At 59.6% G+C, this 59,609-nt stretch overlaps 5 protein-coding genes across 6 annotated transcripts; 3 read left to right on the plus strand and 2 right to left on the minus strand.

The window, feature by feature from the left end:
* Window positions 1–1,229: 1,229 nt before the first annotated feature.
* Window positions 1,230–12,032, plus strand: SPATS2 (spermatogenesis associated serine rich 2; the record flags this gene model as incomplete). Its single annotated transcript, XM_058042056.1, has 12 exons — window positions 1,230–1,263; window positions 5,021–5,100; window positions 6,731–6,812; window positions 7,106–7,214; window positions 7,575–7,624; window positions 8,053–8,236; window positions 8,482–8,562; window positions 9,149–9,284; window positions 9,986–10,044; window positions 10,550–10,659; window positions 11,150–11,252; window positions 11,863–12,032. Coding segments are annotated over exons 2-12 (1,107 nt in total), but the record flags the coding sequence as incomplete, so codon positions are not given.
* A 63-nt stretch (window positions 12,033–12,095) lies between these two features.
* Window positions 12,096–13,687, plus strand: LOC131094457 (sporozoite surface protein 2-like). Its single transcript, XM_058042060.1, has 2 exons — window positions 12,096–12,152; window positions 13,182–13,687. Exons 1-2 carry the CDS (start codon window positions 12,129–12,131, stop codon window positions 13,575–13,577), a joined length of 420 nt encoding a protein of 139 aa, XP_057898043.1. The 5' UTR covers window positions 12,096–12,128; the 3' UTR covers window positions 13,578–13,687.
* A 580-nt stretch (window positions 13,688–14,267) lies between these two features.
* On the minus strand, window positions 14,268–23,875 carry MCRS1 (microspherule protein 1). Of its 2 annotated transcripts, XM_058042058.1 has the most exons (15): window positions 23,816–23,875; window positions 22,877–22,985; window positions 21,785–21,960; window positions 21,164–21,306; window positions 20,783–20,892; window positions 19,930–20,038; window positions 19,374–19,512; window positions 18,650–18,725; window positions 18,351–18,379; window positions 17,405–17,497; window positions 16,928–17,010; window positions 16,456–16,543; window positions 16,016–16,143; window positions 15,119–15,238; window positions 14,268–14,943 (listed from the first exon to the last, which is right to left on the minus strand). In XM_058042058.1, the coding sequence occupies exons 2-14, from the start codon at window positions 22,975–22,977 to the stop codon at window positions 15,152–15,154; spliced, it is 1,362 nt and encodes a 453-aa protein (XP_057898041.1). In that variant the 5' UTR covers window positions 22,978–22,985; window positions 23,816–23,875; the 3' UTR covers window positions 14,268–14,943; window positions 15,119–15,151. The 2 variants fall into 2 exon arrangements, with proteins under 2 accessions (XP_057898041.1, XP_057898040.1); XM_058042057.1 differs by lacking the exons at window positions 14,268–14,943; window positions 20,783–20,892; window positions 21,164–21,306; ... (1 more) ...; window positions 22,877–22,985; window positions 23,816–23,875 and adding an exon at window positions 20,596–20,633 and having other exon boundaries at window positions 15,008–15,238.
* A 1,598-nt stretch (window positions 23,876–25,473) lies between these two features.
* Window positions 25,474–47,376, minus strand: ITGA7 (integrin subunit alpha 7). The gene is made up of 25 exons (XM_058042029.1): window positions 46,867–47,376; window positions 44,588–44,715; window positions 44,421–44,500; window positions 43,451–43,706; window positions 42,000–42,131; window positions 39,587–39,794; window positions 38,764–38,957; window positions 37,600–37,688; window positions 37,400–37,527; window positions 36,469–36,564; window positions 36,135–36,187; window positions 34,927–35,096; window positions 33,969–34,151; window positions 33,115–33,227; window positions 32,335–32,524; window positions 31,449–31,523; window positions 31,286–31,365; window positions 30,328–30,405; window positions 30,123–30,225; window positions 28,510–28,677; window positions 27,576–27,665; window positions 27,045–27,155; window positions 26,860–26,958; window positions 26,417–26,539; window positions 25,474–25,818 (listed from the first exon to the last, which is right to left on the minus strand). Exons 1-25 carry the CDS (start codon window positions 47,322–47,324, stop codon window positions 25,474–25,476), a joined length of 3,750 nt encoding a protein of 1,249 aa, XP_057898012.1. The 5' UTR covers window positions 47,325–47,376.
* Window positions 47,377–51,182: 3,806 nt separating this feature from the next.
* BLOC1S1 (biogenesis of lysosomal organelles complex 1 subunit 1) lies at window positions 51,183–55,442 on the plus strand. Its single transcript, XM_058042072.1, has 4 exons — window positions 51,183–51,266; window positions 51,576–51,648; window positions 52,221–52,353; window positions 55,300–55,442. The coding sequence occupies exons 1-4, from the start codon at window positions 51,206–51,208 to the stop codon at window positions 55,408–55,410; spliced, it is 378 nt and encodes a 125-aa protein (XP_057898055.1). The 5' UTR covers window positions 51,183–51,205; the 3' UTR covers window positions 55,411–55,442.
* The last annotated feature ends 4,167 nt before the right edge of the window (window positions 55,443–59,609 follow it).

The following is a 59,609-nucleotide window of genomic DNA, read 5'->3' on the forward strand; positions in this document are numbered from 1 at the left end:
CGGGTTGGGAAAATGGGGAATTAAATCTAAAAATGGGGAATTAAAACTTAAAAAATGGAGGGGTTTGGTCCCAAAAATGGGGGGGCTTTGGGTCCCAAAAATGGGGAATGGGACCCCAAAAATGGAGGGATTTGGGTCCTAAAATGGTGGGGGTTGGGGACCTAAAAATGGGGAATTAAACCTCAAATAATGTGGGGGGCTGGTCCCCAAAAATGGGTGGTTGAGTCCTAAAAATGGGGGGATTGGGACTGCAAAAATAGGGGGGTTTAGGACCTAAAACTAGAGGGAGAACTGAACCCTAAAAATGGGGAATGGGACCCTAAAAATGGAGAGGGAGGTGGGTTCGAAAAATGGGAATGGGACCCCAAAAATTGAGGGGTTGGGGACCTAAAAATGGGGAATTTGACCTCAAAAAAATGGGGAATTAAATCCTAAAAAATGGGAAGAATGGACTCCAATAATGGGGGGGTTGGGGACTTAAAAGTGGGGAATGAGACCCTAAAAAATTGAGAGTTTAGGTCCTAAAAATGTGGGGCTTTGGATCCCAAAAATGGGGAATTGGACCCTAAAAATGAGTGGCGTTGATCCAAAGACTGGGGGAATTGGACCCTAAAAATGGGGGCGTTATGGGGGAACTGGGGGACTCAGGGGGGGCTTGGGGGTTCTTAATGAGGCTGGGGGCGCATTGAGGGGGGTGTCACCAGTTCAACCCTCCCTATTTCCCCACGATCCCCCTCAGTTTTTGGGGTGTCGCCCGTGTTGGAGAGTCCCGAAATGTCGCCGCTCCTGACCGGGGATTCGAACCCTCGACCTGCCGATCTCCGCGCCGCGCGCGGTTTCGGCCGTTCCCGGAGCGCGCTCGGGCGTTTCCGCCGCTCTCGGCAGTTTCCGTCCACGTTCGGCACCCGCCGCTCCACCCATAAAGGGCGTGGTTTCGGAATAAAGCAATATGATTGGTTCACTGCGATGAATGGGCGGGCTTTTGGACAAAACCACTCTACCATTGGCTAGCGGCTCCCTCGCGCCCCCGCCCCTCCTCTCTCTGAATGGCGGCGGGAGGAGGGCGGGACAAACGAAGCTTTTCCGCGCTCTGATTGGTGAAAACACTGAGAGCGCCACGCTTTGATTGGCTAGCGGTTGAAATCCGAGCTCTGATTGGCTGCCGCGCTCTGAGGGCTCTGCCGGGCCGCGGCCCCCTCCCGGAACGTCGCGGGTGAGGTCGGGGGGGGGCGAGAGACCCCTGGAAACCCCCGGGAGCTCTCGGTGAGTTTGAGACACCCCGGGAGCCCCGGAGGGCGCGGGGGCAGCAGGGGGAGTCCGGCCGAGGGGGCGGAGGGGCCTCCGGAGGGGATGGGATGGGGCAGAACTGCGGGGTCTCGTGAGGGGGAGGGGGGGGGCTGAGAGGCCTGAGGGGATTTGGGGGGGCTAGGGAGGATTTGGGGGGGTCTGAGGGGTTTTGTGAGGGGATTTAGGGGTGCTGAGGGGGTTTGGAGGGGTCTGAGGGGTTTTGTGAAGGGATCTGGGGGTTTTTGTGAGGGGGTGAGTGGGTTCTGGGGGTCTGAAGGAGTTTTGTGAGGGTTTTGGGGGCGCTGAAAGAATTTATGAGGGGATTTGGGGGGTTCTGAGGGGTTTGGGGGGATCTAAGGATTTTGTGAGGTGATTTGGTGGCGCTGAGGGGATTTGGAGGTGCTGAGGAGATTTGGAGGGGTGTGAATGCGTTTTGTGAGGGCATCTGGGGCGCTGAGGGCATTTGTGAGGAGATTTAGGGGTCTTAAGGATTTTGTGAAGGGATTTGAGGGTTTTGTGAGGGGTTGAGAGCCAGTTCAGGCGTTTTGTGAGGGAATTTGGGGGGGTCCTGGTGAGGATTTAGGGGGATCTGAGGAGTTTTGTGAGGGGATTTGGGTGCGCTGAGGGGTTTTGTGAGGAGATTTAGGGGATCTGAGTTGTTCTGTTAGGGGATTTTGGAGGTTTTTGAGGGATTGAGGCCAGTTCAGGAGTTTTTTGAGGGGATTTGGGGGTGCTGAGGAGTTTTATGAGCGGATTTGAGGGGTTTGTGAGGGGGTTTTGGGGGATCTGAGGGGATTTGTGAGGGGATTGGGGAGCTGAGGGGATTTGGGGGGTCCTGGTGAGGATTTAGGGGGATCTGAGGGGTTTTGTGAGGAGATTCAGAAGCACTGAGGAGATTTGGGGGTGCTGAGAGGATTTGAGGGGTCTGAGGAGTTTTGTGAGGGATTCGGGGGTGCTGAGAGGATTTGGGGGTTCTGAAGGAGTTTTGTGAGGGGATTTGGGTGCACTGAGGGCATTTGTGAGGCAATTTAGGGGGTCTGAGTTGTTCTGTGAGGGGATTTGAGGGTTTTTTGAGGATTGAGGGCCAGTTTGGGAGTTTTTTGAGGGGATTTCGGGGTGCTGAGGAGTCTTGTGAGGGAATTTGAGGGGTTTGTGAGGGGGTGAGGGGGAGTTTAGGGGGTTTTGGGGGATCTGAGGGGTTTTATGAGAGGATTTGGGAGAGCTGAGGGCATTTGGGGGTCCTGGTGAGGATTTAGGGGGATCTGAGTGGTTTTGTGAGGAGATTCAGAGGCGCTAAGGGGATTTGGAGCTGCTGAGAGGATTTGGGGAGTCTGAGGAGTTTTGTGAGGAGATTCGGAGGCGCTGTGGGGATTTGTGAGGGGATTTGGGGGCGCTGAAGGAGTTTTTTGAGGGGATTTGGGGGCGCTGAGAGGATTTGGGGGAGTCTGAGGAGTTTTGTGAGGGGATTTGGTCACACTGAGGGGATTTATGAGGGCATTTGTGGGTTCTGAAGGAGTTTTGTGAGGGGAGTTGAGGATCTGAGGGGTTTTGTGAGGGGATTTGTGGATCTGAGGGGTTTTGTGAGGGGATTTGCGGGTGCTGGAGATTTTGAGGAGTTTTGTGAGGGGATTTGGAGGTGCTGAGAGGATTTGGGGGCGCTGAGGAGTTTTGTGAGGGGATCTGAAGGGTTTTGTGAGGGAGTGAGGGCCAGTTCAGGAGTTTTGTGAGAGAATTTGGGGGGGTCTGAGGGGATTTCTGAGGGGATTTTGGAGGTTTTTGAGGGGTCTGAGGGGATTTAGGGGGCCATGATGAGGATTTAGGGGGTTCTGAGGGGATTTCTGAGGGGATTTTGGAGGTTTTTGAGGAGTCTGAGGGGATTTGGGGGGCCCTGATAAGGATTTAGGGGGTCTGAGTTGTTCTGTGAGGGGTTCTGAGGGGTTTTTTTGTGCATTTGAGGACTTTTAGGGATCTTTGGGGTCTCTGTGGGGTTTTTGGGGCTCTTTTTGTGGGGTCTGAGGCATTTTAGGGGTTTCTGAGGGTTTTTTTGGGTCTTTTTGTGGGGAATATTTAAAAATATTCCCAAACCCCCCCCTGGAACATCCCTTAAATAAAGAAATATCCTAAAAAACCTCAAAAATATCCCCAAAATAAATCAATATCCTAAAAATACCATGAAATATCCCAAAAAAAAACCCTGAAAAATCCCCCAAAACCCCTGAAATATCCCTAAAATAAAGAATATCCCTAAAAACCCCTGGAATATCCCCAAAATAATTCAATAATTAAATAATGGGAATAAGGGATCCCAAATCCAATGAAAAAATGGGAAAATAAAAGGAATTATTGGAAAAAAGGGGAAAATCCCCCAAATTCTGATGGGGGCAGGGAAAAAAAAGGGAATTTTTCCATTAGAAAAATGGGAATAAAAGGGAATTTTGAGCTGAGGATGGAATTAAATTGGGAATTCTTTAATTGGAGTTGATGAATAATTCATGGAATTCACCTGGAAAAGGTCAAAAATTCCCTGGGAATTTCAAGCTGGAAAAAAAAAATGGAAAAAGGGAGGGGAATATCAGGGTTTTATTAAAATATATTCTTTTTTTTTTTTATATTTCTCTATTTTAGGGACATTCCAGGACTTTTTGGGGTTATTTCAGGGTTTTTTTTGGATACTGATTTATTTTGGGATATTTCCAAGGTTTTTTTTAATTTTTTTTGTGGATATTCATAAGATTTTTCCTTCTTTGGCGTCCAAAAAATTCCATTTTTGGGTAAAAAAAGGGAAAAATCCCCAATTAACAAATCCTAATTAATCCCAGCTCTCTGTTAATTATTCCTGATTTTCCCAACCTCCCAAATCCTCAATTTTTAGGGAATATTTTGGGGTGTTTCCTATCATAAAATGGAATTTTTTTTCCCCTTCCAGCTTCATCCCAGGAGGACAATTCACTGCTTAAATCCCTTAATTAATTAATTCTAATTAATCCTAATTAACCCTGCATCTCTGCTAATTCATCCTGCCTCCCAAATCTCCCAATTTTTTTGGGAATTTTCCAACATTTTTCCATAAAAAAAAGGAAAATTCCCAAATTTTTTCCCTGTTCCATTCTTAATTAATTAATAAATTAATCCTAATTAATCTTGGCTTTTCCTGGTTAAAAACTTTTGGGAATGTCCCAGTTTTCTATTAAAAAAGGGAAGTTTTTAAAATTTTCTTTGTTTCCTTTCTTTGTTTGGTTTTCCAGGGGAATTTTCCTTTGGAATGGGGAAAAAATGGGAAAAAATTAGGAAAAAAAGGGAAAAATGTGGAAAATATGGAGAATAAAATGGGGAAAATTGGGAAAAATGGGAATAAAAATGGAAAAAATGGGGAAAAATTGGGATTAAATTGGGATAAATTTATGCATTAACTTTTAATTCCAGGTTATTTTTAATTCCTTTATTTTAAAATTCCAGGTTTTTATCTTTTAATTCCGGAGATTTTAAAAATCTTTTCTTTTTAATTCCAGGATTTTTTACCCTTTAATTCCATTTTTTTTACCTTTTAATTCAATTTTTTTATCTTTTAATTCCGTTTTTTATTTTTTAATTCCATTTTTTATCATTCCAATTTTTATCCTTTTAAATCCCATTAATTTTCATTTTCACTCCTTCATTCCCTCCCCATTTTTTTATTCTTTTCCCCCCTCCTAAAATTCATTTTTTATTCATTTATTTCCATTTTTTTTCTTAGGAAATCTCCCCCAAAATCCCAAATTTCTGCTCCAAACTTCTGGAATTGCAGCCAAAGATGTCCAAGAAGCAGCAGCTCAAGGTAGGAGATAAAAAAAACCCCCAAAATTTGGGAATTTCAGCCCAAAAATCCCAAAAGTTGGAGATGGAAGGGGGAAATGAAGGAAAAAAGGGAAGGAAAAATGGGGGAAAAAAGGAGAAAATATTGGGGAAAATATTGAGGAAAAAAGGGATAAAAAAGGGGGAAAATTGGGGAAAAAAGGGGGAAAAATTGGGATAAAAAGGGGATAAAATGGGGAAAAATTAAAGAAAAAATGGAAAATAAAGTGGGAAAGGGGAAATTTGGGGTTTTGGGGGATTTTCTTGGGATTTTGTGGGGAAATTTAGGGAAAAATGCTGGGAAATGGAGGAAGAAAAAGGAAAAGTTTGGGGGTTTTGGGATCTGAGGTTTAATGGAAATTTCCCTGGAATTCCAGAGGTTTTTGGGATCAAAAGCCCAAAATTCCCTTTCAAAGTCCCGAAAAAGGAAATTAAATGCAAAAAAAAAACCCCAAAAATTCCCATTTTGTACCCCACAATTCTCAGGGAATTTTTCCATTTGTTTCCCCCCATTTTTTCCCAGGCATTTTCCCATATTTTTCCTATTTTATTCTCATTTTTCCCCATTTTTTCCCTCCCCCCCCCCCCCCCCATTATTTCCTAATTTATTCCAAATTTTCCCCATTTTTTGCTATTTTATTCCCATTTCCCTCCCATTTTTCCTAATTTTATTCCTATTTTTCCCAGGTTTTTTCTGGGAATTTTTTCCCATTTTTTCCCATTTTATTCCCATTTTTCCCCTTCTCTTCCCCAATTTCCCCCCTATTTTCCCCAGTGTTTTTCCCATTTTATTCCCATTTTATTCTCATTTTTTCCCTTCTTTTCCCCAATTTTCTCCCCATTTTTTTCCTATTTTATTCCTATTTTATTCCCATTTTTTCCCATTCTATTCCCATTTTTTCCCATTTTTCCCCCCATTTTCCCCCAGTTTTTTTCCCATTTTATTCCCATTTTTTTTCCCATTTTTCCCCATTTTTCCCACTTTTCCTGGCCCTGAGGATTTCCCTGCAGTGCCAATTCCAGAGGGGGAAGGGCCTCGTTTGTCTTTATTTGCCTTTAATTAATTATTGAGAGGCAATTCCAGCCCTGGCCCCGGGGATTTGCATTTTCTCATCCAGATGGAACCTGAGGATGATCCCAAAAAAAAAAAAAAGGGATTTTTGGGGGGAAAATAGGGGGAAAATTGAGGATTTTGGGGAAAATATTGGGGATTTGGGGGAGGAAAAAAGGGATTTCTGGGAATTGGGTTCAGCATTCCCAGGGAGTTTGGGGATTGGATTTTGGGAATTTGGATTTCTGGGAATTGGCCCAGCATTGCCAGGATTTGGGAATTTGGGGATTTGGGATTTTTGGGAATTGGGCCCAGCATTCCCAGGGAATTTGGGGATTTGGGATTTCTGGGAATTGGGCCCAGCACTGCCAGGATTTGGGAATTTGGGGATTTGGGATTTCTGGGAATTAATTGTGCCCAGCAGTGCCAGGATTTGGGAATTTGGGATTTGGGATTTCTGGGAATTAATTGTGCCCAGCAGTGCCAGGATTTGGGAATTTGGGATTTGGGATTTCTGGGAATTAATTGTGCCCAGCAGTGCCAGCATTTGGATTTCCCCACAGATCCCTCGGGGTTCGTGTTCGACTCTTGCTCCGGGGCCGTGCGGGCGCAGGGCGGCGCCTCCGAGAACATGAGGGAGAAGGTGCCACATCCCAACATTCCCAATAATTCCAACATTCCCAATAATTCCCAACATTCCCAACAATTCCCAGGCATTTTCCATGTTTTTTCCCTGATTTTCTCCCTGATTTCCCCCGGTTTTCCCTGATTTTCTCCTGTTTTTCCCCCATTTATCCCCTGATTTTCCCCCTGTTTTTTCCCCGATTTTCCCCATATTTTCTCCCCTGATTTCCCCCCATTTTCCCCACGAATTCTCCCCCATTTTCCATGGATTTTTCCATGACTTTCCCACATTTTTCCCTGTTTTTCCCCCAGGTGCAGGCGGTGCGGGCGGTGGTTCCCAACCGCAGCAACACCGAGATCGTGCTGGTGCTGCAGCACTTCGACAACGCCGTGGACAGGGCAGTGCAGGCCTTCATGGAGGGTGAGAATTCCCAAAAATCCCTGGAATTTCTGAAAATCTGGGAATTCTGGGGCTGGGGGCTGAAATTCTGGGCTTTGGGGCTGAAATTCTGCAGTTTTGGGGCTGAAATTCTGCAGTTTTGGGGGTTGGAAAAGGGATTTTGAGGGGGATTTGAGAGGAGATTTTTGAGGGATTTGGGAGGGGATTTTTGGGATCAAACCATTCAGGTCCTCATGGAGGGTCAGAATTCCCAAAAAATCCTGGAATTCCCAAAAACCTGGGAATTCTGAGAGTGAAATCTGAGGTTTGGGCAGGGAATGTTTGGGAATTTTTCTTTTTTTTCCCTCCCTCATTCCCAATTTTTTCCCATTTTTTTCCCAGGCAATGCCAGTGAGGTGCTCAAGGAATGGACGGTGACCGGGAAGAAAAAGGTAAATCCCAAAAATTCCCAAAAAAATCCCAAAAATTCCCAAAAAAATCCCTCCCAAAAAACGCCAAAATCCCCCAAAAACCCCAAAAAATCCCCAATTTTTTTTAAATCCCTAATTTCTTCCCCCCATTTTTTCACTATTTTTTCCTGATTAAAATATGGATTTTTTCCCCATTTAAATTATGGCTTTTCTCCAAGTTTTCCCCAATTTTTCATCCATTTTTTTTCCAATGAAAACCCAAATTTTCCCCCATTTTCCCCCAAATTTTCCCCAAATTTCCCCCCAAATTTCCCTCATTTCCCCCCCCAATTTTCCCCCCAATTTTTTATGATTTTTCCACACTTTTTTCCTTATTCAAATATGGATTTTCCCCCCATTTTCCCCAATTAAAACCTGAATTTTCCCCAAATTTTCTCCATTTTTTCCAGAACAAGAAGAAAAAACCCAAAGCCAAAGCCCAGCCCGGCCCCTCCCCCACAGCCCCCGGGCAGGAGGAAAAGTTGGAAAATTGGGAAAAATTGGAAAAATTGGAAAAAAATTTGGGAATTTCCATCAATGGTTTCCATGGCAACCGCTCCCCATCCCTGGAGTCGCTCCCTGAGCCCGGGGCAGGTCAGGAAATTGGGGAAATTTGGGAATTTTGGGGGAAATTTGGGAATTTTGGGGGAATTTGAGTGAAAATTGAGGAATTTTGGGCACATTTAGGGGGAAATCTGAGGGAAAATTTGGGAATTTTGGGGAAAAGTTTGGGATTATTTGGGGGGGAAATCTGGGAATTTTGGAGGGGAAATCTGGAATTTTGGGAGGGAAATTTGGGGTTTTGGGGAGGGATTTTGATGGAATTTTGCCTTTCCCAGCCCTGGGCAATGGAATCCCAAATTCTCCTGCCCCGACCCCGACCCGGAGCAGCCCCGGATCCCCCGGGGGGAGAAAACTGGGTGAGAAAATGGGGAAAAAATGGGAAAAAATGGGAATTATGGAGGGGAAAATGGGGAAAAATCAGGAAAAAGAAGTGGGGAACTCTGGAATTTCAAGGAAAAATTGGGAAAAAGTCAGGAAAAAATGGGAGAAAATCAGAAAAAAGGGGGAAAGTCAGGAAAAAAAGCCCCAGTAAAAATTGTGAAAATCAGGAGAAAATTGGGGAAAAATCAGGAAAAAATTGGAAAATAGTGAGAACATTGGGAAAAATGGGGAAAATCAGAAAAAATCAGGGAAAAATTGGGAAAAATGGTGGTAAAAAATCAGGGGAAAAATCGGGGGGAAATAAGAAAAAAATCAGGAATAAATTGGGAAAAATCAGGGGAAAATTGGAAAAAATGGGGGGGAAATCAGGAAAAAATGGGGGGAAAATCAGGAAAAAATCAGAAAAAAATCAGGAAAAAATTGGGAAAAATCAATAAAAAATGGGGGAAAATCAGGAAAAACTAGGGGAAGGCCGAGGGGCCCTCAGGAATGTTTCCAATCCCATTTTTCCCATTTTTTCCCCATTTTTTCCCATTTTTCCCCATTTCCCATCCCCTGCAGGGCCCAGCCTGGAGCGCTCGCTGAAGGACCTGCAGCGCTGCTCCGTGGCCCTGGCGCGGTTCAGGGCCCTGCTGAGGGACGAGGTGGAGAATTCCCTGCGCAGGGTGAAGGGAGCCTTCGGGGAGATCCAGAGCTGGTCAGGAAAAATGGGGCAAAAATGGGGAAAATCCGTGAAAAAATGGGGATTCTAGGGAAAAAAATGGGGGAAAAATGGGAATTCTGAGGGTTCGGGATGGGCTGGGGTGGAGAATTCCCTGCACAGGGTGAAGGGAGCCTTCGGGGAGATCCAGAGCTGGTCAGGACATCTGGGAATTCTGGGGAGGTTGGGATGTGGGAGGTTGGGAATTCAGAACGCAGGAATTTGGGATGGGCTGGGAGTGGGAATTCCAAGGCTTTGGGATGGAGAGGTGCCTGTGCAGGGAATTCTGGAAAAAAATCCCAAAATTCGGGAATTCCGGGAGGTTTGGGATGGGCTGGAACCACCTGGCTTGGGGGGAGGACAGGAAAAGGGATTTTGGTGGGATTTTTGGGGGACTTTTGTGGGGATTTTTGGGGAATTTTTGAGGAATTTTGGGGGGATTTTTGTGGGATTTGAGCAGCGATTCCTCCTCCTGCTCCTCCCAGCCCCAATTCCCGATTTTCCCGCGGCTCCGGCGCCTCCTGGTGGCGAATCCCGGAATTCCTGCCGAGCTTTCCCTTCCCTTCCCACTTTTCCCCCATTTTCCCCTGATTTTCCCCACTTGCCCCCCATTTTTCCCTGTTTTTTCCCACTTTCCCCCCATTTTTCCCAATTTTTCCCCATTTTTTCCTACTTTTCCCCTGTTTTTCCCCCTCCAGCCTCATGGACCGGGAGGTGGCTCTGCTGGCCGAGATGGACAAAGTCAAGGCAGAAGCAAGTGAGGAGAATTCCCAAAATTCCCAAATTTATTCCCATTTCAGTGGCCCTGAGGCAGTGCAGGGCTGGAATTCCAAATTCCAGGTGTTTTATCCCAAATTCCCAGCTTTTATCCCAAATTCCCAGTTTTTATCCCAGTTTTTCCCCATTTCTCCCAGTGGATCTCCTGTCCCTGCAGCAGCACCGGGTTGGGATTCCCAATGTTTTATCCCAAATTCCTGATGTTTTATCCCCAATTCCAGGTGTTTAATCCCAAATTCCCAGTTTTTATCCCAAATTCCCAGTTTTTATCCCAATTTTTCCCTATTTCTCCCAGTGGATCTCCTGTCCCTGTGGCAGCGCCGGGCTAGGACTCCTGGTGTTCTATCCCAAATTCCAATGTTTTATCCCAAATTTCCGATGTTTTATCCCAAATTTCCGGGGTTTTTTCCCCAATTCCCAATGTTTTATCCCTGAATTCCCAGTTTTTATTCCCAATTCCCAATATTTTCCCCCATTTCCCCCAGTGGAGCTGCTGTCCCTGCGGCAGCGCCGGGCCGAGGCGCTGCGGGAGCTGACGGAGGCGGCCCCGGGGATGTCGGAGGAGCAGCTGCAGGAGCTGAGGGCTGACATCAAGGTGAGCCCGCAATTCCAGCCCTAATCCCATAAAAATTCCATCCCCAATCCCGTGGGAATTCCTGCTCCAATCCCATTGCAATTCCTGACCCAAATCCCATAAAAATCCCCACCCCAATCCTGTGGGAATTCAGTCTAAATCCCACGGGAATTCTCACTCTGTCCTGTGGGGATTCCTGCCCCAGTCCCATGGGAATTCCCATTGTTCCCCGTTCCCATGGAATTCCCGTTGTTCCCCGTTCCCATGGAATTCCCGTTTTCCCCGTTCCCATGGAATTCCTGTTGTTCCCCTGCCCCATTCCCATGGAATTCCCATTGTTCCCATTCCCATGGAATTCCCATTGTTCCCCATTCCCATGGAATTCCCGTTGTTCCCCGTTCCCATGGAATTCCCGTTTTCCCCGTTCCCATGGAATTCCTGTTGTTCCCCTGCCCCATTCCCATGGAATTCCCGTTGTTCCCGTTCCCATGGAATTCCCATTGTTCCCCAGCACTTTGTGAGCGAGCGCAAGTTCGATGAGGAGCTGGGCCGGGCCGGGCGCTTCGGCTGCGACCTGGAGGCCCTGAGGGGCAGCATCGGCGCCTTCGGGCAAGGTGGGTCTGCAGTCCCAGAACAGCTGGGGATTCCCAAAAACCCCATGGGAAAAACCCTGGCAATGTCCCCGGCCTTCGGGCAAGGTGGGGTTGCAATCCCAAAAAATCCCATGGAAAATCCTGCAAAAATCCCATGGAAAATCCTGCTAAAATCCCATGGAAAATCCTGCAAAAATCCCATGGAAAATCCTGCTAAAATCCCATGGAAAATCCTACAAAAATCCTGGGAAAACCCCTTGGGAATTTCTCCTGGTGCAGCCAGGGCAGGTCTGGGGTCTCCCACTTGGAGCCCGGCCCCATTCCCAGTGCTCCCAGTGCCATAAATCCCATTCCCAGTGCTCCCAGTGCCATAAATCCCATTCCCAGTGTTCCCAGTGCTCCCATTAACCCCATTCCCAGTGTTCCCAGTGCCATTAACCCCATTCCCATTCCCACTGATCCCAGTCCCCGTTAATCCCATTCCCAGTGTTCCCAGTCCCATTCCCAATGCCATTCCCAGTGCTCCCAGTCCCATTAATCCCAGTCCCATTCCCAGTGTTCCCAGTCCCATTCCCAGTGTTCCCTGTCCCACTCCCAGTGTTCCCAGTATTCCCAGTCCCTCTCTCTGCAGTTTCCCACCCCAGGCCCAGCTATTCCAGCCGCTCCCGCTGCAGCTCCAGCCCCGGATCCACAGCGGGATCAGCAGCAATGGGATCAGCAATGGGATCAACAATGGGATCAACAGTGGGATCAACAACAATGGGATCAGCAATGGGATCAGCAATGGGATCAGCAACAATGGGATCAACAACAATGGGATCAGCCCCGGGATCCCCCCCGGGATTCCCAACGGGATCAGGATCAGCCCCAGGATCCCCCCAGGGCGGTGCCGCCCCAATGGAGCCACCCTCGAGCCCACAGGTGGGGATGGGACTGTGGGATTTGGGACTGGGATTGGGATTTGGGATTTGGGATGGGGTTTGGGATTTGGGATTGGGATTGGGATCTGGGATTTTTGATGGGGATCAGGAATGGGGGCAATGGGATCAGGATTGGGGTTGGGATCAGAGTTCAGAGGCACCCCCGAGCCCACAGGTGGGGCTGGGACTGCGGGGTGGGAGCTGGGATTGGGATTTGGGATCTGGGATCAGGATGGGATTTGGGATCGGGATTTGGGATCGAGGATCAGGATGGGATTTGGGATTGGGATCGAGGATCAGGATGGGATTTGGCATTGGGATTTGGGATCGAGGATCAGGATGGGATTTGGGATCAGGATTTGGGATCGAGGATCAGGATGGGATTTGGGATCGGGATTTGGGATCGAGGATCAGGATGGGATTTTGGATCTGGGATTTGGGATCATGATGGAGCTTGGGATCAGGATCAGGATGGGATTTGGGATCGGGATTTGGGATTGGGATCAGCATCAGATTTGGGATGGGGATGGGATTTGGGATCTGGGATGGGATTTGGAACAGGATCAGGATTGGGATCAGGATCAGGATGGGATTTGGGATAGGGATGGAGTTTGGGATTGGGAGTTGTGGGATTTGGATCAGGATGGGGATTGGGAAGAATGGGATCAGGATTGGGGTCAGGATCAGGATTGAGAGGAGGATCAGGACAGGGATCAGGATTGGGTTTGGGGTCAGGATCAGGTTTGGGATCAGGACTGGAGGCACTGGCACTGGGATTTGGGATCCAGCTTCTCCCCCCTTTTCTCTCCCACCCTTCCCAGATTTGGGAAATCAGGGTTTTCTCTGGGACTGGGATTTGGGATTTCAGCCCTTGGGCATTTCCCAGCGTTTGGGATCATTCCCAGGATTTGGGATCATTCCCAGGGTTTGGGATTTGGGCATTTCCAGGGTTTGGGATTTGGGATCATTCCCAGGGTTTGGGATCATTTCCAGGGTTTGGGGTTTGGGATCATTTCCCCTTTTCCCGCAGCCGCCCCAGCGGAGCCGGAACCCCCCGGGAGCAGCCGGAGCCCGCCCGGAGCCCCAGCGCCCCCCGGGGACCCCCAAAAACCCCAAAACCCCCAAATCCCCCGAGAACCCCAAATCTCCTGAGTACCCCAAAAATCCCAAAACCCCCAAATCCCCCGAGAACCCCAAATCCCCCAAAAACCCCAAAAACCCAGAGAACCCCAAAACCCCTGACAAGCCCAAAAACCCCAAAAACCCAGAGAATCCCAAACCCCCAGAGGACCCCAAAAACCCCGAAAATCCCAAATGCCCCAAACCCCCAGGGGACCCCAAAAACCCCGAAAACCCCAAATGCCCCAAAGCCGCCCGGAGCCGCCCGGGGCCCCACAGGAGCCGCCCTGAGGGGGCCAATGCCTGAAAAACCCCAAAATTGGGGATGGGGATTTGGGGTCCCATCCTGGGAACGTTTACAGATCCCACTGTGCCATTCCCCTTTTTTTTCCCCTTTTTTTCCCTTTTTTTTTTCCCATTTTTTCCCCATTTTCCCCCTCTTTTCCCCCCCCTTTTTTCCCTTTTTCCCACTGGGATTTTTGGGGTTTCCTTTTGTCCCAATCCCAAAATTTTTCCCCCCAAAAAATTCCCAAAATCCCAACCCCGACCTCGCGCTGGCAGCGAATGGGGGAAAATTTGGGATTTTGGGGGGGGAAATTTGGGATTTTGGGGGGGAAATTTGGGATTTTGTGGGGAAAAATTTGGGATTTTGGGGGGAGAAATTTGAGATTTTGGGGGGAAAAACTTGGGATTTTGGGGTCTCCCAACACCTGGGATGTCCCTCTGGAATTTGGGATGTTCCCTGTAGGATTTGGGGGGGTCCCTGCATTCCTGACCCCCGAAATTTGGGAATTTTCCCATTGGAATTTGGGATTTTCCCCCCCAATATTTGGGATTTTTCCCTTTGGGAATTTCAGATTTCCCTCTGGAATTTCCCTTTGGAATTTGGGATTTCTCCCTTTGGAATTTGGGATTTTTTTGGGATTTCCCTTTGGGATTTTTTGGGACTTCCCTCTGGGATTTGTGCTGTCCCCCCTGACCCCATCACACTCCACCATTTTTGGGTTTTCTCTGGAATTTATTTCAGGAATTTCCTCCCCACACCCCAATCCCAGCCCCAAATTTTTGGGATTTTTTTGGGAATTTTGGGAGATTCCCCAATTTCCCCCCTCTTTTTTTTTCCATTTTTTTCCCAAGTTTTGGGATTTTTTTTGTTTTCTTTTTTCTTTTTTTTTTTTTTTTTTTTTTGGGAATTTTTCCCTTCAACGAACAAAACTTGAGAACAAATCCAATAAAAACTTTGGAGCTTTAAAATTCGGGAATTCTGGTTTTGGGGAAAGGACCAAAGTTTGGGATTTGGGGGGGAAATTTTGGGGCAATTCCCAGGAAATTCAGCCCAGCCCAAACTGGGATCACTGGGAGGGCTCCAGTTCCAAACTGGGAGCACTGGGACAATCCCAGTCCCAAACTGGGAGCACTGGGATGGTCCCAGTCTTAAACTGGTGTTACTGGGATGGTCCCAGTCTTAAACTGGTGGCACTGGGACAGTTCCAGTCCCAAACTGGGATGGTCCCAGTCCCAAACTGGAACAATCCCAGTCCCATACTGATTTATACTGGTGTTACTGGGAGGCTCCCAGTCCCATACTGGTGTTACTGGGACCATCCCAGTCCTAAACTGGGACACTCCCAGTGCCGTACTGGTCTGTACTGGTGTCACTGGGACCATCCCAGTCCCGCACTGGTTCATACTGGTGTTAATGGTGTCACTGGTTCCACACTGGTGTCCCTGGGACCATCCCAGTCCTGTCCCAGTCCCAGACTGGTCCGTACTGGTGCCATACTGGTGTCACTGGGAGGCTCCCAGTCCCACACTGCTGTCAGTGGGACCATCCCAGTCCCATCCCACTCCCATACTGGTCCGTACTGGTCCGTACTGGTGTCACTGGTGGCCGAGGCGCGCGGCCTCGCTGCGGATCAGCGCGATCAGCTCCTGATTGATCAGGAACACGAACCGGAGACTGGCGATCTGCGGGGGAGGGCGGTGAGACCCCCCCCAAAATCCCACAGACCCCTCCCCAAAATCCCTGAGACCCCAAAAACCCAGAGACCCCTCCCCAAAATCCCACAGACCCCTCCCCAAAATCCCACAGACCCCTCCCCAAAATCCCTGAGACCCCCCCAAAATCCCTGAGACTCCAAAAACCCCAGAGACCGCTCCCCCAAATCACCCCAAATCTGGGAATCCTCCAGAGACCCCTCCCCAAATCCTGGGACCTCCAAAACTCCTCAGAACCCCCCAAATGCCCCTTAGGACCCCCCAAGCCCCCCTGGACCCCCTAAAATCCCCCTAAATTCCTCCAGGACCCCCCAAATCCCCCCAGGACCCCCCCAAATTCCCTCCAGGACCCCCCAAAATTCCCCCAAATCCTCCCCAGGACCCCTCGAGGACACCACAAAACTCCTCGAGGACCCCCTAAAATCCCTCCAGGACCCCTCAAATCCTCACCAAACCCCCCCAGGACCCCCCAAATTCCCCTTAAAACACCCTAATCCCCCTTAGGACCCCCCAAACCCCTCCAGGACCCCCCAAAATCCCCTCAGGACCCCCCAATTTCACCTCAACCACGGAGTTGTTGCTGAGTTTCCATTTGCTGCCCCCCAGCACGGGGCGGCCGTCGATGAAGATCGACCCCAAACCCCCCCAAACCCTTCTGGGACCCCCAAATTCCCCCAAATCCCCCCCCAGGATCCCTCAAACCCCTCCAGGACCCCCCAAAATCCCCTCAGGACCCCCCAATTTCACCTCAACCACAGAGTTGTTGCTGAGTTTCCATTTGCTGCCCCCCAGCACGGGGCGGCCGTCGATGAAGATCGGCCGCCGGCCCTCGTTGGCGATGAAGAATTCCCCGTTGTTCTTCAGCTTGATCACCCCTGGAAAAAGGGGAAAATTCGGGAATTTCGGGAATTTTGGGGGATTTCTGGGAATTCCCAATCATTCCAAAGGGTTCCCGACCACCCCTGAGGGGTTTTGGGGGGGTTTTGAGGGGGTTAAATGGTGGGGAAAGGGTTGGTGGAGAAATGGAGATTTGATAGAAATGCCTCAAAAATGGCCCCAAAAATCCCTCAGGGTATCCCAGAAACCCCAAAACCCCCTGATGGACCCCCCAAAACCCCTGGGGGACCCCAAAAACCCCCAAATCCCCCCAAAAACCCCCAAATCCCCCCAAAAAACCCCAAACCCACCCTGCTTGCGGGAGATTTTCCAGGCTGGGCCCTCCAGAGCCAGGTCCACGTCGATCTGGTTGTCCTTGGTGGCTCTGCCCAGGGTGATCTGGGGGCATTTGGGGGTCCCAGGTGAGGTTTTGGGGTACTTGGGGGCGTTTTTTGGGGTTTAGAAATATTGCTGGGTATTTTGGGGGGTGTTTTTGGGGTGGCTTTGGGTATTTTGGGGATGTTTCAGGGGTATTGTGAGGTATTTAAAGGTGGTTTTTGGTGGTTTTGGGGGATGTTTCTGGGGTGTTTTGGGGGTATTTTGGGGGTGTTTTTGGGGTGTCTTTGAGCTGTTTTTGGGGTTTTTATGGGGTGTTTTTGGGGTATTTTTGGGGGATGTTTTCGGGGTGGTTTTGGCTGTTTTTGGGGATGGTTTTGGGGATGTTTTTGGGGTGGTTTTGGGGATGTTTTTGGGGATGTTTTGGGGTTTTTGGGGTTCTCTCACCTCGCGGGAGCGCATCAGGTACCGAACCATCCGGCCCCGCAGCACGGCCAGAGTCTGACTGTCGAAATCCGGGGAGCTCATCCCTGGGACAGACGGACAGAGGGACCGTGAGGGGACAGACAGACAGCCAGGGGACAATGGGGACAAATCCGGGGAGCTCATCCCTGGGGACAGAGGGACACGGGGACAGATGGATGGACAGGGAGCTGGACACAGGGATGGACAGACGGACACGGGGATGGACACACAGCCAGACCCAAGGATCAACAGACGGACCCAGGGATGGACAGACGGACGCTTGGCCAGACCCGAGGATGAGCAAGGACGGACCCAGGGATGAACAGACACAAGGACAGACAGACGGACCCGGGGATTGACACGGGAATGGACACGCGGACCCAGGGATGGACAGACAGACGGACGGACCAGGGATGGACGCAGGGATGGACAGACGGACGGACGGACGGCCGTGCCCACCTGTGATGGAGTCCACCAGCACCTGCCAGCGGTGCAGCTCCTGCTCCAGCTGCCGGATCTCGCGCTTCTGGCGCCGGTCAGCAACGGTCAGCTCTGACGGACGGACAGACAGACAGACAGACAGACAGGGTCAGCAACGGTCAGCTCTGACGGACGGACAGACAGACAGACAGAGAGACAGACAGGGTCAGCAACGGTCAGCTCTGACAGACGGACAGACAGACAGAGAGACAGACAGGGTCAGCAACGGTCAGCTCTGACGGACGGACAGACAGACAGAGAGACAGACAGGGTCAGCAACGGTCAGCTCTGACGGACGGACAGACAGACAGACAGACAGAGAGACAGCGTCAGCTCTGACGGACGGACAGACAGACAGAGAGACAGCGTCAGCTCTGACGGACGGACAGACAGACAGACAGAGAGACAGGGTCAGCAACGGTCAGCTCTGACAGACGGACAGACAGACAGACAGAGAGACAGGGTCAGCTCTGACGGACAGACAGACAGACAGAGAGACAGAGACAGGGTCAGCTCTGACAGATAGACAGACACAGTTAGCTCTGATGGACAGACAGAGAGACAGAGACAGGGTCAGCTCTGATGGACGGACAGACAGACATGGTTAGCTCTGATGGACAGACGGACAAGGTCAGCAATGGTCAGCTCTGATGGATGGACAGACAGACAGACACGGTCAGATCTGCATGGACTGACAGACAGGGTCAGCTCTGCACGGACAGACAGACAGACACAGGGTCAGCTCTGACAGACAGACAGGGTCAGCTCTGACAGACAGACAGACAGACACGGTCAGATCTGCATGGACTGACAGACAGGGTCAGCTCTGCACGGACAGACAGACAGACACAGGGTCAGCTCTGACAAACAGACAGGGTCAGCTCTGACAGACAGACAGACAGACAGAAGTTCCCGGCGCTCTCACCGTGCTCCAGGACCTCGTCCCGCACGTCCCTGTGGGAGGGTGAGAGGTGACGCAGAGACCCCAAAAACCCCAAACCCCCCCCAAACCCCCCCAGACACCCCCAAATCCCCCCCAAACTTCCCCCAAATCCCCCCAAAATTCTCCCCAGACCCCTCCAAGTCCCCCCAGCTGCCCCAAATTCCCCCCAATGCCCCCCAAAATCCCCCCCAGATCCCCCAGACCCCTCCAAGCCCCCCCCAGGACCCCTCAAATTTCCCCAAATTTTCCCCAGGACCCCCCAGGACCCCCCAAAGCCCCACCTGAGTTTGCCATCGTCCAGCAGCTCCTCGGCGTCGGAGAAATTCAGCACCTGATCCCCCTTGGGCAGGGGCTGCACTGCAGGGCCAGGGGGGTCAGACCCCAAAAAAACCCAAAATCCCCCCCCAAAAAAACCCAAAAACCCCCCAAAAAACCCAAATCCCCCTCGGGCAGGGGCTGCACTGCGGGGCCAGGGGGGTCAGACCCCAAAAAACCCCAAATCCCCCCCAAAAAAACCCCAAAAACCCCAAATCCCCCTTGGGCAGGGGCTGCACTGTGGGGCCACGGGGGTCAGACCCCAAAAAACCCAAAAATCCCCCCCAAAAAAACCCAAATTCCACCTGGGAGCCCCAAATCCCCCTTGGGCAGGGGCTGCACTGCAGGGCCAGGGGGGTCAGACCCCTCAAAAAACCCCAAAATCCCCCCTGGGACCCCCCTCGGGACCCCCAAATTCACCCTAAAACCCCTCCAGGACTCCTCAAATCCCCCTGAGACCCCCCCCAGGACCCCCCAAATTCCCCCCAGGACCCCCCCAAGCCCCCTGCCCACCTGTCTGGTCCTGCAGCAGGTGCCACTGGCGCAGGAGCTGCTGCACTTTGGGGGTCCCTGAACCTTCCAGGACCCCCCAAAACCCCTCCAGGATCCCCCCAAATTCCCTCTGGGACCCTCAAATTCTCCCCAAATCCCTCTGGGACCCCCCCAAGCCCCCCCAGGCCCCCTGCCCACCTGTCTGGTCCTGCAGCAGGTGGTACTGGCGCAGGAGCTGCCAGTGCAGCTGCAGGGCCTTGGGGGTCCTGGCAGGGTAAAACACGGCCGGGTGGCGCTGCAGCAGCTCCTGGAAGGTGTCCAGGGACGGCACCGGGCTCTGGGGACAGGTGGGGACACGTCAGGGGACACGGGGAGAGGTCAGGGGACACCAAGGGACACAGGGACAGGGCAGGGGACATGGGGACACAGCAGGGGACAGGTCCTGGCAGGGTAAAACACGGCCTGCAGCAGGTCCTGGTGGCATTAGGTGGCATGAGGTGACATGAAGTGGCATTAGGTGACATTAGGTGGCATTAGGTGGCACTGACCGATGGCACGCGGGTCAGGGGGATGACATGAGGTGACACTAGGTGACATTAGGTGACACTAGGTGGCATTAGGTGACATTAGGTGACATGAGGTGACACTAGGTGACACTAGGTGGCACTAGGTGGCACTGACCGATGGCACTCGGGTTAGGGGGATGACGTTAGGTGACATTAGGTGACATTAGGTGGCATTTGGTGGCACTGACCGATGGCACGCGGGTCAGCAGCTGCTCCTCGGCCTTGCTGAACAGCACCTTGCTCTGGATGGCGGCCACGGCCTCGGGGTGCAGCTGGCGCATGGCCTGGCACGAGAGCCTGGGGACATCATTGGGGACATTGGGGACACCCCTGTGACACCCTAATCCCTCGGGGTGCAGCTGGCGCATGGCCTGGCACGACAGCCTGGGGACAGTGGGGACATTGGGGACATTGGGGACATCGGGGACACCCCTGGGACACACCAACCCTCGGGGTGCAGCTGGCGCATGGCCTGGCACGAGAGCCTGGGGACATCATTGGGGACATTGGGGACACCCCTGGGACACCCCTCAGGGACAGTCCCATGGCCTGGCACGAGAGCCTGGGGACATTGGGGACACTGGGGACATTGGGGACACCCCTGGGACTGTCCCCAAATCCCTGGGACCCCCCTGGGGACACCTGGGACCCTCCTGGGCTCCTCAAGCAGAAGCTCCCGGCGCTCGGGTGTCACACGGGTGTCCCATGGGTGTCACACCAATGTCACCCGTGTCCCCTGCTGTCACCCGTGTCCCCCTGCTGTCAACCTGTGTCCCCTGCTGTCACCCGTGTCCCCTGACTGCCACACCTCTGAGACCCCTGGGACCCCCCAGGAGCCCCGAAATGTCCCTCACTTGCAGATGACGGGGTCGTAGAGCAGCGAGTACCAGCGCTGCTGGGTGTCCCACGGATGTCCCATGGGTGTCCCATGGGTGTCACCTGTGTCCCCTGAATCCCACGACCCCCCCACACCTGTGGGACCCTCCCAGGACCCCCCAAAGTCCCTCGAGGACCCCCCAGGACCCCCCAAATGTCCCTCACTTGCAGATGACGGGGTCGTAGAGCAGCGAGTACCAGCGCTCCTGGATCTCGCGCAGGGTGAAGCGGCAGCTGAACTTCACCCCCAGGTGCACCGAGGTCAGGTCGTTGGTCTGGGGGGGCAAAAGAACCCCAAAAATCAACAGGGGAGGGGTCCTGGGGTCACCCCCAAATCCTGCAGGTCAGGGGGACACCCCAAAGTCCCCAGGTGGGTATGACCTGCACCATAAAGAACCATTGTGACCGTTCCAGAGATTTCCCCCCAAAAATCCCCCAAATCCCCCAATCGAGGCGGATTTTCCCCGGGGTTTGGGGGTTCCCCCGGGTGTGTGAGGGTCCCCCCAGTTGAGGAGGGGTCTCCCCAGCCCCCCGGGCGTGTCCCACCTGCAGCACGGCGTTGATGAGCAGCAGATCATCCGCGGGTTTCCACCTGCCCAGGTCGCGGGGGGCGGGGCTGGGTTTGCTCTTCTTGAGCCGCTTGGGCAGCGCCGGGGGGGGGCCGGGCCCGGGGGGGGGGCGGGGGGGGCACGGCCCGGGACACCTGGGGGGGACAGGGGGGGGTGACACCGGGGGGACACCTGGGGTGACATCTGAGTGTCCCGAGTGCCCCCAGGATGTCCCTGAGTGACATTAGGGGGGGGTGGTCCCAATTTCCCCTTTTTCCTTTTTTTCCACAAATCCCCCAAATCCCCCCTTTTCCCTCCAAATCCCAAATTCCCACATTTTCCCCAACTCCCCCCTTTTCCCCCCAAATTTCCTCCTTCCACCCCCCCCAAATTCCTCCCTTTCTTCCCCAAACCCCCAAATTCCCATTTTTTCCCTGATTCCCCCTTCTTCCCCCAAACCCCCATATTCCCATTATTCCCCCAAACCCCATCATCCCAAATCCCCCCAAATTCCCCCCAAATTCCCATTTTCCCCCCAAACCCCATAATCCCATATTCCCCCCAAACCCCATAATCCCAAATCCCCCCCACATTCCCCCCAAATTCCCATTTTTCCCAGTTTCTCCCACCTTTTTCCTCTCGCCCGGGGGGGGCTCGGCGGCCGCCCCTCCCCCCCCCGCCGGCCCCGCGGCCCCCCCGGGTCTGGGGGGGGGCTCAGGGCCCCCCTTGGCCCGCGAGGACTTGGCCAGGCTGGACTCGACCAGCTCGTCGTCGAACTTGCGGCGCTTGATGAACCTGGAAAACAAACTGGGATGGACTGGGAGGGACTGGAGTTAACTGGGATGGACTGGGGGGCTTGGCCAGGCTGGACTCGTCAGCTCATTGTTGAATTTCCGATGCTTGATGAACCTGGAATGGACTGGGATTGACTGGGAGGGACTGGGAGTGACTGGGAGTGACTGGGATTGACTGGGATTAACTGGGAGGGACTGGGAGGGACTGGGAGGGACCACGGGATGTCCCCAGCTCCAACCCCCCCACCCCACCTTGTGTCCCCTCCCTGTGTCCCCTCCCCTGTCCCTGGTGTCCCTGCTCTGTCCCTCCCTGTGTCCCCTCTCTATGTCCCCTGGGTGTCCTCAGTGTCCCCTCCCTGTCCCTCATGCCCCCAATGTCCCCATTGTCCCTTACCTGGAGAAGCTGCATAATTTGGGGACAGTCCCTGCCCTGTGTCCCCTCCCTGTCCCTGGTGTCCCCCAAGGTGTCCCCAATGTCCCCAAGGTGTCCCCAATGTCCCCTGTGTGCCCCATACCTGGAGGAGCTGCACAGTTTGGGGACAGTCCCTGTCCTGGCTGTCCCCTGTGTCCCTCCCCTGTCCCCAGTGTCCCCTGGGTGTCCCTTACCTGGAGGAGCTGCGCCGTTTGGGGACAGTCCCTGCCCTGTGTCCCTTCCCTGTGTCCCCTGGCTGTCCCCTAACTGTCCCTGGTGTCCCCAATGTCCCCTGGGTGTCCCCAGTGTCCCCATTGTCCCTTACCTGGAGGAGCTGCGCCGTTTGGGGACAGTCCCTGTCCCTGTGTCCCCTCCCTGTCCCTGGTGTCCCCAATGTCCCCTGGGTGTCCCTTACCTGGAGGAGCTGCGCCGTTTGGGGACAGTCCCTGTCCCTGTGTCCCCTCCCTGTCCCTGGTGTCCCCAATGTCCCCTGGGTGTCCCTTACCTGGAGGAGCTGCGCCGTTTGGGGACAGTCCCCACGGGGGTGGCCGGGCCCCGCTTGGGCCCCGCCAGGGACTCCTCGTCCTCGGAGCGGCTGGTGGCCATGGTGGCATCTGGGGACACAAAAACGTCATCCCAGTGTCACCCCAGGACTGTGACACAGCCTGGGGACAATGGGGACACAGGGCAGGGGGACATGGAGGGGACACTGGTGGCCATGGTGGCATCTGGGGACACAAAAATGTCACCCCAGTGTCACCTCAGAACCATGATACAGCCTGGGGACAGCTGAGGGACAATGGGGACACAGGGGAGGGGACAGAGGACCCTCAGTGTCACCTCCTGGGTGCCACCACACTCTGGGGGACACTGAGGGACAACTGGGGACAGTGGGGACAGTGGAGGGGACATGAGGAGGGACTGGGGACAAGATGGGGACAGAGAGGGGACACGGGCGGTCTGGGGACACTGAGGGGACACTGAGGTGACACTGAGGTGACACAGGGGTGACAGGAGGGGGTGAGGACACTGAGAGGACACTGAGAGGCACAGGAGGGGGTCTGGGGACACTGAGGGGACACGAAGAGGGCGCGGGGCCCTCACGGCGCCCCCAGCCCCAACTCCGGGCCTGACGCGGGCGCGATTCCGACCCCCCCGTCCCGACCACCACCACCGCTGTCCCCAAGGCCCCTCGGTGTCCCCAAATCCCTCCCGGTGTCCCCATGGCCTCCCGGTGTCCCCATGGTCCCCCCGGTGTCCCCAAGCCCCTCCCGGTGTCCCCATGGTGCCCCCGGTGTCCCCATGGTCCCCCCGGTGTCCCCAAGCCCCTCCCGGTGTCCCCATGGTCCCCGCGGTGTCCCCAAATCCCCTCCCGGTGTCCCCATGGTCCCCGCGGTGTCCCCAAATCCCCTCCCGGTGTCCCCAAGGCCTCCCCCGGCCTCACCAGCCCCAGCAGCTCCGGGCCGCCATGGCGGCGCCACTTCCGGCCCGCGCCGGAAGCAGAATGACGTCACTGGCTCAGCAGCGGGCGCCGCCATGTTGGAGGTTCCGTGAAGCCTCAGAGTGCGGCGCCATCTTGAGTGTGGGTAGGGCCGCACTTCAGGCGCTTCAGGCGCCATTGCCGGGTTGTGGCGGGTCCGGAACGGCCGGGACCGGAGCCGTGGGGTGGGAGCGTGTCCGGTTAGTGCGGGAGACGCGTCCTGGCCTGACGGAGAAGAGGCCACTCCCATCACGGCGGCCGCCACATCCAACATGGCGGCCTCAATCCATCATGGCGGCCTCCACGACCTTAATGGCGGCCGCCGCTCCAATGAGGGAGGCCCCAATCCATCATGGCGGCTGCTACACCCATCATGGCGGCCTCCAAACCGTCATGGCGGCCTCAATCCATTATGGCGGTCGGCACACCCATCATGGCGGCCACCACACCCATAATGGCGGCAGTCCCTGGACACTGAAGGATCACTCGGGGTCAGTGTGGGATCAGCGCATTTTATTGGGGACAAAAAGTGACCCATGGGGACAAAGTGACCCCTGGGGCCGTGGCTCTCTCCGGCCACTGCCCATCCTGGGGGCTCCAGGACATGGTGGGGCCTCCTGGGGCCTTCCCAGGGCACAGCCAGGGACCGTCCCTGTCCTGTGTCCGTGTGCCCTGTCCGGTGTCCCTTATCCCATGTCCTGAGTCCACCCTGTGTCCACCCCAGATGTCCCTCATGTGGGTCCAGGTGTCTGCAGCCCATCCCTGTCCTATGTCCATCCCATGTCCATCTGTCCAGCTGTGTCCGTCCCCGTGTCCATCTGTCCATGTCCCCTGTCCATCCCTGTGTCCATTTGTCCACACTGTGCTCATGCCATGTCCATCCCCATGTCCATCTGTCTATCCATATCCATCTGTGCTGTGTCCATGTGTCTGTGCCATGTCCATCTGTCTGTCGGTGTTGGTCGGGCGGGTCCTGGCGCAGTGCTGTCCCCATCCCTGTCCCTCCCATGTCCGTCTGTCCAGCTGTGTCTATTCCCGTGTCCACACCGTGTCCATCTGTCCATCCGTGCCGTGTCTGTCTGTCCAGCTGTCTCTATCTGTCCATGCCGTGTCCGTCCCCGTGTCTGTGCTGTGTCCATCTGTCCACCTGTGCCGTGTCCGTCTGTCCAGCTGTGTCCATCTGTCCATCCATGCTGTGTCCATCCGTCCCATGTCTGTCTGTCCGTGATGTGTCCATCTGTCCACCTGTGCCGTGTCCGCCTGTCCGGCCGTGTCTGTCTATCCGGCCACGTCCGTCTCTCCAGCCGTGCCCATCTGTCCATCCGCGCCGTGTCCGTCTGTCCGTGAGTGTCCGTCTGTCCATCCGCGCCGCATCCGTCTGTCCACGCCACGTCCATCAGGTGGGTCCGGGCGCGGCGCCGTCGCTGTCCCTGTCCGTGGGTCCCTCCCATGTCCATCCCGTGTCCATCCCTGTGTCCGTGCTGCGTCCGTCTGTCCACGCCGTGTCCGTCAGGCAGGTCCGGGCGCGGCGCCGTCGCTGTCCCTGTCCGTGGGTCCCTCCCATGTCCATCCCGTGTCCATCCCTGTGTCCGTGCTGCGTCCGTCTGTCCACGCCGTGTCCGTCAGGCGGGTCCGGGCGCGGCGCCGTCGCCGTCCCTGTCCGTGGGTCCGGCCGCCCACTGTGGCCGCAGGATGGTTCCGGTGTGGCCCTCGCGGGCCTGGGGCCGCTGCTCCCGCGGGATGCGCACGGCCCGGAACTGCGGCACGGCCGGGGGCGGGGCTGCTGCCGCCCGCCGGAAAAAGCCCAGCTGGGGAGACAGGGCACGGGGATGTCGCGACATGGCACCGGGCACAGTGACGTCTCGCGACACGGCACCGGGCAGTGGGATATATCGCGACATGGCACCGGGCAGAGTGAGATATATCATGATATGGCACGGGACACAGTGACATATCGCGATATGGCACTGGATAGAGTGAGATATGGTGATATGGCACCGGACACAGTGACATATCGCAATATGGCACCAGACACAGTGACATATCATGATATGGCACCAGACTGAGTGATATATCATGATATGACACTGGACAGAGTGAAATATCGCGATACAGCACCAGACAGAGTGATATATTGTGATATGGCACTGGACAGAGTGAGATATCACGATACGGCACCAGACAGAGTGATATATCGTGATATGGCATCAGACTGAGTGATATATCATGATATGGCACCAGACAGAGTGATATATCATGGTATGGCACTGGACACAGTGAGATATCGCGATACGGCACCAGGCAGTGTGGGGTATATCGCGACATGGCACCAGAGAGCATGGGACATGGTGATATGGTACCAGACAGCACAGGATATATCACGATATGGCGCTGGACAGAATGGGATATCACGATACGGCACAAGACAGCAAGGTGTGTATCGCAATACGCCACCTTGCATCATGCTGTATCGCGATATGCCGCGCTCTGTGGTGCCATATCGCGACATACGACGCTGTATCGTGCCCTATCGTGCCATATCGCGATAGCAGGGGGGTGCCTCACCTTCCAGAGCCCCAGCACGAGCAGCGCCAGCAGCAGCAGCCCCAGCAGCACCGCCAGCGGCAGCACCCACCAGGGCACGGCGGCCACGGCCACGCCCGGGTCCAGGTGCAGGGACACCGACATCTGCGGGGTCACAGGGGTCACAGGGGTCACACGGGGGTCACAGGGGGTCAGCGGGGACATCAGGGGACATTGGCGGGGGGGGGTCTCTGAGGGGATCATGGGGAGGTTCTGGGGGTGTCCCCAGGGGGGTCTGGGGGTCTTGGGTGTCTCCATGGATGTCCCCAGGTGTCCCCAAGAGTGTTCATAGGGATGTCCCCAGTGATGTCCCGGGGTGTCACCAAGTGTCCCCAGGAGTGCCTGAGGGTCCCAGGGGTGTCCCTGAAGGTGTCCCCGGAGGTGTCCCCAGAGGTGTCCCCAGGTGTCCCCAGGGCTGTCCCCACCTGTGCCACCGCGTCCCTGATGACAACGTTGCCGCGGGGGGAGGACACCGAGACCTCGGCGCGCACGATCAGCTCCAGGTTCTCCACGTCCAGGAACTCCTGGGATGGCAAATTGGGGATGCGGGGATTTGGGGGGGGGTCCCGGCCAGGCTGAGCCCCCTCCCCAGCCCGGGGTCTCTCCTGACCTCCAGGAAGGTCCCGTTCCAGAGGCGCCCCCGCGCCCGCAGCTCCGAGCGCTCCAGCGACGGCAGCGGGCACCGGAATGGGCGGCACCGAGCCGTGCCCCGGGCACAGTCCTGGCACAGAGAGGGGACAGGGTGGGGACAGTGAGTGGACAGTGTGGGGACACCCCAGAAACAGGGGACAATGTGGGGACACCTCGGGATTGGGGCAATCCCAAAATGGGGCGGTGACAAAGCGGGGACAGCCCACAAACGAGGACACCAGCGATGGGGACAGCCAGGGGATGGGGACAGCCAGGGGATGGGGACAGCCAGGGGATGGGGACAGCCAGGGCATGTGGGGACACCAGAACTGGGCAGGACAGAGCCTGGGGACATCAGGAATGGAGTGACCTCAGGAATGGGGACACCCCAAAATGGGGACACCCCAAAATGGGGCACTGGGACCAGGGGGATCCTGGGAACAGAGGCCCCCCCAAAGGAGGAGGACCCCAAACCCCGTGAGGTGCCCCCCCAAAGCCAAACCCCCCTCACCAGGGTCACGTTCCTCCTCTTCCTCCCCGCGGGCACCCACCACGAGCGGGCCGGGGGCTCCTCAGGGGGCTCCTCCCGGCCCGGCGGCTCCTGGGGGGGCAAAGATGGGCATGGGAAAGGGGGGGCAGAGACCCCCGGGCACCCCTGGGCACCCCAGGACACCCCTGGACATCCCTGGGCAACTTTGGCCACCTCTGACCACCCCTGGACACCCCCAGGACATCTCTGGCCAACTTTGGACATTCCTGGGCACTCCCTGGACACGCCTGGGCACCCTTGTCCCCCTTCCCAGACACCCCAGGACAACTTTGGCCACCTTTGACCGTGCCAGGACATCCCTGGGCACCTCTGGACACCCTTTGGCCGCTCCTGGGTACCCCCTGGCCACCCCCAGGACACCCTCAGGACTTCTCTGGACACCTTTGGGTGCCTTTGGCCACCCCCTGAACACCCCTGGATGCCCCCCCAGGACACCTCTGACCACCTGTGGCCATCTCTGGACACCCCTGGACATCCCTGGGCATCCTTCGGCCACTCTTGACAGCTTTGGCCACCCTTGGACATCATTTGGACATCTCTGGACACCCCAGGACACCTCTGGACACCCCTGGCCACCCCTGGGCACCCTTTGGACACCCCAGGACACCTCTGGACACCCCTGAATGCCCCCAGGAAACCTTTGACCACCCCTGGCCACCCCTGGGCACCCTTTGGACACCCCTGGACATCTCTGGACACCCCTGGACACCCCTGAATGCCCCGAGGACATCTCTGGCCACCTCTGACCATCCTTGGCCACTCCCAGGACACCTCTGGACACCACCCCAAGCACCCAGGACACCTTTGGGCACCCCTGGTCACTCCCTGGACACCCCTGGGCACCTCTGGACACCACCCCAAGCACCCAGGACACCTTTGGGCCCCCCGGTCTCACCAGGGCGAGGCGCAGGGGGTTGCCCGGGGGGCTGCAGGGCACGGGGGGGGTGCCCAGCTCCAGGCTCAGCGGGTACAGGAGCCACTTCCCGTTGGGCAGCTCCAGCGGCCACTGCACCGTCAGGGCGGCAGCGCCGGGGCTGCGGAGCACCGGCCCCCGCTGCGACACCTGGGGGGAAAGGATGGGAATGGGCCTGGACCCCAAAACCAGCCCTGAACCCCAAAAACAGCCCTGAACCCCCATAAACAGCCCTGAACCCCCCAAAACAGCCCCGAACCCCAAAAACAGCACCCGAGCCAGGGCTCCGGAGCACCGGCCCCCGCTGCGACACCTGGGGGGAAAGGATGGGAATGGGCCTGGACCCCAAAAACAGCCCTGAACCCCAAAAACAGCACCCGAGCCAGGGCTCCGGAGCACCGGCCCCCACTGCAACACCTGGGGGGAAAGGATGGGAATGGGCCTGGACCCCAAAAACAGCCCTGAACCCCCAAAACAGCCCCTGTATGGAACCCTGACCCCATTTTGGTTTTGGGGTCCTGGTGCGGGGGGGGAGGGTCTCTGTTTTGGGGGGATCTCTGTTTTTAGGGTCCGTTTGGAGATCTCTATTTTGGGGTCTCTGTTTTGGGGTCCATTTTGTGGGTTTCTGGTTTTGGGGTGTCTCTATTTTGGGGTCCGTTTTGGTGTCTCTGTTTTTGGGTCCAGTTTGGGATCTCCGTTTTGGGGTCTCTGTTTTGGGACCCATTTTGGGGGCTCCGTTTTGGGGTCTGTAATTTTGGGGTCTCCGTTTTTAGGGTCCGTTTTGGGGGTCTCCATTTTGGGGTCTCCATTTTGGGGTCTCCATTTTGGGGTCCGTTTTGGTGTCTGTGATTTTGGTGTCTGCAATTTTGGGGTCTCCGTTTTTAGGGTCCATTTTGGGGTCTCCATTTTGGGGTCCCTGTTTTGGTGTCTGTAATTTTGGGGTCTCCATTTTGGGGTCTCCGTTTTGGGGCCCGTTTTGGGATCTCCATTTTGGGGTCTCCATTTTGGGGTCCATTTTGGTGTCTGTAATTTTGGGGTCTCCATTTTGGGGTCTCCATTTTGGGGTCCATTTTGGTGTCTGTAATTTTGGGGTCTCTGTTTCTAGGGTCCATTTTGGGGTCCGTAATTTTGGGGTCTCCATTTTGGGGTCTCTGTTTTCAGGGTCCATTTTGGGGTCTCCATTTTGGGGTCTGTAATTTTGGGGTCCATTTTGGTGTCTGTAATTTTGGGGTCCCCATTTTGGGGTCTCTGTTTTCAGGGTCCATTTCGGTGTCTGTAATTTTGGGGTCTCTGTTTTTAGGGTCCATTTTGGGGTCTCCATTTTGGGTTCCCCATTTTGGGATCTCTGTTTTCAGGGTCCATTTTGGTGTCTGTAATTTTGGGGTCTCTATTTTGGGGTCTCCGTTTTGGGGCCCGTTTTGGGGTCTCCATTTTGGGGTCTCTGTTTTAGGGTCCATTTTGGGGTCTCCATTTTGGGGTCCATTTTGGGGTCTCTGTTTTAGGGTCCATTTTGGGGTCTCCATTTTGGGGTCCATTTTGGGGTCTGTAATTTTGGGGGGTCCGTTTTGGTGTCTCCATTTCGGGGTGTCTCTCACCGTGACCTCGAAGCGGACGGCGCTGCCCACCTGGCTCTCCCTCTTCACCGCGCTCTCCCCCAGCACCTGCCCCCCAAAGAACAGCCGGGGGGGCACGGCCACGCTGTGGGGACATCCCTGCTGTGAGGTTGGGGGGGTCCCGACCCCCAAACCCGCCCCCCGAGCACCCCAAAAGCCCAAAAGCCCAAAAGCCGAGCCCGCTCACCCGCTCACGGCCAGGGGCAGCTCGATGACCACGCGGGCGCGGGCGACCACCGGCTCCAGCCCCGGCTGCTCGCTGGTCCTGGGGGGGATTTGGGCTTGGGGGGTGAAACTCCAAAGGGAAAAACCCCAAAGGGCATGTGTGTGTGTGGGGGGGGGGGTGAACCCCAAATTGCAGCCCCCGACCCTAAATGTTGGGGGTCGGAGTCTGAAACTGCCGGGGTTTTGTTCCCGAATTCTGTGGGGGTCTGGGACCCCAAAGTCTGGGGGCTGTGACCCCAAATCCAGTGGGGCTCTGGGACCCAAAGTCTGGGGGCTGTGACCCCAAATCCCCTGGGATTCCAGCCCCCAAAACTCCTGGGATCCCAGCCCCCAAATCCTGGGGCTTTGACCCCAAATCCTGGGGGTCTGACCCCAAATCCCTTGGGATCCCAGCCCCTAAGTCCTCGGTCTCTGACCCCAAATCCTTTGGGATCCCAGCCCCCAAATCCCGGGGGTCTCCATCCCCAAAGCCCCCAGGGCTCCGACCCCAAACCCTGGGGGCTCCAAACCCCAAACTCCCCAGAGCTCTTCACCCTCAACATCCCCGGGTTCTGGCCCCCAAACCCCGGGGGTCCCATCCCCACTCCAGGGGGTCTCCAGGGGTCTCCGTCCCCACTCTGGGGGTCTCCATCCCCCAATCCTAGGGGTCCCATTCCCCAAACCCGGGGGTCTCCATCCCCAATCCCAGGATCCCCAAACCCCAGGGGTCCCATTCCCCAATCCCGGGGGTCTCCATCCCCCAGTCCCAGGGGTCTCCATCCCCACCCCGGGGGTCTCCATCCCCACTTTGGGGGTCCCCAGCCCCCCCGGTGGTCTCCATCCCCCAATCCCAGGGGTCTCCATCCCTACTTTGGGGGTCTCCATCCCCACTTTGGGGGTCCCCAGCCCCCCCGGGGGTCTCCACCCCCTGCCCAGCTCACGTGTTGAGCTCCAGCAGCACCTCCAGCTCCGAGGTGTGGATGGAGACGCCCGAGGTGCTGAGGATGAGGAAGAAGCGCACCTGGGGAGGGGCAGGTGAGCGCTGGGGGGGTTCAGGGGGGTCGGGGGGGGTCCTGGGGGGGTTGGGCAGGGGGCTGCGCCCACCTGAGCCCCCCGTTTGAGGGGGTTCCCCAGCTCGCACTCCACCCTGGAGCCGTTGGGGTTGGCCAAGCACAGAACCTGGGGATGGAATGGGGGGGACAGGGGTGAGCCCGGGGTCACCCCCAGAGTGACACAGAGTGACCCTGGAGTGACCCCAACCCTGAGTCCCCCTGTGGCACCCGGGGTCACCCCCAGAGTGACACAGAGTGACCCCAGGAGTGACCCCGGAGTGACCCCAACCCTGAGGGCACCCCCAGAGTGACCCCAGAGTGACCCTCAGGGTGACCCCCAGGACCATCCCCCTGCCCCTCCTGTCCCCTGCCCCCATCTGTCCCTCTGTCCCCTGTCCCCTGTGTCTCTGTCTCTGGTTGCTGTCCCCATGCCCTGTCCCTGTCCCCTGTGTTCCTGCCCCCATCCCTCTTCCCGTGTCACCATCCCTGTCCCTGTCCCTGTGTCCCTGTGTCCCCGTCCCTGTCCCTGTCCCTGTGTCCCTGCCCCTGTCCCTGTGTCCCTGTCCCTGTCCCTGTCCCTGTCCCTGTCCCTGTGTCCCTGTGTCCCTGTCCCTGTCCCCATCCCTGTGTCCCTGTCCCCGTGTCCCTGTGTCCCATCCCTGTGTCCCCTGTGTCCCTGTGTCCCCTGTGTCCCTGTCCCTGTCCCTGTGTCCCTGTGTCCCATCCCTGTGTCCCCTGTGTCCCTGTGTCCCCTGTGTCCCTGTCCCTGTCCCTGTGTCCCTGTGTCCCTGTCCCTGCCCCTGTCCCCGTGTCCCTGTGTCCCATCCCTGTGTCCCCTGTGTCCCTGTGTCCCCTGTGTCCCTGTCCCTGTCCCTGTGTCCCTGTGTCCCCATCCCTGTGTCCCCATCCCTGTGTCCCTGTCCCTGTCCCCATCTCACCGCGCTCTCCTCGGCCCGGATGGCAGCGTAGGGCAGCTCGGGGGGCAGCGATGCCACCAGCAGGGCCTGGTGGGCGTCGTCCCCGTCCCTGTCCGGCTGCGCGGGGTCCGAGGGCTCGTTGGTCACCTGCAGCTCCAGGGCCACGTCCTTCTGGTCACCGATGGCCAGGATGGCAGCGCCGTCCTCGTCCCTGCGGGCAGTGACACCTGTGACACCCTGGGGACATCCCTGGGAGGGCGGCAGTGCCACCCTTGTACGTGTGACACCTTGGGGACATCCCTGGGAGGGCGGCAGTGCCATCCTTGTACGTGTGACACCTTGGGGACATCCCTGGGAGGGCGGCAGTGCCACCCTTGTACGTGTGACCGCCTTGGGGACATCCCTGGGAGGGCGGCAGTGCCACCCTTGTACGTGTGACACCTTGGGGACATCCCTGGGCACTCAGGGTGAAGGTGGCAGTGCCATCCTCGCCCCTGTCACTCCCTTGGTGACACCCCAGGGCAGTCAGGGCTCCCCAGGGCAGTGACCCCAGGGTGGCAGTGCCATCCTGGCTCCTGTCATTCCCTTGGTGACACCCCAGAGCACTCAGGGTGAAGGTGGCAGTGCCATCCTCGCTCCTGTGACCGCCTTGGGGACACCCCAGGGCACTCGGGGTGAAGGTGGCAGTGCCATCCTCGCCCCTGTCCCTCCCTTGGTGACACCCCAGGGCACTCGGGGGCGGTTCCCCCAGGCTGGCAGTGCCACCCCCCCCCGGTGGCGCTGTCCCTGCTGTCCCCTCACCGGGGCAGGGCCAGGAAGTCGCTGTCCCCAAGGCGGGCGCAGAAGCGCGGCCGCAGCTCCAGGTGGCTCTGGCAGACCCGGTCATCGCCGCAGCCCTGGCGCAGGAAATGCACCTGGGGGACACGGGGACATCATGGGGGGGACATCGGGGGACATGGGGGGACATCAGGGGACACGGGGACGTCAGGGGACATCAGGGGACGTCAGGGGACATCGGGGGACATCGGGGGACATCAGGGGACATCGGGGGACATGGGGGGACATGGGGACACTGCGGGGACACTGCGGGGACGTGGAGGGATGGGGACGTGCGGGGACACGGGGGGACACTGCAGGGACACTGCGGGGACATGGGAGGACATGGGGACACTGGGGACACAGGAGGGGACACAAGGACAGACAGGAGGACACAGGAGGGACACAGGTGACACTGCCATTGTCCCAAACTGGGATAGGGGGACACGGAGGGACACAGTGGGTGGCAGAGGCAGGTGACACAGGAGGTGACACAGGTGACACAGGTGACACAGGGTGACACAGGGGATGGCACAGGTGGCACACGGTGGCACAGGGTGACACAGGTGACACAGGTGACACAGGAGGTGGCACAGGTGGCACAGGTGGCACAGGTGGCACAGGAGGTGACACAGGAGGTGACACAGGTGGCACACGGTGACACAGGTGGCACAGGTGGCACAGGTGACACAGGAGGTGGCACAGGTGGCACAGGTGGCACAGGTGGCACAGGAGGTGACACAGGAGGTGGCACAGGTGACACAGGTGACACAGGGTGACACAGGAGGTGGCACAGGTGACACAGGAGGTGGCACAGGTGGCACAGGTGGCAGTGTCACCTCGGTGCGCAGCGTGCTGGGCTGCCGCGGGCTCAGCGCCGGCTCCAGCGGGGGCAGCGCCGTCGTCCCCCGTGTCCCCCGTGTCCCCCGTGTCCCCCGTGTCCCCCGGCGCCCCCGCGGTGTCCCCGCGATGGAGAAGGACAGAGTGACAGCGATGGGGCGGAGCTTGTCCCGGATGTCGTCCTGAGGAGGAGGAGGAGGAGGAGAGGAAGGTCAGGGGGGCACTGGGGACACCTGGGGGGGACAATGAGGGGACAATGGGGGCGGGGAGGAGGAGATGGGGACAGGGATGGGGGACAGGGCTGATGGCGAGGAAGGGGAGGCTCAGGAGGGCGAGGCTGAGGAAGGTGAGGATGAGGAAGAGGAAGGTGAGGAAGGTGAGGATGAGAAGGCTGAGGATGAGGAAGATAAGGATGAGGAGGGCGAGGCTAAGGAAGGTGAGGACAGGGCAGACAGTGAGGAAGGTGAAGCAGAGGAAGAGGAGATTGAGGATGAGGAAGAGGAGGCTGAGGATGAGAATGGGGATGAGAATGGGGATGAGGATGAGGATGAGGATGGGGATGGGGATGGGGATGAGGGTGAGGATGAGGATGAGGATGAGGAAGGGGATGAGGGTGAGGATGAGGCTGAAGCACGCACGTGTAAGTGGAAGGTGGTGGAAGAGGAGGATGAGGAAGGGGATGAGGATGAGGCAGAGGATGAGGCAGAGGATGAGGATGAGGATGAAGATGAGGAAGGGGATAAGGCTGAAGCACGCACGTGCAGGCGGAAGGTGGCGGAAGAGGAGGATGAGGGTGAGGAGGATGAGGAAGGTGATGAGGATGAGGGTGACGCACGTGCAGGCGGAAGGTGGCGGAAGAGGAGGATCAGGATGAGGGTGAGGATGAGGAAGGGGATGAGGATGAGGAAGGTGATGAGGATGAGGAAGGTGATGAAGATGAGGATGAGGGTGACGCACGTGCAGGCGGAAGGTGGCGGGCACGCAGCGCCGCTCCCGCGGCCGGGGCAGTCGCAGCCGGGCCCGGATCCGGTGCTCGGGCTCGGCCGGGCCCCGCTCCAGGAAGGAGCCCCGGGGCTGCTGCCCCCGCAGGCGCCGCTCCGAGTCCGCCTCCAGCGCCAGCAGCAGCTCTGGGGTGCGGGCACAGATTTGGGGGTGCCCCAAGGATGGGGAGGGGGCCCGAGGATGGGGGGCTCAGAGATCGGGGGGGCTCCCAAAGGATGGGGAAGGGGCCCAAAGGATGGGGAGGGTCAAAAGGATGAGGGTCCCAAAGGATGGGGAGGGTCCCAAGGATGGGGAGGGGTCCCAAAGGATGGCGAGGGTCCCAAGAGATGGGGGCCTCAAAGATTTGGGGCAGTCCCAAAAGATGGAGAAGGGCCCAAAGGATGAGGGGGTGAAAGGATGGGGAGGGGTCTCAAGGATTTGGGGTCCCAAAGGATGGGGAGGGTCCCAAGGATGGGGAGGGTCCCAAGGATGAGGAGGGTCCCAAAGGATGGGGAGGGGTCTCAAGGATTTGGGGTCCCAAGGATGGGGAGGGTCCCAAGGATTTGGGGTCCCAAGGATGGGGAGGGTCCCAAGGATGGGGAGGGTCCCAAGGATGGAGGCCTCAGAGATTTGGGGGAGTCTCAGAAGACGGAGAGGGGCCCAAAGGATTTGGGGGACAAAGGATGGGGGGGGCATCCAAAGGATGGGGAGGGGATCCAAGGGATGGGGAAGGGGCCCAAAGATGGGGGGGGTTCAAAGATTTGGGGGGGTCCCAAAGGATGGGGGGCAGTCTGAAGGGTGAGGAGGGTCCCAAGGATGGGGGGCACAAAGTATGGGTGGGGTCCCAAAGGATGGGGGCGCGCAGGGTTGGGGTCCTGGGGGACCCTCAGGGTTTGGGGGGACTTCGAAGAATGGGGGGATCCCCAGGGACTGGGGGGTCCTCGGGGGTGGGGAACCCCAAAGAATGGGGGGGTCTTTGGGGACTGGGAACTGCCAGGACTGGGGGACTCTCAGGGACTGGGGGACTCTCAGGGATTGGGGGACTCTCAGGGATTGGGAGGTCCCCAGGGTTGAGGGGTCCCCCAGGGTTGGGGGGTCCCCCAGGGCTCGGGGTGTCCCTGGAGCTGGGGGTCCCCCCCGGTTTGGGGGTCCCGGGGTCGCTCACTCACCCAGCGGGGCGGGGCCGCTCTCCCTGCCCGGGCTCTCGCTGAAGCTGAAACACGCCCGGAGCTCCAGGCTGGGGGGGACACGGGGTCAGGGGAGGGGTCCCGACACCCCCAAAGGGAGGGGACACGGGGGGGACAATGGGGGGGACACGGGGGGGGACAATGGGGGGGACACGGGGGGGACACGGGGAGGACAATGGGGGACATGATGGGGACACAGGGGGGACAATGGGGGGGACACGGTGGGGGACATGGGGGGGACACAGGGGGGACAATGGAGGGGAAACGGAGGGGACACTGGGGGACACGGAGGGGACACTGGGGGACCCGGGGGTGTCCCGGTGCCACGCACCACACGCCGGGCCCGTCGCGGCAGTTGCTCTGCTCCAGGTCGATGAGCGGCGGCAGCACCGACACGTCCCGGGACACGTGAACCACCGGCCGAGCCCTAACCGGGAAAAACGGGGGGAAACGGGGGGGAATGGGGGGAAATGGGGGGAAATGGGGGTCCCGGGGGAGCCCCCCAACCCTGAGAGCGCCCCCGGGACACCCCAGGGGCGGGGGCATTGGGGATTTGGGGGTGCTGGGGGATTTGGGGGTCCCTGGGAAGGGGGAATTGCCGGGGGGGGGCTCAGGGATTTGGGGAGGCCTGAGGGGTTTGGGGGTCCATGAGAAGGGGGGGATTGTCGGGGTGGGCTCAGGGATTTGGGGGTGCTGGGGGATTTGGGGGGGTGCTGGGGCAGGGGGAGCCTCAGGGCTTTGAGGGATTTCCAAGGGATTTTTGGGGGTGCTCAAGGATTTGGGGGATGTCCAGGAATTGGAGGGGGGGGGGGACACTACAGGGATTTGGGATTGTCAGGAACTGGGGGGTTTTGGGGGGGGGGTCCCAGGGCTGGGGGTCCACTCCAGGAATTGGGGGACTCTGGAGGGGGTGCCAGGAATTGGGGGCCACTCAGGGGGTTTGGAATCGTCAGGAATTGGGGGATTTTGGGGGGGTGCCAGGAATTGGGGGCCACTGAGGGGGTTTGGAATCCTCAGGAATTGGGGGATTTTGGGGGTCTGGGGGATCCCAGGGCTCAGGGCCTGCTCCAGGGGTTTGGGATGCTCAGGAATTGGGGGATTTTGGGGGTCCCAGGAATTGGGGGCCTCTCAGGGGGTTTGGAATCCTCAGGAATGGGGGATTTTGGGGGTCCCAAAAATGGGGGGAATGCTCAGGGACGGGGGATTCTCAGGAACTGGGGGATTTTGGGGCTCCCAGGTTTTTTGGGGGGGGGTCTCTGTACCTGTAGAGCACCACGGTGTCCGACAGGGAGCCCACCAGCAGGTCGGGGTACAGGTTCCCATCCACGTCCAGCCCCCCCGAGAGCGAGTAGCCAAAGGCCGAGACCCCCACGGCCTCCCCGTCCAGCACCTGGGCAGGGGGCGCCGGATGAGCCCGGGACGCCCCCAGACCCACCCGGGACCCCCCGGGACCCCCCCTCACCTGCGCCGGGCGGGTGACGATGCCCAGGGCGCTGCCGTGGTAAATGAACACCTTGCCCGCGCCGTCAAAAGGGGCACCCACGGCCAGGTCTGCGGGGAATTCGGGGGAATTTGGGGATTTTTGGGGGGGTCAGACCCCTCCCCAGATCCCTAAATCCCTCCAAAACCTCTCGAAAAGCCCCCCAAAATCCCCTCAAATTCCCCCCGAATCCCCCGCCCCAATCCACCCCCAAAGCCCCTCGCCCTCAAACCCATCGCGGTCCAGGTCCCTCCCCAGAGCCCAAAACCCCCTCAAAACCCCCCAAATTCCCCTCAAAACCCCCCTAAACCCCCTCAAAACCCCCCAAATTCCCCTCAGACCTCCCTGAAACCCCCCGAAATCCCCCAAATCCCCCCTAAACCCCCTCAAACCGCCCGAATTCCCCCCAAGTCTCCCCCAAACCCCTCACTCTAGAGCCCAGCATGGTTTTGGTCCATCCCCAGACCCCAAAACCCCCCCCAAATCCCCTCAAACCTGTCCAAAGCACCCCGAATTCTACCCAAATCTCCCCAAATCCCCCCGAACCCCCTCCCCAGCACCCCCCCCCCCCCAAATCCCTCACCCTCGAACCCAACCCAGTCCAGGTCCATCCCCAGACCCCCAAATCCCCTCAAAACCCCCTCTAACCTCCCCAAACCCCCCGAGTTCCCCCTAAATCCCCCTCCCCAAACCCCTCACCCTCAAACCCATCCCGGTCCAGGTCCATCCCCAGACCCCAAACCCCCCCGAAACCCCCTCTAACCCCCCCAAAACCCCCTCTAAACCCCCTCTAACCTCCCCAAATCCCCCCCAAATCCCCCTCCCCAAACCCCTCGCCCTCGAATCCATCCCGGTCCAGGTCCATCCCCAGACCCCCAAACCCAACCCCCAAACCCCCAGAACGCCCCCAAAATCCCCTCTAACCTCCCCAACCCCCCCCCAAAACCCCCGAAGTCCCCCCAAAACCCCCTCTAAACCCCCCGAATCCCCTTCCCCGATCCCCTGCTCACCCTCGAAGCCGTCCCGGTCCAGGTCCATCCCTGGACCTCAAACCCCCCCGAAACCCCCTCTAACCTCCCCAAACCCCCCCAAACCCCCTCTAAACCCCCTGAATCCCCCCCGAATCCCCGTCCCCGGTCCCCTCACCCTCGAATCCATCCCGGTCCAGGTCCCCGGCCGAGCAGAGTGCGCTGCCGAAGGCGGAGCCGCGGGGGCCGCTCAGGCGCTCGGGGGTCGCGCTGCCCCAGAGCCCCCCCGGGTTGATGTAAACGTACACGGCCCCCCCCAGCTCCTCGTGCCGCTCGAAGAAGTGGGGGGCGCCCACGGCCAGGTCCGTCCAGCTGGGGAGGGGGACAGCGGGGACAGCGGGGACACGGAGCTGTGACACCCCCAGAGGCACCCAGAGGGGGCTGGGGGGGATTGAAGGGGTGGGCAGGGGGTTCGGGGGGTGGGGAGGGGGCTTGGGGGGGATTGAAGGGGTGGGCAGGGGGTTCGGGGGGTGGGGAGGGGGCTTGGGGGGTGGGGAGGGGGTTTTGGGGGGAACTCAGGGGGTGCGGGGGGAGTTTGGGGGGTGGGGAAGGGGTTTTGGGGGGGATTCAGGGGGTGAGGAAGCGTTTGGGGGGGAGTTCAAGGGGTGGGGAGGGGGTTTGGAGGAGATTCAGGGGATGACACGGGTGACACACAGGGGTAACAACGGTGACACAGGTGACACACAGGTGCCACAGGTGATGGGTGCCCCAGGTGCCACAGGTGCCACAGGTGACACAGGTGACACAGGTAACACGGGTGACACACAGGGGTAACAGTGGTGACACGGGTGGCACACAGGTGACACACAGGGGTGACACAGGTGACACGGGTGACACACAGGTGCCACACAGGTGACACACAGGTGACAGAGGTAACACAGGTGACACAGGGGTGACACAGGTGCCACCCAGGTGCCACAGGTGCCCCCGCGGTGGCGCACCCGTCGCTGTTGAGGTCGAGCAGGGCCAGCGCGTGGCCGAAGGCGGAGCTCAGCTGCTCCCCGCGCAGCGCGGCCTCGGGCACCAGGCGGTTCGCGCTGTCCGCCCGCAGCAGCAGCACCGCCCCGCTGTGGTTGGCCCGCGGCGCGCCCGACACGAAACTCAGGGCGTGCGGCCGGGTCAGGGCCGGGGCCGCGGCCACCGAGAAACCTGCGGGGCACGGGACAGTCAGGGGACAGCGCAGGGACATGGGGACAGCCCTGTCACCCTGGGACCACCGAGAAACCTGCGGGGACATGGGGACAGTCAGGGGACAGCACAGGGACACGGGGACAGCCCTGTCACACCGAGAAACCTGCGGGGACATGGGGACAGTCAGGGGATAGCGCAGGGACATGGGGACATCTCTGCCACCCCGGGGCCGCGGCCACCGAGAAACCTGCGGGGCACGGGACACCGTGGTCACACGGGGGACAGCCTTGGGGACAGCCCTGCCACCGCCGGGACAGCCAGGGGACACGGGGACAGCCCTGTCACCCCGGCCCCGCGGCCACCGAGAAACCTGCGGGACACGGGACAGTCAGGGGACAGCGCAGGGACACGGGGACAGCCCTGTCACCCTGGGGCCACCGAGAAACCTGCGGGACACGGGACAGTCAGGGGACAGCGCAGGGACAGCCCTGTCACACTGAGAAACCTGCGGGACACGGGACAGTCAGGGGACACAGGGACAGCCCTGTCACACCGAGAAACCTGCAGGACATGGGGACAGTCAGGGGACACCCAGGGGACACCCAGGGGACACGGGGACAGCCCTGTCACCCCGGCCCCGGGACCACCGAGACCCCTGCGGGGGACACGGGGACATCGTGGGGTCCCCCGGCCCCAGCCAGAGCACCCGGGGGCACCACCGGCTGGGGATTTGGGGGCTGAAGGGCACAATTTGGGGTGAAGATGGCAGATTTGGGGTGCCAGAGCAGCCAAATGCCGAGCAGAGCCCCCTGCCCACATGCAGGGGTTGCCGTGAGCGGCCCCCGAGCCCCCCAAAGCGCCCCCAAAGCCCCCCAAAGCCCCCCGGCCAGGCTCCAGCCACCCCCCCATGTAAAAACATCACCGGGGACAGGCGGGGACATGCGGGGACAGGTGGGGACATGCCAGGCTCTGTGACCCCCCCCCCCAAGCTCTGTGAGCCCCCCAAGCCTGGCAGTGCCCCCAGCACAGCCCTGGCACAGCGAGGGGACAGGGACAGGGACAGGGACAGGGATGGGGGGACAGGGACAGGGACAGGGACAGGGACAGGGACAGGGACAGGGACAGGGACAGGGATGGGGGGACAGGAATGGGGACACGGGGATTTGGGGACACAGGGATTGAAGGGACAGGGATTGGCGGGACAGGGACTTGGGGACAGGGATTTGAAGGGACAGGAATGGGGACACGGGGATGGGGGACAGGGATTGGGGGACAGGAATGGGGACACAGGGATTTGGGGACACAGGGATTGGGGACAGGAATGGGGACACGGGGATTTGGGGACACAGGGATTGGGGACAGGAATGGGGACACGGGGATTTGGGGACACAGGGATTTGGGGACACAGGGATTGGGGGGACAGGAATTGCGGGGACCAAAATGAGGGGACAACGATGGAGGGACAGGGTTTGGTGACACAGGGACGGTGACACCGGGGTGGGGACACAAGAGGGGCCATGCGGGGGAGGGGGTGATGCGGCCACACGCGTGCGTGTGCGGGGGAGGGGACAGGGCAGGGTGCATCTGCGACCCCATGGGGACACGAGCGTGCACAGGTGACACCTGAGCGTGTCGGGGTGCACAGGTGACACCTGAGCGTGTCAGGGTGCACAGGTGACACCTGAGCGTGTCGGGGTGCACAGGTGACACCTGAGCGCGTCACCGCCACATCTACACAGGTGCCACCCAACCAAGGGCCACCCCTGACAGTGACACGCGTGCCCAGGGTGCCACCCCCGAGTGGGGACACCCGTGACAGGAGCCCCGTGGGGACAGCGCCACACGCGTGTGCCCGCAGGGCCTTTCCGGGGGGGGGGGGTGTTAGTGTCACACACGGCACACGCCTGGCACACAGGTGGCACACGCGTGTGCCCGCAGGACCCTTCCAGGAGGGGACGGGACTGTCACACACGGCACAGGGAGGTCACACGGGTGGCACACGGGTGGCACACGCCCGGCACACGCCTGGCACGGCGTGGCACGCACGAACCCAGGTAGGAATTGTGCCCCACGTCCGCGGCCGCGCCGGGCACCCTCTCTCCGGGCTCGGGGGTCCGGAACACCCTCAGGTCGGGGGCGGCGCTCTCAATGTTTGTCACAAAGAGCAGCCCTGGGTGGGGAGGGGGCACGGCCGCGGGTCAGGGCGCCCCGCAGCCCCCGTACCCAGGTAGCTGTTGGCGGGCACGGGGATCAGGGACGGGTCCTGCTCCTTCTCCCCCCCCGCTTCGAACGGGCCGGCGTCCGGGCGCAGCAGGTCCAGGGAGCTCTGCTGGAGCCGCTCCAGGCGCACCGTGCCTGCGGGCCCGGGGACAGTGGGGACAGTGGGGATAATGGGGACAATGGGGACAGTGGGGGCAATGGGGACATTGGGGACAGGGAGCTCTGCTGGAGCCACTCCAGGCGCACCGTGCCTGCGGGCCCGGGGACGGTGGGGACAGTGGGGGGACATTGGGGGGACATTGGGGGGACAGTGGGGACAGTGGGGGGACAGTGGGGACATTGGGGGCAATGGGGGGACAGTGGGGACAGTGGGGATATTGGGGATAATGGGGACAGTGGGGGCAATGGGGACAATGGGGACAGGGAGCTCTGCTGGAGCCGCTCCAGGCGCACCGTGCCTGCGGGCCCGGGGACAGTGGGGACAGTGGGGACAGTGGGGACAGTGGGGACAGTGGGGATAATGGGGATAATGGGGACAGTGGGGACAATGGGGACAATGGGGGCAATGGGGACAGTGGGGACAGTGGGGAGATTGGGGATAATGGGGACAATGGGGACAATGGGGACAATGGGGATAATGGGGGACATTGGGGACAATGGGGATAATGGGGACATTGGGGGCAATGGGGACAATGGGGACAAAGGGGACAATGGGGACAGTGGGGACAGTGGGGACAGTGGGGGCAATGGGGACATTGAGGGCAATGGGGACAATGGGGACAATGGGGACATTGGGGACATTGGGGACAATGGGGACATTGAGGGCAATAGGGACAGTGGGGACAATGGGGGCACGGGGGGGGCAATGGGGACACCGAGGGCTCCAAGGGGCTCTGTTTGAGCAGGGACCCCTCCCCAGGTGAGGGGGACACTGCGGGGACCCCCAGGGACACCAAGGGACCCTCGTGCTTGGCCTGAGCACCCCCAGCCCCAGCATCACCCAGGCACACCTGGGGACACCCACACCCCCAAACGCCCCTCACCCTCCCATTTATTGGTCCCACATCCCCCCAGACCCCCAAACCCCCCTGTTAGGGGGTCCCAAGGCCCCTCACCCTCCCAGATGTAGGTGCCTGGAGCCCCCAGCAGGAACAGCCCCCAGACCCCCCAAATCCCCCTGTTAGGGGGTCTCACCACCCCTCACCCTTCCAGCTGTACGTCTCCAGAGCCCCCAGCAGGAACAGCCCCCAGACCTCCCTGTTTTGGGGTCCCACCGCCCCTCACCCTTCCAGTTGTAGGTCCCCGGAGCCCCCAGCAGGAACAGCCCCCAGACCTCCCTGTTTTGGGGTCCCACCGCCCCTCACCCTTCCAGCTGTACGTCCCCGGTGCCCCCAGCAGGAACAGCCCCCAGACCCCCCAAACCCCCACTGGGCAGGGGTCTCACCGCCCCTCACCCTTCCAGTTGTAGGTCCCCGGAGCCCCCAGCAGCACGTAGCGCCGGTCGGGGCTGAAGGCGGCCGCCAGGCCCTGCTGGCAGAAGCCGAACCGTTCGTGGCCCGGCGCCCGCCCCTCGCAGAATTTCCACTCGCCGCCGTCCAGCTCGTCGCGCTCCCGCAGGTCCTGGCTCAGCACGAAGCAGCGCCCGATCACGTCCCGCGTCTCCAGCGGCTGCCGCACGCGGTGCCGCACCTCGTACCGGTGCGCGCAGGTCTGGGGACACGCAGGGTCAGCGGGGATGGGGACAGCCCGCCGAGTGTCCCCGGTGTGCCCGTCCCGGTGTCCGTCCCGGTGTCCCCATCCCGGTGTCCCCATCCCGGTGTCCGTCCCGGTGTCCCCATCCTGGTGTCCTCATCCCGGTGTCCCCATCCTGGTGTCCCCATCCCGGTGTCCCCGTCCCGGTGCCCTCACCCTGGTGTCCCCATCCCACTGCCCCCATCCATCCCGGTGTCCCCATCCATTCTGGTGTCCCCGCTGTCCCCATCCTGGTGTCCCCATCCCGGTGTCCTCACCCTGGTGTCCCCATCCCACTGTCCCCATCCATCCCAGTGTCCCCATCCCGGTGTTCCCATCCATTCTGGTGTCCCCGCTGTCCCCATCCCAGTGTCCCCATCCATCCCAGTGTCCCCATCCCAGTGTCCCCATCCCAGTGTCCCCAGTGTCCCCATCCCGGTGTTCCCAACCATTCTGGTGTCCCCGGTGTCCCCATCCCGGTGTCCCCATCCCGCTGTCCCCGGTGTCCCCATCCTGGTGTCCCCATCCACCTCGGTGTCCCCATCCCGGTGTCCCCACCCTGATGTCCCCATCCCGATGTCCCTGTCTCTCTGTCCCCATCCATCCCAGTGTCCCCGGTGTCCCGGTGTCCCCACCCCGGTGTCCCCATCCATCCCAGTGTCCCCTCCCCGGTGTCCCCGTCCCGGTGCTCACCATGACCTTGCCGCCGGGCCCTTGGCTCTGGACGCTGACCCCCAGCCATTGGTTCTCTTTGCTCTCTCGCTGCGGATCCTCTGCGGGCACCGGGGGGGTCAGCCCGGCCCGGACCCCCCCTGCGACCCCCCGGGACCCCCCCGGGCCCCCCCCGGCCCCCCGCTCACCTCCGCCATCGATGGGGACCCTCCAGCAGTCGGCGGGCTCGGCGCTCAGCGGGCAGGCGAACAGAGCCCCGCTGATGTTGGCGGCCTGGCCGGGCAGTGCCCGCGCCCGGGGGGCACCCACGAGCAGCCTGGCAGGGCAGGGACCCCCGTCAGGGCGTGGGGAGGGGTCCCCGAGGGTCACAGAACCCCCCCGGTACCAGTGTGCCACCCCCGCGCCCGGTGCGGTGCCAGCCTGGGGAGGGGGACACTGTGGGGACACCCCGGACACCCCTCGGACACCCCCTGGGACCCCCGTCAGGGTTTGGGGAGGGGTCCCCGAGGGTCACGGAACCCCCCCTTGGTACCCCCCGGGCGCGGCTGTGCCACCCCCGTGCCCGGCAGCTGCTGGGGGGACACTGTGGGGACAGGAGGGGACACCACGGACACCCCCGGGACCCCCGCCGGGATTTGGGGGAGGGGTCCCCGAGGGTCACGGAGCCACCCCCGTACCCGGCGCGGTGCCAGCCTGGGGTGGGGGGGACACAATGGGGACAGGAAGAGACGGGAGGGGACACAGTGGGGACACTGTGGGGACAGGAGGGGACACCCCAGACATCCCCCGGGACCCCCGCCAGGATTTGGGGAGGGGTCCCCGAGGGTCCCCGAGCCCGGGCGGTGCCGGTGGCGCGGGGGTGGGGGGGGGGACGCGGCGGAGCCCACGGGGGTGGCGGGGAGGCAGAAGAGGTAAAAATAACCCGGAATTCACTCAAAATAACCCGGGAGCAACACGGCCAAAAAAGGAGCGGGGACACCGAGACACCCGCGCCCCACGGGGCCGGGACAGGCCGGGGACACGGGGGAGACACGGGGGACAGCGAGGACAGCGAGGGACACGGGGGATATGAGGGACAACAGGGGACAGCCAGGGGACACCGGGGACAGCGGGGGACACCGGGGACAGCCAGGGGACAGTGAGGGAGCCGAGCCCAGCCCGGTCCCGCCGCCACCTGCCCCGGGCAGCGGCGGCCAAAGCCGCCCTCGGTGCCAGGAACGCGGCGCGGGCGGCAGCGCTGCGACACCGCGGCGACAGCGGCGACACCGGGACGGGACGGGGGGGGGCGAGAGGGGGGGACGCGGTGACAGCCAGGGCTGAGAGACCCCCGGGAATGGCCCGGGAGAAGCGGGGGGGACAGGGGGACACGGGGGGGACAGGGGGACACGGGGATATGGGGGACAGAGGGACAGGGAGGACACGGAGACAGGGGGACACAGGGACACAGGGGTAGTGGGACAGGGGGACACGGAGGACAGGGGGACAGGGGGACACGGGGACAGAGGGACAGAGGGACACGGGGGGACAGAGGGCACACGGCTGTCGGGGGGCTCCGGCCGGGGGGGTCCCTCCAGCCGGGAGCTCCGGGGCAGCGCTGGGACCCCGAGCCCCCCCCAGAGCCCCCCCAGAGCCCCCCAGGGCCCCCCAGGGCCCCCATCCCCCGCTAATGCTGAATAATCCCGGCCGCGCAGGCGGCCTGACAGCGACACGCTGTCCCTGTGTCTGTCCGTGTCACCGTCCCTTCCGTCCCGCGGTCTGTCCCTCCTGTCTGTCCCTGGCCCTTTGGCACCGTCCCCTCGCTCTGGGGTCGCTCTGGGGGTCCCGGTCCCGCTCAGCCCCGCGGCTCCCGGCGCTCCCGAACCCCCAAATCCCGGTAATTGGATCCCCCTTGAGCCAGAAGCCCCCCCAAAACCCCCCAAATCTCGGCAATAGGGTCCCCCCACCCAAAAACTCCCCAAATCCCCCAAATTCCCTCAATAGGATCCTCCCTGCCCGGGAACCCCCAAATCCCGGCAATAGGATCCCCCCAGACCCTGAACCCCCAAATCTCGGCAATGGGATCCCACAGCCTCAAAACCCCCCCAAACCCCGGCAATAGGATCCCCACAACCCTGGAACGCCTCAAAATCCCCCAAATCCCGGCAATAGGATCCCACCAAACCCCGGAACCCCCAAATCCCGGCAATAGGATCCCACCAAACCCCGGAACCCCCAAATCCCGGCAATAGGATCCCCCCAAACCCCGGCAATAGGATCCCCCCGGACCCTGAACCCCCAAATCCCCTCAACCGAACCCCCCCACCCCGGCTCTCCCCCCATTCCCGGGGGTCCCTCCCTGCCCATCCCGGGGGTCGCGTCCCCCCCGGTTCCCCCCGGTTCCCCCCGATCCCCCCGGTCCCTCCCGATTCCCCCCGGTTCCTCCCGGTTCCCCCCGTTCCCCCCGGTCCCTCCCGGTCTCCCCGCTCACCACGCCCGGGGCTCGGGGCTCAGCTGCCGGTGCAGCGCCACGGCCGCTCCGAAGAGGCTGCCCCGGTCCCCGTCCTTGAGCACCGGGCTGGCCCCGTCCAGGTTGAAGGCGGCGGCCGCCGGTAACGCCAGGAACAGCGCCGGTAACACCGGGCACAGTCCCGGCAGCCCCGGGGACAGCGCCGGTAACACCGGGCACAGTCCCGGTAACCACAGGGACACCGACAGCAGCCACTTGTAGAGTCCCGGTAACCACCGGTAGAGTCCCGGTAGCCCCGAGCAGAGCCCCGGTAGCCACAGGAACGGCCCCGGTAACCACCGGCAGAGCTCCGGTAACTCCGGTAGGCACCGGCACAGTCCCGGTAGCCACAAGGACACCGAGAGTAGCCACCGGTAGAGTCCCGGTAGCCCCGGTAGGCACCGGGACAGCCCCGGTAGACCCGGGGGCGGCAGGAACATCGCCTTTAGCCACCGGCAGAGCCCCGGTAGCCACAGGAACGGCTCCGGTGGTCCCGGTAGCAGCCCCGGACACGGTCCCGGCAGTCCCGGTGGGCACCGGCGGCCCCCGCGCGCCATCCCCGCCCCGCCGGTGCCGCCGCCCGCGGCTCCCGCAGCTGCCGGGAGCGGCTCCGCCCCCGCCGCACCGGGGAAGCCCCGGAGAGCCCCGGGAGGGGCGGGGCACGGAGGGGGCGGGACCCCAAACAGCGGGAGGGACCCCAAAGCCAGGGGGGGACCCCAAAGTCAAAGCCAGGGAGGGACCCCAAAGCCCGGGGAGTGACCCCCAAATGCAGGGAGTGACCCCAAATACCGGGACTGACCCCAAACCCACGGAGGGACCCCAAACCCACGGAGGGACCCCAAAGCCAGGCCCTGGGGAGTGACCCCAAATCCCGAGGACTGACCCCCCAAATGCAGGGAGTGACCCCAAATACCGGGGAGGGATCCCAAGTCCAGAGAGTGACCCCACGTTCCCAAGTGACCCCAAATCCCGGGACTGACCCCAGACCCAGGCACTGCGGAGTGACCCCAAATTCCGGGGAGTGACCCCCAAAGTCAGAGACTGACCCCAAGTTCCCAGAGTGACCCCAAATCCACGGAGTGACCCCAAAACCAGGCACTGACCCCAAATCCGGGGAGGGAGCCCAAATGCAGGAGCTGACCCTAAATCCCGGGAGTGACCCCAAATTCCTGGAGTGACCCCAAATCCTCAGAGTGACCCCAAATCCCGGCACTCACCTCAAACCCAGGCACTGACCCCAAACACAAGGAGTGACCCCAAATTGCCAGGAGTGACCCCAAATCCGGGCACTGACCCCAAATCCTGGGAGTGGCCCCAAATTCAGAGACTGACCCCAAACCCACGGAGTGACCCCAAATTCCTGGAGTGACCCCAAATGCAGGAAATCACCCCAAACCCAGAGACCAACCCCGGCACCGGGGATTGACCCCAAATCCAAAAAGAGACCCCAAATCCAAAAAGAGACCCCAAATCCAGGGGGTGACCCCAAATCCACGGAGAGACCCCAAAACCAGGCACTGACCCCAAACCCCGGCACTGACCCCAGAGCACAGGGAGGGTTTTTGGGGTGGGATTGGGATTTTGGGCCGTTTTCCATCTCCCGGGTTGTTTTTGGGGTGGGATTGGGATTTTTCCAGCCCTGGGTCATGTTTGGGGTGGAATTGGGATTTTTCCAGCCCTGGGTTATTTTTAGCCCCTCTCAGAGCCCCTCTGGGGATTTTTGGGATTTTTTGGGATTTTTGGGAGCGCCGGGGCCGTGTGAACCTGCCCGGCCCCTCCCCCCCGGGATTTTGGGGGGATTTTGGGGGGGTCCGAGCGGGATCAGGGGGTCCAAACCCCCCCTTGGCCCTCCCCAGCCCAATTCTTCCCATTTTTTCCCCGTTTTTACTTTTGAGAGGTTTTATTTTTATTTATTTTTATTTTAATTTTATTTTGGGGTTTTATTTTGGGGGTTTCATTTTTATTAATTTTAATTTTAATTTTTATTTTGGGGGGTTTATTTCAGAGGAATATTTTAGGGGGTTTATTTTCAGGAGTTATTGTCAGGATTTATTTTTGGGGGGTTGTTTTCAGGGTTTATTTTTGGGGATTTATTTTTGAGATTTATTTTTGGGGTTCATTTTTCGGGGTTTATTTCAGGATTAATTTTTGGAGCTTATTTTCAGGATTTATTTTCCAAGTTTATTTTGGGGTTTATTTCAGGATGAGCATCCCAAATTTTATTTTTCCCCATTCCCAGGACATTTTTACCCCACTCCTGGGTTATTTTCCCGGGTTATTTCATTTTTCTCGGGTAATTTCATTTCTCCCGGGTTATTTCGTTTTTCCCAGTTTATTTTTCCCGGGTTATTTCATTTTTCCCGGGTTGTTTTTGCCCCTCCTGGGTTATTTTTGGCCGCGGTTCCCGCTCGAATTCCTGTGGCCGGAACTGGGATAAACTGGGAATGAACTGGGAGGAACTGGGAATGGACTGGGATAAACTGGGAGGAACTGGGAATGAACTGGGATAAACAGGGAATGAACTGGGAATGGACTGGAATAAACTGGGAGGAACTGGGATAAATTGGGATAAACTGGGAGGAAGTGGGAATGAACTGGGAGGAACTGGGAATGGACTGGGAGGAACTGGGAATGGACTGGGAGGAACTGGGAATGAACTGGGAATGGACTGGGATAAACTGGGAATGAACTGGGAGCGGCCGAGCGGGGGCGGCCGAGCCCGAGCCCCTCCCCCAGTGTGGGCTGCGCCTTCCTCATCCTCATCCTCATCCTCATCCTCATCCTCATCCTCTGTTCCCTATAGAACCCCGCACTCCCCCAGAGACCCTATAGGATCCCCCCCATCCCCCGATCCCCTATAGGACCCCCCAATCCCCTATAGCCTCTATAGGACCCCCTAATCCCCTATAGCCCCTATAGGACCCCCCCAATCCCCTATAGGACCCCCCCTCATCCCCTATAGCCCCTATAGGAACCCTCAATCTCCCAGAGCTCCCCCATCCCCTATAGCCCCCATTAGAACCCCCCATCCCCTATGGCCCCACTCCCATCCCCTATAGAACCCCTCCATCCCCTATAGCCCCTATAGGACTCCCCAATCCCCTGCTGCACTACAGGACCCCCAGTCCCCCCAATCCCTTATAGGACCCCCCAATCCCCTATGGCCCCTATAGCCCCTATAGATCCCCCCAATCCCCTATAGCCCCTATAGACACCCCAGTCTCCCACAGCCCCTATAGGAACCCCCCCAATCCCCCAATCCCCTATAGAAGCCCCCATCCCCTATTGCGCCCATTGCCCCTATAGCCCCCCCCATCCCCTTTAGGATCCCCTATCGCCCCTGTAGGACCCCTCAATCCCCCCCATCCCCTATAGATCCCCCAATCCCCTACAGGACCCTCTATACCCCCCCCCCCAATCCCCTACAGCCCTATAGGACCCCTCCATCCCTCCATCCTCTATAGCCCCTATAGATCCCCCCCCAATCCCCTACAGCCCCTATAGGACCCCCCTCTATCCCCTTTAGCCCTATAGGACCCCCCAGTCCCCCCAATCCCTTACAGGACCCCTCCATTGCCTATAGCCCCTATAGCCCCTATAGGACACCCCCTCATCCCCTATAGCGCCCATTGCCCCTACAGCCCCCCCATCCCCATTAGGGTCCCCTATAACCCCTATAGCCCCTATAGGACACCCCCTCATCCCCTATAGCCCCCATTGCCCCTACAGCCCCCCCGATCCCCTTTAGGGTCCCCTATAGCCCCTATAGGGCCCCTATAGGACACCCCCTCATCCCCTATAGCCCCCATTGCCCCTACAGCCCCCCCGATCCCCTTTAGGGTCCCCTATAGCCCCTATAGGGCCCCACAGGACCCCCAATCCCGCCCCAGCCCTCCCCCATCCCCTACAGCCCCCCATCCCCTTTAGGGTCCCCTATAGCCCCTATAGGACACCCCCTCATCCCCTAAAGCCCCCATTGCCCCTACAGCCCCCCTATCCCCTTTAGGGTCCCCTATAGCCCCTATAGCCCCTATAGGACACCCCCTCATCCCCTATAGCCCCCATTGCCCCTACAGCCCCCCCTATCCCCTTTAGGGTCCCCTATAGCCCCTATAGGGCCCCACAGGACCCCCCAATCCCGCCCCAGCCCCCCCCATCCATCCCCTATAGACCCCCTATACCCCCCCCAGGTCACGTGGCCGTTTCCCCGCCCCGCCCCCGCTCACGTGCCGGTGACGCACTGGAAAGGGGCGGGGCGTCCCCCCGGTCACGCGCCCGGTGTTATACGCGTGTGTTTGTGTCACGTGACGCGGCGGCCGCCATGCTGTCCCGGCTGCTGAAGGAGCACCAGGCCCGCCAGAGCGAGCGGCGCGAGCTGCAGGGTGAGCCCCGCCCCCCCGTCCCCATGGCAACGAACCCCGCCCGCCGCGCCCCATTGGCTACTGCGGCTGTCGCTCAGCGCAGCGCGGCGTCTCATTGGCTGGCGCGGCTGTCCGTCAAGAGGGGAGGAAAGGGCGGGAAGCCTGAGGGGCCCTGAGGGACCCTGAGGGGGGGAGGGAAGGTTTCGCACGGTGACGCCACACGGGATCATGCTGACGTCAGGCGATGCGGTGCTGACGTCACGCGGTGCGTCAGGCCGGGCGGGGGTCCCGCCGCCCCTCACGGCGCTGTCCCCTCGTGTCGCCCCCCAGAGCGGCGCCGCCGGGACGCCATCGCGGCCGCCACCCGCCTCACCGAGGCCCTGGTGGATCACCTGAACGTGGGGTGAGCCCGGGACCCCCAATTCCTTATGGGACAGCCCCTCCCTAAACACCAAACCCTGCCCAGGGACCCCTAAACCCCTCGGACCCCAATTCCTTATGGGACAGCCCCTCCCCAATCACCAAACCCTGCCCAGGGACCCCTAACCCCCCAGACCCCAATTCCTTATGAGACACCCCACACCCAAACCCCTCTGGGACCCCCAATTCCTTATGGGACCAACCCTCCCAACCCCAAACCTCCCCTGGGGACCCCAAACCCCTCCAGGACCCCCATTCCTTATGGGACCATCCCCACCCAAACCCCAAACCGTGTCTGAAGACCCCAGACCTCACCTGGGGACCCCAAACCATTCCTGGGGACCCCCAATTCCTTCTGGAGACCCCAAACCCCTTATGGAGACCCCAAACTTTGCCTGGGGACCCTCAGTTCCTTCTGGGATCACCCCTCACCCAAATCCCAAACCCTTCATGGGGACCCCAAACCCCACCTGGGAACTTCCAGCCCCTCACAGACCCTCTGGGGACCCCCATGTCCCCCCTGGTGACCCCAATGTCCCCTCTGTGTCCCCCCAGGGTGGCCCAGGCCTACGTGAACCAGCGCAAGCTGGACCAGGAGGTGAAGACGCTGCAGGTGCAGGCGGCTCAGTTCGCCCGCCAGACCGGCCAGTGGATCGCCATGGTGGAGAGCTTCAACCAGGCCCTCAAGGTGGGGAAAAACCCACAAAACACAGCCCTAAATCAACCCAAAAAATACCCCAAAACATCGCCCATAAACACCCCAAAAATACCCCAAAAACACCCCAAAACACAGCCCAAACACAGCCCAAAAACACCCCAAAAATACCCCAAAACACAGCCCCAAACACACCCCAAAAATACCCCAAAACACAGCCCAAAAACACCCCAAAAATACCCCAAAACACAGCCCAAACACAGCCTAAAAACACCCCAAAAATACCCCAAAACACAGCCCAAAACTGCCCCAAATACACCCCAAAACACAGCCCTAAATCACCCCAAAAATACCCCAAAACACAGCCCTAAATCACCCCAAAAATACCCCAAAACACTGCCCATAAACACCCCAAAAATACCCCAAAACCACCCCAAAAATACCCCAAAACACAGCCCCAAACACAGCCCAAAAATACCCCAAGACACACCCCAAAATCACCCCAAAACACAGCCCAAAACCACCCCAAATACACCCCAAAACACGGCCCAAAACCACCCCAAAAATACCCCAAAACACAGCCCCAAACACAGCCCAAAAATACCCCAAAACACAGCCCTAAATCACCCCAAAAATACCCCAAAACACAGCCCAAAATCACCCCAAAAATACCCCAAAACACAGCCCAAACACAACCCAAAAATACCCCAAAACACAGCCCAAAACCACCCCAAAAATACCCCAAAACACAGCCCTAAATCACCCCAAAAATACCCCAAAACACAGCCCCAAACACAGCCCAAAAATACCCCAAAACACAGCCCAAAATCACCCCAAAAATACCCCAAAACACAGCCCCAAACACAGCCCAAAAATACCCCAAAACACAGCCCCAAACACAACCCAAAATACCCCAAAACACAGCCCAAAAACACCCCAAAAGTACCCCAAAACACAGCCCCAAACACAGCCCAAAAATACCCCAAACACAGCCCCAAATCACCCCAAAAATACCCCAAAACACAGCCCAACATCACCCCAAAAATACCCCAAAACACAGCCCAAAAATACCCCAAAACACAGCCCAAACACAGCCCAAAAATACCCCAAAACACCGCCCAAAACCACCCCAAATACACCCCAAAACACAGCCCAAAAACACCCCAAAAATACCCCAAAACACCGCCCAAACACAGCCCAAAAATACCTCAAAACACAGCCCATAAACACCCCAAAAATACCCCAAAACCACCCCGAAAATACCCCAAAACACAGCCCCAAACACAGCCCAAAAATACCCCAAACACAGCCCAAAAATACCCAAAACACAGCCCAAAATCACCCCAAATACACCCCAAAACACGGCCCAAAACCACCCCAAAAATACCCCAAAACACAGCCCAAACACAGCCCAAAACCACCCCAAATACACCCCAAAACACAGCCCAAAAACACCCCAAAAATACCCCAAAACACAGCCCATAAACACCCCAAAAATACCCCAAAATCACCCCAAAAATACCCCAAAACACAGCCCAAACACAACCTAAAAATACCCCAAAACACCACCCATAAACACCCCAAAAATACCCCAAAACCACCCCAAAAATACCCCAAAACACAGCCCTAAATCACCCCAAAATACCCCAAAAACACCCCAAAATCACCCCAAAACACAGCCCAAAAACACCTCAAGAATACCTCAAGAATACCCCAAAACACAGCCCAAAATCACCCCAAAACCCAGCCCAAATTCACCCCAAAACCCAGCCCAAAATCACCCCAAAACCACAGCCCAAACCCAGCCCCAAGCCCACCACAAAAACCCAGCCCAGAGCAGCCAGTGGATCACCGTGGTGGAGAGCTTCAACCAGGCCCTCAAGGTGGGGAACCCACTAAAAATCCCCCAAAAACACAGCCCAAATACATCCTAAAATACAGCCCAAAATCACCCTAAAACACACCCCAAATATACGCCAGAAACACAGCCAAAACCCACCCCAAATACAGCCCAAAACACACCCTAAAACTCACCCCAAAACTACCCCAAAACACACCCTAAACTCACCCCAAAACTACCCCAAAACACGCCCCAGAAACACCCTAAAACTCACCCCAAAACATACCCTAAACACGCCCCAAAACCACTCCAAAAACACACCCCAAAACCACACTAAAACACACCCCAAGACACACCCTAAACACACCCAAAGCCATCCCCCAAAACCACCCAAAATCATCCCAATCCAAAAACATCCTAAACCACACCCAAAACACGCCCCAAAACTACCCCAAAAAACACCCTAAAACACACCCCAAAAACCAGCCCAAAACAACCCCAAAACCACCCAAACACACCCCAAAACACACCGCAAAAACACCCTAAAACACACCACAAAACTCATCCCAAACACACCCCAAAACTCACCCCAAACTACACCAAAGCCCAGCCCAGAGCAGGTCTTGAGCTTCCAGGGGGTCTTGGGGAACATTTTGGGGGTCTTGGGGGATCTTGGGGAACATTTTGGGGGTCTTGGGCAGCACCCCAGGGGGTCCTGGGGAACATCTTGGGATTTTGGGGAACATTATGGGGGGTCTTGAGTGGCACCCAGGGGGTCTTGGGGGATCTTGAGGAACACCCAGGGGGTCTTGGAGAACATCTTGGGGGTCTTGAGCAGAGCTCAGGGGGTTCTGGGGGGTCTTGAGGAGCATCCAGGGGGTCTTGGGGAACATTTTGGGGATTTGGGGAACATCTTGGGGGTCTCGGGCAGCACCCAGGGGTCCTGGGGAACATCTGGGGGTCTTGGGGAACATGCAGAGGATCTTGGGCAGCACCTGGAGTGTCCTGGGCTGTCCTGAGGAGCACCCAGAGGGTCCCAGGGAGCCCCCAGAGCCCCTCAATGGAACAGGATGGTGCCACATTCCCCCCGGGGTGAGCCCCCTCCCCAAAAATCCCCTCCCCAAACCCCCCACCCTCAGGAGATCGGCGACGTGGAGAACTGGGCCAGGAGCATCGAGCTGGACATGAGGACCATCGCCACCGCCCTCGAGTACGTCTACAAGGGGCAGCTGCAGCCCTCCTGCTCCTGAGGGACCCCCCCAAAACCCCCCCCGGGACCCCCCAGAAACCCCCAGACCCAAATAACCAGTGGGGGTCTCACCACGCTGCCGCCCCCCCCAGCACTGACAGCAATGGAATAAAGAGGGGTGTGCAATAAAGGGGAGGGGTGTGGGGGGTTCAGGGGGGGGTCAGGCCGGGCCAGGGGGACCCTGGCACAGCCCCCCCCCTCAAAATCCCCCCCTAAGCCCCCTCATCCTCTTTAGAGCTTAACGAGGCTCTGAGGCTGCTTTGATTGGGGACAAAGGGCCATTTTTGGGTGCTCGGTGCCCCCGGGGGGGCTCCCCCTGATCCGGGGGGGTGGGAGGGGTTTCATTCCCTCATGGGGGGGGGGGGCAGGGCTCGTTTTGGGGTGATTTCCCCCAAATCTGGGGCTGGCAGAGCTTTAATTCCCTGTTGGGGGGGGGAGTGGGGGCTTAAGGCCCATTTTGGGGTGATTTTCCCCCATGTGGGAGGGATCAGAGCTCGTTTTGGGGTGGTTTTCCCCCATTTTGGGGTGATTTTCTCCCATTGGGAGATCAGGGCCCATTTTCGGGTGATTTTCCCCCATTGAGGGCTCAAGGCCCATTTTGGGGTGATTTTCCCCCATTGTGAGACTGGCTGGGCTTTAGTCAGGCTCCATTTTCGGGTGATTTTCCCCCATGAGAGCTCAGGGCCCATTTTGGGGTGATTTCCCCCCATTTTGTGGTGATTTTCCCCCATTCCGGGGGGATCAGGGCCCCATTTTGGAGTGATTTCCCCCCATTTTTGGGTGATTTTCCCCCATTGGGGAGCTCTGGCCCCATTTTGGGTGATTTTCCCCCATTGGGGAGCTCCGGCCCCATTTTGGGGTGATTTCTCCCCAAAGCTGCCCAATCCCCCCCCACTCCCTGCCCCCGGGATCTGTGGCCGTGCCAGGCACGGGGAGGAGCGGCCTTGGCCCCCCCGCCCCAAATCCCCCCGGACCCCTCCCCTGCTCCCCGCCTTCCCCCCCGGCTCACACGGCCCCGAGGCCGCGGCCGGAGCAGCGCCCGCAGCCCCGCAGCCCCCCCAGGTATGTGGGGACCCCCCGAGGGTTTTGGGGACCCCACCCTCTGCAACCTTGAGACACTTGGGGACCCCCACTCTGTCCCAGAAGGAGATTGGGACCCCCCCTCTGCGCCCGTGAGGGACTTGGGGACCCCCCCTCTGCACCCCTGAGGGACGTGAGGACCCCCCGAGGGAATTGGGGACCCCCCCCTCTGCACCCCTGAGGGACTTGGGGACCCCCCCTGTGCAACCCCGAGGGTTTTGGGGACCCCCCCTCTGCAACCTTGAGACACTTGGGGACCCCCACTCTGTCCCGGAAGGAGATTGGGACCCTCCCTCTGCCCCCCCGAGGGACGTGGGGACCCCCCCCCTCACTCTGCAACCTCTAAGAGACTTGAGGACCCCCTGAAGGACTTGGGGACCCCCGGAGGCAAGTGGGGACCCCCCCCTCTGCAACCTTGAGAAACTTGGGGACCCCCCGTCTGCCCCAGTAAGGAGGTGGGGACCCCCCTTTGCCCCCCCCAGAGGGACTTGGGGACTCCCCCTGCAACCCCCGAAGGATGTGGGGGACCCCCCCTCTGTCCCCAGGAAGGATTTGGGGACCCCCCCCCCCCCTCTCTGCACCCCCCCACACCGGGGGGTCTCCTGTTTCGGGGGGCTCTGGGGACACGGGACAGACCCCCGGCGTCACCTCAAACGCCAAGGTGGGGTGTAAAGGGGGGTCCTGACACCCCAAGTGCCCCCATGGAGTCCTGAGACCCCAGACCCCCCGGACAGGGCTCCTGACACCCCAAATCCTCTCCATGGGGGTCCTGCCACCCCAGTTCCCCCCATGGGGGTCCCGCAGGGGGGCCCGGGGCCGTGGGGGGGGGGGGGGGTCTGGGCCCCCTCCCCACACGGGCACAGCCGGGCTGGGGGTCCCAGTTTGGGGGGTCCCGGCCAGGGCAGGGTCCGGCCCGGGGGTCCCCGGGGGTCGCCGCTGCCCCGGGCGGGGGGGGCGGGCCCGAGGGGACCCCCCCGGAGCCCCCCCGTGCCCGGCGGTGACGCGGCCCCGTTAATCCGGGCCTGGCCCGGGCCACAGCGGGACACGGCGGGGGCTGGGGGAGAGCTCCCGGCTCGGCCCGGCCCGGGAGGGGCTTTGGGGGGACCCCTCCCCACCCGGGAGGGCCGGGACCCCCTCCCCAATCGGGCACACGGTGGGGGACACAGGAGGCGGAGGCAGTCCCGAGTGACCGGAGCCAGGCACGGGTCAGTCCCGAGTGACCGGAGCCAGCCCGGGCCAGGCTCGGGTGACCGGAGCCAGGCTCTGTCCGCGGGGAGAGACCCCCGTGCTCCGGGTAGGGTGGGGGCTGGGGGTCCCACTGAGCCCCTCGGGGGGTCCTGGCAGGGGTCACACGTGTCCCTTGTCCCCCCCCCCCGCCAGGCCATCTTCCTGTACCTGGCAGTGGCAGTGTCACACACGGCTGATGTCCCCTGTGTCCCCAGGCCATGTTGCTGTACCTGGCAGTGGCAGTGTCACACAGGGCTGATGTCCCCTGTGTCCCCAGGCCATGTTGCTGTACCTGGCACAGGGTGGGGGTCTCTCTCTCATGTGTCCCTGATGTCCCCTATCCCCAGGCCATGTTGCTGTCCCTGTCGATGTCCCCTGTCCCCCCAGGCCATGTTGCTGTACGTGGCAGTGGCAGTGTCACACAGGATTGGTGTCCCCTGTCCCCAGGCCATGTTGCTGTACCTGTCGATGTCCCCTGTCCCCCAGGCCATGTTGCTGTACCTGGCAGTGTCACACAGGGTTGGTGTCCCCTGTCCCCAGGCCATGTTGCTGTCCCTGTCGATGTCCCCTGTGTCCCCAGGCCATGTTGCTGTACCTGGCGCTGGCAGTGTCACACAGGGCTGGTGTCCCCTGTGTCCCCAGGCCATGTTGCTGTCCCTGTCGATGTCCCCTGTGTCCCCAGGCCATGTTCCCGTACCTGGCAGTGTCACACAGGGCTGATGTCCCCTGTCCCCAGGCCATGTTGCTGTACCTGTCGCTCCTGGCCCTGCTCTGGGCGCTGCTGTGGCTGCTGCGGGACCGGCGCACGCTGCCGTCGGTGCGGGACAAGCACGTGTTCATCACGGGCTGCGACAGCGGCTTCGGGCGCCTGCTGGCGCGGCGCTTGGCCCGCCAGGGCTACCGGGTGCTGGCGGCGTGCCTGACCCCGCAGGGCGCCGAGAGCCTGCGCGGGGACACCCCGGGGCACACCTGAGGACCGTCCTGCTCGATGTCACCCGCTCCGACAGCATCCGCCGCGCCGCCGAGTGGGTGCACAGGGAGGTGGGGGACAAAGGTGAGGGATGGGAGGGGAAAAGGGTCTGGGGGCTTGGGGAGGGGGAAAAGGGGCTGGGGGCTTCGGGAGGGGCTGGGTGCACAGGGAGGTGGGGGACAAAGGTGAGGGATGGGGGGGAAAAGGGGATTGGGGAGGGGAAAAGGGTCTGGGGGCTTGGGGAGGGGCTGGGTGCACAGGGAGGTGGGGGACAAAGGTGAGGGATGGGGGGGGAAAAGGGGAGGGGAAAAGGGTCTGGGGGCTTGGGGAGGGGGGGAAAGGGTCTGGGGGCTTCGGGAGGGGGCTGGGTGCGCAGGGAGGTGGGGGACAAAGGTGAGGGATGGGGGGGAAAAGGGGATGGGGGATTGGGGAGGGGATGGGGGCAAGTGGGAGAGGGGGAAAAGGGTCTGGGGGATTGGGGACAGGGTGGAGTCTTCGAGAGAGGGGAGGGAATGGCTCTGAGGATTGGGGAGGGGGGAAAAGGGTCTGGGGGCTTGGGGAGGGGCTGCAGGGCAGGGCGGACATGGAGGGACAAGGAGCGAAGGAGGGGACAGGGGAGACCCCAAGGAGGGGCTGTGACATGGGGAGGGGCTGTGGGGGATGTGGGGGACACTTTGGGGGTCTCAGGGGACTCTGGGGGTGCCATTCTGGGGGTCCCCCCCCTCTCCACGTCCCTCCAGGGCTGTTTGGGCCGGTGAACAACGCGGGCATTGCCGACCCCATTGACCCCAGGGCACACGGGGACATTCTGGGGGTCCCAAGGGACACTGGATGTTCCAGTTTGGGGTCCCCCCATGCTCTGTCCCCCCCAGGGCTGTTTGGGCTGGTGAACAACGCGGGCATCGCCAACCCCATCGGGCCCA

This window comes from Melospiza georgiana, chromosome 29 (genome assembly GCF_028018845.1).
Source record: "Melospiza georgiana isolate bMelGeo1 chromosome 29, bMelGeo1.pri, whole genome shotgun sequence".
Taxonomy (NCBI): Eukaryota; Metazoa; Chordata; class Aves; order Passeriformes; family Passerellidae; genus Melospiza; species Melospiza georgiana.

Bases quoted from the DNA above. Each gene is read 5' to 3' on its own strand.
- ITGA7 (XM_058042029.1), bottom strand. From the start codon at position 47,324: ATGTTCCTGCCGCCCCCGGGTCTACCGGGGCTGTCCCGGTGCCTACCG. The intron at 44,501-44,587 runs GTGAGCGGGGGG...CGGTGCCCGCAG, and splicing joins GGTCCCCATCGATGGCGGAG to AGGATCCGCAGCGAGAGAGC. The intron at 27,156-27,575 runs GTGAGGGGGGTT...TCTCTGTGCCAG, and splicing joins AGAGGAGGAACGTGACCCTG to GACTGTGCCCGGGGCACGGC.
- MCRS1 (XM_058042058.1), bottom strand. From the start codon at position 22,977: ATGGCCACCAGCCGCTCCGAGGACGAGGAGTCCCTGGCGGGGCCCAAG. The intron at 18,380-18,649 runs GTGGGGCTTTGG...ACCCTCCCACAG, and splicing joins CTGGACGATGGCAAACTCAG to GGACGTGCGGGACGAGGTCC. The intron at 17,498-18,350 runs GTGAGAGCGCCG...TCCGTCCGTCAG, and splicing joins GGACGAGGTCCTGGAGCACG to AGCTGACCGTTGCTGACCGG.
- LOC131094457 (XM_058042060.1), top strand. From the start codon at position 12,129: ATGGAGCCACCCTCGAGCCCACAG. The intron at 12,153-13,181 runs GTGGGGATGGGA...CTTTTCCCGCAG, and splicing joins AGCCACCCTCGAGCCCACAG to CCGCCCCAGCGGAGCCGGAA.
- BLOC1S1 (XM_058042072.1), top strand. From the start codon at position 51,206: ATGCTGTCCCGGCTGCTGAAGGAGCACCAGGCCCGCCAGAGCGAGCGG. The intron at 51,649-52,220 runs GTGAGCCCGGGA...GTGTCCCCCCAG, and splicing joins GTGGATCACCTGAACGTGGG to GGTGGCCCAGGCCTACGTGA. The intron at 52,354-55,299 runs GTGGGGAAAAAC...CCCCACCCTCAG, and splicing joins GCTTCAACCAGGCCCTCAAG to GAGATCGGCGACGTGGAGAA.